Source organism: Salmo salar, chromosome ssa01, assembly GCF_905237065.1.
Source record: "Salmo salar chromosome ssa01, Ssal_v3.1, whole genome shotgun sequence".
NCBI lineage: Eukaryota > Metazoa > Chordata > Actinopteri > Salmoniformes > Salmonidae > Salmo > Salmo salar.
The window spans coordinates 41386435-41458523 of record NC_059442.1 but is presented as its reverse complement, the minus strand read 5'-3'; the positions used below and the strand labels follow the sequence as shown (position 1 = coordinate 41458523).

Sequence of the window (72089 nt, the reverse complement as noted above, 5' to 3'; positions counted from 1 at the left end):
TTCCACGCTTCAAGATTTCTTCGATCACGTGGACTGGGATATGTTCCGGATAGCCTCAGATAACAACATTGATGTATATGCTGATTCGGTGACCAAGTGTATCGGTGATGTTGTACCCACGGTGACTATTAAAACCTTCCCCAACCAGAAATCATGGATTGATGGCAGCATTCGCACAAAACTGAAAGCGCGAACCATTGCTTTTAATCATGGCAAGGCGACCGGAAACATGACCGAATACAAACAGTGTAGCTATTCCCTCCGCAAGGCAATCAAACAAGCTAAGCATCAGTATAGAGACAAAGTAGAGTCCCAATTCAACGGCTCAGACACAAGACGCATGTGGCAGGGTTTACAGTCAGTCACGGATTACAAAACCAGCCCCGTTGCGGATACTGACGTCTTGCTCCCAGACAAACTAAACAACTTCTTTGCTCGCTTTGAGGACAATACAGTGCCACTGACAGGGCCCGCTACCAAAATCTGCGGCCTCTCCTTCACCGCAGCCAATGTGAGTAAAACATTTAAACGTGTTAAACTTCGCAAGGCTGCATCCCTAGTCGCGTCCTCAGAGCATGTGCAGACCAGCTGGCTTGTGTGTTTACGGACATATTCAATCAATCCCGATCCCAGTCTGCTGTTACCACATGCTTCAAGAGGGCCACCATTGTTCCTGTTCCCAAGAAAGCTAAGGTAACTGAGCTAAATGACTATCACCCCGTAGCACTCACTTCCGTCATCATGAAGTGCTTTGAAAGACTAGTCAAGGATCATATCACCTCCCCCCTACCTGACACCCTAGACCCACTCCAATTTGCTTACCGCCCCAATAGGTCCACAGACGATGCAATCGCAATCACACTGCACACTGCCCTAACCCATCTGGACAAGAGGAATACCTATGTAAGAATGCTGTTCATCGATTACAGCTCAGCATTTAACACCATAGTACCGCCCTGTGCAACTGGGACCTGGACTTTCTGACGGGACGCCCCCAGGTGGTGAAGGTAGGAAACAACATCTCCACCCCGCTGATCCTCAACACTGCGGCCCCACAATGGTGCGTTCTCAGCCCTTTCCTGTACTCCCTGTTCACCCAAGACTGCGTGGCCATGCACGCCTCCAACTCAATCATCAAGTTTGCAGACGACACTACAGTGGTAGGCTTGATTACCAACAACGACGAGACAGCCTACAGGGAGGAGGTGAGGGCCAGGTGTGGTGTCAGGAAAATAACCTCACATTCAACATCAACAAAACAAAGGAGATGATCCTGGACTTCAGGAAACAGCAGAGGGAGCACCCCCCTATCCACATCGACGCGACGGGACAGTAGTGGAGAAGGTGGAAAGTTTTAAGTTCCTCGGCGTACACATCACGGACAAACTGAAAAGGTCCACCCACACAGACAGCGTGGAGAAGAAGGCACAACAGCGCCTCTTCAACCTCAGGAGGCTGAAGAAATTTGGCTTGACACCAAAAATACTCACAAACTTTTACAGATGCACAATCGAGAGCATCCTGTCGGGCTGTATCACCGCCTGGTACGGCAACTGCTCCTCCTACAACCGTAAGGTTCTCCAGAGGGTAGTGAGGTCTGCACAACACATCACCGGGGGCTAACTACCTGCCCTCCAGGACACCTACACCACCCGATGTCACAGGAAGGCCAAAAAGATCATCAAGGACAACAACCACCCGAGCCACTGCCTGTTCACCCTACTATCATCCAGAAGGTGAGGTCAGTACAGGTGCATCAAAGCTGGGACCGAGAGACTGAAAAACAGCTTCTATCTCAAGGCCATCAGACTGTTAAAAAGCCATCACTAACATTGAGTGGCTGCTGCCAACATACTGACTCAAATCTCTAGCCACTTGAATAATATAAAATTTGATGTAATAAATGTATCACTAGTCACTTTAAACAATGCCACTTTATATAATGTTTACATACCCTACATTACTAATCTCATATGTATATACTGTACTCTATACCATCTACTGCATCTTGCCCATGCCATTCGGCCATCGCTCATCCATATATTTATATGTACATATTCTTATTCATTCCTTTACACTTGTGTGTATAAGGTAGTTGTTGTGAAATTGTTAGATTACTTGTTAGATATTACTGCACGGTCGGAACTAGAAGCACAAGAATTTCGCTACACTCGCATTAACATCTGCTAACCATGTGTATGTGACCAATAAAATTTGATTTGATTTGAAGCTCTGTCAGGTTGGATGGGGAGCGTTGCTGCACAGCTATTTTCAGGTCTCTCCAGAGATGTTCGATCGGGTTCAAGCTGGGCCACTCAAGGACATTCAGTGACTTGTCCCGAAGCCACCCCTGCTAAGTCTTGGCTGTGTGCTTAGGGTCGTTGTCATGTTGGAAGGTGAACCTTCGCCCCAGTCTGAGGTCCTGAGCACTCTGAAGCAGGTTTTCATCATTGATCTCTCTGTAATTTGCTCCGTTCAGCTTTCCCTCGATTCTGACTAGTCTCCCAGTCCCTGCCACTGAAAAACATCCCCACAGCATGACGCTGCCACAACATGCTTCACCGTAGGGATGGTGCCAGGTTTCCTCCTGATGGTGCCAGGTTTCCTTCCTCCCGTATTCAGGCCAAAAAGTTTAATCTTGGTTTCATCAGACCAGAGAATCTTGTTTCTCATGGTTTGAGAGTCCTTTAGGTGCCTTTTGGCAATTTCCAAGCTGGCTGTGAATTGCCTTTTACTGAGGAGTGGCTTCTGCTTGACTACTCTACCATAAAGGCCTGATTGGTGGAGTGCTGCAGAGATGGTTGTCCTTCTGGACGGTTCTCCCATCTCCACAGAGGAACTTTGGAGCTCTTTCAGAGTGACCATTGGGTTCTTGGTCACCTCCCTGATTAAGGCGCTTCTCTCCAGATTGTTCAGTTTAGCCGGGCGGCCAGCTCTAGGAAGAGTCTTAGTGGTTCTAAACTTCTTCCATTTAAAAATGGTGGAGGCTACTGTGTTCTTGGGGACCGTCAATACTGCATAAATGTTTTGGTACCCTTTCCCAGATCTGTGCCTCGACACAATCCTGTCTCGGAGCTCTATGGACAATTTCTTCGACCTCATGGCTTGGTTTTTGCTCTGACATGCACTGTCAACTGTGGGACCTTATATAGACAGGTGTGTGCCTTTCCAAATCATGTCCAATCAATTTAATTTACCACAGGTGGACTTCAATCAAGTTGTACAAACATCTCTGACCAATGGAAGCAAGATGCACTGGAGCACAATTTCGAGTCTCATTGCAAAGGGTCTGAATACTTATGTAAATACGTTTTACTGTCTATAAAGCTGTTTTCGCTTTGTCATTATGGGGTATTGTGTGTAGATTGATGAGGAAAACAAATATTTAATCAATTTTAGAATAAGGCTGTAACGTAACAAAATGTGTAAAAAGTCAAAGAGTGAATACTTTCCGAATGCACTATATACAGTTGAAGTCTGAAGTTTACATACACTTAGGTTGGAGTCATTAAAACTTGTTTTTCAACCACTCCACAAATTTGAAGTTAACAAACTATAGTTTTGGCAAGTCGGTTAGGAAATCTACTTTGTGCATGACATACTTTTTCCAACGATAGTTTACAGATCATTTCAATTAAATTTCACTGTATCACAATTCCAGTGGGGCAGAAGTTTACATACACTAAGTTGACTGTGCCTTTAAACAGCTTGGAAGTCCAGAAAATGATGTCAGGGCTTTAGAAGCTTCTGATAGGCTAATTGACATAATTTGAGTCAATTGGAGGTGTAGCCGTGGATGTATTTCAAGGCCTACCTTCAAACTCAGTGCCTCTTTGCTTGACATCATGGGAAATTCAAAAGAAATCAGCCAAGACCTCAGAAAAAAGATTGTAGACCTCCACAAGTCTGGTTCATCCTTGCGAGCAATTTCCAAATGCCTGAAGGTACCACGTGCATCTGTACAAACAATAGTACACAAGTAAAAACACCATGGGACCACACAGCCGTCATACCGCTCAGGAAGGAGAAGCGTTCTGTCTCCTAGAGATGAACGTACTTTGGTGCGAAAAGTGCAAATCAATCCCAGAACAACAGCAAAGGACCTTGTGAAGATGCTGGAGGAAACCGGTACATAAGTTTCTACACTACACAAAAAAATAAAGGGAACACTTAAACAACACAATGTAACTCCAAGTCAATCACACTTCTGTGAAATCAAACTGTCCACTTAGGAAGCAACACTGATTGACAATAAATTTCACATGCTGTTGTGCAGATGGAATAGACAACAGGTGGAAATTATAGGCAATTAGCAAGACACCCCCAATAAAGGAGTGGTTCTGCAGGTGGTGACCACAGACCACTTCTCAGTTCCTATGCTTCCTGGCTGATGTTTTGGTCACTTTTGAATGCTGCCGGTGCTTTCACTCTAGTGGTAGCATGAGACGGAGTCTACAACCCACACAAGTGGCTCAGGTAGTGCAGCACATCCAGGATGGCACATCAATGCGAGCTGTGGCAAGAAGGTTTGCTGTGTCTGTCAGTGTAGTGTCCAGAGCATGGAGGCGCTACCAGGAGACAGGCCAGTACATCAGGAGACATGGAGGAGGCTATAGGAGGGCAACAACCCAGCAGCAGGACCGCTACCTCCGCCTTTGTGCAAGGAGGAGCAGGAGGAGCACTGCCAGAGCCCTGCAAAATGACCTCCAGCAGGCCACAAAGTGCATGTGTCTGCTCAAACGGTCAGAAACAGACTCCATGAGGGTGGTATGAGGGCCCGACGTCCACAGGTGGGGGTTGTGCTTACAGCCCAACACCATGCAGGACGTTTGGCATTTGCCAGACAACACCAAGATTGGCAAATTCGCCACTGGTGCCCTGTGCTCTTCACAGATGAAAGAAGGTTCACACTGAGCACGTGACAGACGTGACAGAGTCTGGAGACGCCGTGGAGAACGTTCTGTTGCCTGCAACATCCTCCAGCATGACCGGTTTGGCGGTGGGTCAGTCATGGTGTGGGGTGGCATTTCTTTGGGGGGCTGCACAGCCCTCCATGTGCTCACCAGAGGTAGCCTGAATGCCATTAGGTACCGAGATGAGATCCTCAGACCCCTTGTGAGACCATATGCTGGTGCGGTTGGCCCTGGGTTCCTCCTAATGCAAGACAATGCTTGACCTCATGTGGCTGGAGTGTGTCAGCAGTTCCTGCAAGAGGAAGGCATTGATGCTATGGACTGGCCCGCCCGTTCCCCAGACCTGAATCCAATTGAGCACATCTGGGACATCATGTCTCACTCTATCCACCAACGCCACGTTGCACCACAGACTGTCCAGGAGTTGGCGGATGCTTTAGTCCAAGTCTGGGAGGAGATCCCTCAGGAGACCATCCGCCACCTCATCAGGAGCATGCCCAGGCGTTGTAGGGAGGTCATACAGGCACGTGGAGGCCACACACACTACTGAGCCTCATTTTGACTTGTTTTAAGGACATTACATCAAAGTTGGATCAGCCTGTAGTGTGGTTTTCCACTTTAATTTTGAGTGTGACTCCAAATCCAGACTTCCATGGGTTGATAAATTGGATTTCCATTGATTATTTTTGTGTGATTTTGTTGTCAGCAGATTCAACTATGTAAAGAAAAAAGTATTTAATAAGATTATTTCATTCATTCATATCTATGATGTGTTATTTTAGTGTTCCCTTTATTTTTTTGAGCACTATATATCCACAGTAAAACGAGTCCTATATCGACATAACCTGAAAGGCCGCTCAGCAAGGAAGAAGCCACTGCTCCAAAACCGCCATAAAAAAAAGCCAGACTACGGTTTGCAACTGCACATGGGGACAAAGATCGTACTTTTTGGAGAAATGTCCTCTGGTCTGATTAAACAAAAATATAATTATTTGAACATAATGATCATCGTTATGTTTAGAGGAAAAAGGGGGAGGCTTGCAAGCCGAAGAACACCATCCCAACCGTGAAGCACGGGGTTGGCAGCATCATGTTGTTGGGGTGCTTTGCTGCAGGAGGGACTGGTGCACTTCACAAAAGAGATGGCATCATGAGGTAGGAAAATGATGTGGATATATTGAAGCAACATCTCAAGACTTCAGTCAGGAAGTTAAAGCTTGGTCGCAAATGGGTCTCTCAAATGGACAATGACCCCAAGCATACTTCCAAAGTTGTGGCAAATGGCTTAAGGACAACAAAGTCAAGGTATTGGAGTGGCCATCACAAAGCCCTGACCTCAATCCCATAGAAGATTTGTGGGCAGAACTGAAAATGTGTGTGCAAAAAAGGAGGCCTACAAACCTGACTCAGTTACCCCAGCTCTTTCAGGAGGAATGGGCCAAAATTCACCCAACTTATTGTGGGAAGCTTGTGGAAGGCTACCCGAAACGTTTGACCCAAGTTAAACAATTGAAAGGTAATGCTACCAAATACTAATTGAGTGTATGTAAACTTCTGACCCACTGGGAATGTGATGAAAGAAATAAAAGCTGAAATAAGTAATTCTCTCTAATATTATTCTGACATTTCACATTTTTTAAATAAAGTGGTGATCCTAACTGACCTAAAACAGGGAATTTTTACTAGGATTATGTCACGACTTCCACCGAAGTCGGGTCCTCTCCTTGTTCGGGCGGCGCTTGGCGGTCAGCGTCAACAGTCTTCTAGCCATCATCGATCCACTTTTCATTTTCCATTGGTTTTGTCTTGTTTTCCTCACACCTGGTTTCAATCCCCTCAATTACTTGTTGTATATTTAACCCTCTGTTCCCCCCATGTCTTTGTGTGGGATTGTTTATTTTATGTGCTTGTGCACGTGTTGACTGGTGCGCGAAGGGTTTTTGTACCCATGTCTTGTTATTTTTATGCCGTTGGTTTTGCGATTAAACTGCTCCGGCTATTACCAAGTTCTGCTCTCCTGCGTCTGACTTCCCTGCCACCGGTTACGCACTCCTTACAGATTAAATGTCAGAAATTGTGAAAAACTGAGTTGAAATGTATTTGGTTAAGGTGTATGTAAACTTCCGACTTCAACTGTATAGGGACAGATCCAGAGACATTTCTCTCCCACACCTTGTCCTGCAGGTCTAGAGCGCAGCCTCCCTTGATGAGTCCGTCTATGATATCACTGTTCCCCACCATGGCTGCTCGGTGGAGTGCTGTCTGGTGGCCCTGTGATGACAGAAGGACATGGGCCTGGGTTGCCTCCCTGTCACTCATCACTGCTCACTACTGTCAACACAACACACAGAATACTAACGTTAAACACACACGTGTACGCATTTACGCACACACACATGCATATACACGCACACAAATGCATGCACGCACGAGCACACACATCACTACTGTGCAACCCAACACACAACATACATTACACACTGAGGTTCAAATTATGTAAACTCTATCTCAATCACAAAAAAAGTGCATCAACCTCCAACACAAAATCTAAGATAAAAAAGCCATTCATCTCTATGTACCAAATTAAGTCTGGTATGATCACGTAAAGATAGTGTAATGGGATGAAAAACTAATCTGGGTAACAAAAACATTATCTAATAGGGAATATTCTCTGATGTATCAGATCATCAAGAATGATTTCATTCTTAAAAAAAATAACATCAAGGACAATATCTAATGGTCGATATGATGGAAATATTTCAAATCTAATGCTCAATATTTTGATCTGATCTGAAAGCGTTGTCTTACCTCATCCAGGATGTCCGTGTTCCAGCAGGATGTATCCCAATCCCAGATTGCCCCTTTAAAAAGGTCAGGGTGCAGCGGTATGCCTGAGAAAAGTCAAACAACAAACCGATGATTGATGGGGTCAATCCAAATCCGTATTATTAAAAATATATAATATGCCCTCTCCTTACAAAAAGCATTACAGCATTGTAGTAGGCAAAATAAACATGGACTGAAATGAGCGCAGCTAGACTGTAAACTGCAAATAGTCACTCACTCCTCATACAACTATAATCTGCTGCTCTCGGACAGAGTGCCGCTGTGTGTGCATGCGTGTGCACATCCACGTGCATATGTACGTGGTCATGTGTGTATGCCAGCCAGTATGTGCATTGGTGAGTATGTATTTATGTGTTATGTGTGTGCGTGTGCATGTGTGTTGGCGAGTCTGTGGGTGTGTGTGTCTACATACGTATGTGTGTGCCAGCTGGCAGAATTAAAGGCAGTAAACAACCCCATGTATAATCCACAGGGGGGAAGTGGAGGGGATCCTGCTAGCTGGCTCTGCTATTTATCTGTTACAGATAAAGGCTGGGAGTGGAGCACAGAGCAGAGAGGGTTAAACCCTGCCCTGATACTACCACACAACTGCTCTGCCTCCAGACCACCCAGTCAGGAGAATAAGCTATAGGCACAGAAGTGAATTGTATGATCGCTATGGTTATAAACCTGTCGGGATTATAAAATGACAGGGTAAAATAGATTGCTATTATGCATAGTGTTTCCTCATCTACCATTTGACTCGCCCCTGTCACTCCAATGTGTCCCAAATGGCACCCTATTCCCTTTACAGTGCATGGGGCCCTGATAAAAAACGAGTGAACTATAAAGGGAATAGGCTGTAATTTGGGATGCAACGCAAGTTTCCCCCATTGGCTTAAACCCTAATTAAAATTATTCTCAATCTGCATCTGTCCTCCCTCCACCTTGGACTATCAGGAGACACCTCCTGGTTTCATTTTTCTCCTCTCACTCCCTCTATCCCCCTTCCCATATTGCCTCTCTATCCATCACCCAGTCAGTCAGAGCGGTGTGATCAATGTGTGCATCAGATCAGTACACAAGTGAGATATACACCACAGAGACAGCTATGGCAGCAACACAGTGACACATCCATCTATTAAACATAGGCTTGATGCTAAAGTCTTCCAGTACAGATAGACAGCTAGTTAGAGCACAGCACAGTCAGAGAGGCAGGCAGAGGAGAGGAAAAGCAGTGACCCTGCTATGGGGCTTTAGCTGCCCTGTTCCAGATGTTGACTTCCTACCACTGCAGCTGTACACCGGAATGGACAGATGGAGGAAGGTTGAACTGGATTCTGCTTCCTTTGCTGAATGCCTGGAGCTACAGTATGTTGTTCTAGTTATTTCATACAACAAACTGAGTGAAAAGTCTGCTCAGCTGATGTGAGAAGTGTATTGCATAATGTTTTTTGTATATCCACAGTCATATTGTCTTTTGCCTTAACATTAGTAGCGGATTTGGTTTTGGGTGCCGAGATACGGTATGAAAGGGATGCGTCGTTTTCCATGAAATAGTCTTGTAGTTTTTTGACTTTTGTAGGTTTTTTAAATGGTCTTCAATGAGCAAAAATGACATAAAAGGCATCTGGCACAAATGTGATGATATAATCGTCAAGCCATTCAAAAGATGAGGGGACAGGACCCGGAAGTGTGACGTAGGACAAAGTCACTTGCACACATCGTATTACATTTTTATGTAAAAACCTAAGAATTTGTCACAGGAAATGCAACCTTGGTGATGGCTACTTTGTCCCCCTGGGTGGTGATGTGTTGAGCCACATGGTGGACCTGTTTGCCTTTCTAGGAGGCTACGAGGAGCAGTTCAGACACTGTCAGGGCGGCAACATACTGATGGCTCATCAAAGACCAACCCTCTGAGCCGAGTTCCTCTCTAGGCTTCTTCGTCTAGGGAGTTTTCCCTGGCCACTGTGGTTTCGCTTATGCTTTACTTGCTCTTTGGGGTCTGGGCCAGGTTACTGTAACGCACTTTGTGACTGCTAATGTAAAAATGGCTTGACCATCAGAGGTAAAGAAAACTCTAAGGAAAGGTTACAACTATTGTAAGTAGGCTACCTTCTGGTTGACACAGCTAAAGCGTTTTCATTGGACAGAAGAAACGTGTTCAGCATTTTCATTGGACAGAAGCAAGGAGTTCAGCATTTTCATGGGATAGAAGGAAGGTGGGCGGAGTGACGACATTGCCACAGTTTTTTCTGGGAGTCCTGGAAGAAGTGCACTGAACCACTCTAGGACCTGGCTCCTCTCTCTCTTCTGTACATGACCTCAATAAGACTCCTCTTTAATGCATTCTGATCTCTTTATGTACATGGCCTGACTCCAACCATAAAGGCTTCCGGCTGGCCAGGGGATATAATGACCATACAATATAATCCCATCACAGTCAGTGTCACACCCTGATCTGTTTCACCTGTCTTGTGATTGTCTCCAACCCACACCAGGTGTCTCCCATTACCTCATGTGTATTTATACCTGCGGTTTCTGTTTTTCTGTTGCCAGTTCGTCTTGTTTCCTGTGCTCTAGTTTTTGCTTTTCCTAGTCCTCCCAGTTCTGACCTTTCTGCCTGTCCTGACCCTGATCCTGCCTGCCGTCCTGTACCTGCCTGACTCTGATTTGGATTACGACTCTTTGCCTGCCTTCACCTACCGATTGCCTGCCCCTTGTACTGTAATAAACTCTGAGACTCGTACTATCCGCCTCCTGTGTCTGCATCTGGGTCTTAGCCTGAGCCGTGATAGTACGAACTGGCCATGACTGACTCAGCAGACTCGGACCAGCTCCGCAACGCTGTCACTTTCCATTGAAAGACACTCAGAGTTACTGCAAAGCCTTATGGAGGGACTCCATACCCTGGCAGAACGCCATGACCATGCATCAATACATTGCTGGAGGAATTCCGCGGATTCCCTACTAGGCAGCAAGTAACAACAATAATCCCCCAGACTCTTAGCAACCCCACCATCAGCTGCGATTGCTCCCAGCCTACACTGGTGTCCCGAGAACCTCGCTTACCTCCTGGAGATTTTGGAACCTGCCGGGCGTTTCCCTCCCAGTGCTCCCTCATCTTTGAGCTGCAGCCTTCTTCGTTCCCCTCAGACCGCTCAAAGATAGCGTACTTGATAGCGCTGATGTCTGGGAGAGCACTCGCCTGGGCTACAGCAATGTGGGAGCAAGAGTCCACCGTTTGCCTCAGTCTGGAGGAGTTTGTGGCGGGGTACGTAAAGTGTTAGATTCTCCATTGTCCGGGAGAGAGGCTGCTTGTAAGCTGCTCCAACTACGTCAAGACTCCCGTAGTGTGGCAGACTACGCAGTGGATTTTCACACGTTGGCGGCTGAGAGCGCCTGGAACCCGGAAGCCCTGTTCGACACGTTCCTTCATGGATTATCGGAGGTGAATAAAGACGAGCTCACAACCCGGGAGCTGCCCATGGATCTCGACTCCCTCATAGCCTTGACAATCCGGATCAATGGGCGGTTATGGGAATGTAGGAGGGAGAGGGGGTCTGTTCCTTTTTTGCCATCTCTCGTCCACGAATTCCACCTCGCCTCTGATGAACCCCGGGAATCCCCTAAGTCTACTTTTCCAAGAGAATCTGGTGTCACCCGAGTTTATGGACACTGCCCTGGTGTTGGAGCTGGGTATCTCCACTCAACCCCTTTCCATCCCGATCGATGTCAGAGTGATGGATGGGCGCTCTATTGGCAGAGTCACCCACAATTCGGTACCTATCAACCTGTGAGTGTCAGGCAACCACAGTGAGTCTATGCAGTTTCTGCTCCTGGAGTCTCCTCATGTACCCATGGTTTTGGGGTTTTCATGGCTACCAAGGCACAACCCCCTAACTGACTGGACTACGGGTTCCATCATGTTTGGAGTCTGTTTTGCCATGCACATTGACTGAAGTCATTACAGCCTGCCACGGGACATCTCCCTGCTGGATACAGCCTCGGATTTCTCCGCCGTTCCCGCAGAGTACCAGGATTTACGGGAGGTTTTCAACTCTGCCTGCGCCACATCTCTTCCTCCGCATCGGCCCTACGACTGTGCTATCGACCTTCTCCTGGGCACTGCAACGCCTCGGGAGTGACTTTATTCCCTGTCGGGTCCGGAGACCAAAGTGAAGGAAGGTTATATTGAGGACTTTCTCGCTACAGGGATTATGCATCTATCTGCCTCCCCCGCTGGTGCAGGGTTCTTCTTTGTGGAGAAGAAGGACAAGACCCTGCGTCCGTGTATCGACTACTGGGGTCTTAATGGCATTACGGTTATAAACCGTTACCCGCTACCACTTATCTCCTCGGCTTTTGAGCATTTCCAGGGGACGGGCATCTTCTCCAAGTTGGACCTTTGGAACGCCTACCATCTGGTTCGGATACCGGAAGGAGACGAGTGGAAGACAGCCTTCAACACGGCTAGCGGGCACTATGAGTACCTGGTGATGCCGTTCGGACTGACAAACGCTCCCGCAGTGTTCCAGGCCCTGGTCAATGATGTGCTCCGTTACATGTTGAACCGACTTGTTTGTCTACCTCGACAACATCCTCATTTATTCCCGGTAAGCTCAAGAGCACGTCCTCCATGTCCGACAGGTCCTCCGGCGTCTCCTGGAGAACCAGCTTTTCATGAAGGCGGAGAAATGTGAGTTTCATTGCTCCACCATCTCCTTCCTAGGGTATGTCAACGCTGCAGGGAGTATTCAGATGGACCCTGAGAAGGTGAGAGCAGTGGGGGATTGGCCTCAACCCACATCCAGAATGTATTGCAACGTTTCCTGGGGTTTGCTAATTTCTACCATTGTTTCATCTGGGGTTACAGCACCCTTGCATCCCCCCCTCTCTGCACTCACCTCTCCCAAGATTTTGTTCATATGGTCTCCAGCAGCTGACCGGGCGTTCTCAGACTTCAAGCAGTGATTCACTACAGCTCCCATCTTAATACATCTGGACCCGTCTCGTCAGCTCGTGGTGGAGGTAGACACCTCGGACGTCAGAGTGGGGGCTGTCATGTCCCAGCGTTCTGCCCAGGACCAGAAGCTGAATCCCTGCGATTTCCTTTCCCATCATCTTAACCCTGCTGAGAGGAACTATGACATGGGAAATCGTGAATTACTCGCAGTTAAGATGGTGTTGTAGGAGTGAATGGCACTGGTTAGAAGGGGAGGAACACCCTTTCTTGGTGTGGATGGACCATAAGAACCTGAAATATCGCCGCACCGCCAAGCACCTCAAATCCAGGCAGGGCCCTGTTATTCACTCGTTTCACTACCTCCTACCATCCGGGGTCCAAAGGGGGGGCCCGCCCAACCGGATGTTTGTCCCGGACTCTGCCCATGTTCCAGTCCTGGAATGGGCACATTCCTTGAGACTCACGTGTCATCTTGGCTCCCGTCGGACCTTGGCTTTTGTCCGACAATGTTTTTGGTGGCCCAGATAGGTTCCTGACATCTCCGCTTTCATTGCCGCCTGCACTGTGTGTGCGCAGAACAAGACTCCGACGCAAGCTCCTGCTGGCCTCCTTCAACTACTCCCTGTTCTTCACCACGCCTGGTCCTATATATCCTTGGACTTCGTCACGGGTCTCCCTCCGTCACATGGCAACTTCATCATCATTATGGTGGTGGATAGGTTTCCCATTTTATCCCCCTTCCTAAGTTGCCCTCAGCTAAGGAGACGGCCCAGCTCATGGTGCAGCACGTCTTCCGGATCCATGGACTTCCGGTCGACATGGTCTCCAATCTCGGTCCTCAGTTCTCATCCCGTTTCTGGAAGGCATTCTACACCCTCATTGGGTCGTCGGCCAGCCTGTCCTCTGGTTTTCATGTCCAGTCTAACGGCCAGTGGGAGCGAGCCAATCAGGACCTGGAGACGACACTTTGTTGCCTTGTCTCCACCAATACCACCACATGGAGCCAGCAACTACTGTGGGTTTATATGCCTGCAACACCCTTCCCTGTTCTATTACTGGTCTCTCACCTTTTTAGTGTTCCCTGGGATATCAGCCCCCGCTCTTTCCGGAGCAAGAGGAAGAGGTCAGCATACCTTCTGCCCAGATGTTCGTCCATTGCTGTCATCATACCTGGAAGAGAGCCTGGGCTGCTCTTCTCAAGACCACCTCCAGGTATCGACGACAGTCGGACCGCCATCATTTTGGGCAGAGGGTATGGCTTTCCACTCTGGATCTGCCTATCGGGGGGAAAGTCCCGCAGACTTTCCCCCCGTTTTATCGGCTTTTTCCCCGTCTCTAAGGTCCTTAGCACCTCTGCTGTTCGCCTTCTATTGCCATCCGGTGTACATGGTGAGGCGCCTACTGAGTGTTCGACCTCGAGGCAGGGCATTCCAGTACCTGGTTGACTGGGAGGGTTATGACTTGGAGTAGAGGTGTTGGGTCCCCGCCAGGAATATCCTGGACCCAGTCCTTATTGCAGACTTCTGCCGTCAACACCCCGGTCAACAAGGTGTGTCCCAGGGTAGGACACCAGGTGGCACCCCTGGGGGGGGGTCCAGGATGTGTATTTATACCTGTGGTTTCTGTTTGTCTGTTGCCAGTTCGTCTTGTCCCGTCAAGTCCTACCAGCGTGTTCCCGTGTACTATCTGCCTCCTGTGTCTACATCTGGGTCTTAGCCTGAGCCGTGATAGTCAGTCAGATTAAAGATGGTTGCCAGGGAGCATCTGTAATCTGTGGTTCCTTTGATACTCAGAAAGCCTATATGGTCTTAATCAGGGGGTTGTGTTGTGTTGTGTGTACGTACAACAAAGCACCCATCAGCTCAGCTTATCCTTGTTCCTCCTTCAGTAGGGTTTCTTAGAACAACCACATCAGAGATAGTCTAAAATTCTGATCTCACATATCCTATTAGATTACCTGAATTTCTGGAACACCTGGGAATGTTTGTTAAGGTACCAGAATTTTGCAACCCTAGATGATCTGAGTGATAAGGAGAGGGTTTTACATTCATCAAACCCCCAAACGATCTCCGTCTCTGGTACCCAGTGTTCATAGTGGTGGTGCTAATGTTTCTCATCCCAGTCTCTGGGACCACCAGTTGTTTCACACATTTAATCTATTCGAACACTAGGATCAAGGGTTGTGGTAGAAGACTGAGTTGATAATATAAACATGAATGAGTCTTTCCTTCTAGAGAAATTAACAGTGTACATTCTACTGTGCGACTGTAACAATGCTTGAAATGTCCACTCCCAAGCCAAAGAATTGCTAGCTTTTAGATGGTGCAGCTGGCTAAGTCATTATCAAGAGGGTGGTCGCGGGTTTGTGAGACAGAGGATCTGATAGCAAGTACCGGTAAGGACGCTATAGAGTTAAGCAAGTAGCTATACAGTTAAGCCTGTTACAAGAGTGCAAGTATTCTCTGTCTAGCTCTCTAGGGTTAGCTGTACATATACAATCATTTGGGGGTGCTTATATTTGTCCTGTTACACACAAGTGTGTAATAGAAATATATTTCTTGCATATCCATACTCCCCCTGAGACACGGGCAGGCAGTGCAGTCATCATTGTACAGCGTGGCTGGAGCAATTAGGGTTAAACGCCTTGCTCCAGGGCACAGCAACAGAGTTTTGTACATTTTCTGCTCTGGTATTCGAACCAGCAATCTTTTGGTAACTGGCCCAGCGCTCTAACCTCAAGGATACCTTTCGCCCCTAATATACAGTATAAAGCTTCCTATCACAATGTAACCACTATCAACTCAGGAGTGATTGGTTATGACGGCAGATGAAATTAAATAGGTTTAAAGCAAAAGACTGGGAGAAAAGCTGCTTTCATTGAATGCATGCACAGCTATTAGCCTGGGTAAGCATTTGCTATCACTGTCTCCACTAAGCAATTGAGAAGAGTCTTTCATAAAAGATTAGTGAAGACTTCACTGAGCTTTTGAAAATATGTTAATGCAGCATTAAGATCATATAGGGAGAGATGACACAACAACCCCCCTGTCCACTTCTCATCCAGCAACTTCTCATCCAGCTCCACAAGTAAATATGTAACTTGAAAACACTCCTAAATGAGACAACCTCTATAAATAAAGGATAAATAAATACAAAGAATGAACAAACATATACAACATGATTTGTGAGAAGAAAAGCAGTTTACTCACTGTGTCCCTGGACCTCTCGGCGTCAGTGTGTTCTAGAGTTTAACCCAGCTGCTCTGGAGTAGAGCATCAGCTGCATGCTTCCTGAGAGAAAGAGAGCGAAAGAGAGAGAGAAGAGCGAGAGAATGGGAGAGAGAGAGTGGGCTGTCACACTGTCAAGCCAGTATAGTTCTCACCCTCTCAGCTGTAGCTCTACTATACCCCTTCCAACCCCACCACTTATTACACCCCAACCGATGCCATATCACAATGGATTTAGTTTAATCATTTAATGTATATGTGGAGTGCCATGACAGGTTAACACAGACCGGGTGGTACACTCGCCTGTCATCATTATTGTCTGAGACATCACATTCTCTTCAGCTATCTAGGCAGAGAGTGATGTATCATCGCTGTCAGGGGCAGACTGGGACAAAAATTCAGCCCTGTCATTTTAAGCACACCAGCCACATCACCGCGCGTGATCTCCTCTGTTGTCACTGTCTGTCTGTCACTCCTAAGTGTTATTTGCTATTACATATAGAGCCAACATATTAAGGAACTGGCAGTACATTTGTGTCTCTCTGTTTTCTTCCTACCTCCACTGCACTCACCTGTGAGCTGTCTCTGCTAAGCCTAGCATCCTTTCCCACAGCACTGTTACCAGAAGACCAGCGGACCACACTGCCTGAATGAATAAACACATTTATAAGATCAAGAGCAAAATTACTGAATAAATGCCTAATAGATGACCACTGGCTCACTATACCTTATAAAAGTGCCTGACTTTCATACATGTGCCCCCCATCCTAAGGGTTAATTACTATTACATACATAAGATAGAGCTAAAATATTAATACCAAACTGGTAGTACATATGTGTCAGTGTGTGTCTCTCTCTCTCTCTCTCTGTCTCTTTCCTACCTGCACTGCACTTGACTGCTGCAGCAGCAGCTGAGCTGTCTGTGCTGCTAAGCCTAGCATCACTGTAACAAGAAGACCAGGGGACCAGTGGCGGTTGTAGACCATTTCAGCTGGGGGGGCCAAGCTGGGGCCAGTTGTACTGTTAGAGGGGCCAGTTACATTAGACGTTATTGTTGTCATATCGTTTTGCATGTGGAGCGATACTGTTGTGTTCCGCCTAAAGCCGTCCCTCTAGAAAATGTGTGGATTAAATTAGTGTTCCGCGTTGCCACTGTCTAATAACGGATGTAAAAAAAAGAATGATAGCTAAAATTAGTTTATGTAAAAATTATTTCATACTCAACATTTAGGGGGGCCACAAGGGGGTCCAAAATTGTTGTCACAGGGGCACTGGGCCCCCCCCCCCCCCCCCAGAACCGCTAGTGCAGCGGAACACACTGACAGTACTGAGCCCAAAACCATAATAAACCATTTTCCATAACAAACCATTTATAACACATTTAAAAACCGTTTGTTCACCATTTATTAATCATTACTCCCACATTTGTAAATGTTAGTAAGCTAGTTATTCACACAGGTATTTACAGTGCCCTCTGTAATTATTGGGACAGTGACACTGTTGTTGTTTTGGCTCTGTACACCAGCACTTTGCATTTGAAATTATACATTGACTATGAGGTTAAAGTGCTTAAGCCAGCACATAAGGTTTCTTATTACATTCATGATCCTTCGATTCTCTACAACCATAACCCTACCCCAATTTTTCATACTAGTTTATGTACATTTGTACAAAAAGTGCTGTAATTTGTAAAAGATTCACATGATATGGATGAGAATACTCTCAAATTAAAGCTGAGTCTGCATTAAGGCTGGTAGCAACCATTATTTTTCATGGTCCTTTCGAGCCGGATCCAGATAACTGCTAAAGCCCAAGAATGCCAGTTAACAGAGAAGATTCTCCACAAGATGTGGTCCGTCCGCGCCCACCAGCTCACCTGCCACAATACCTCTAAAATTACGACGACGGATACAAGTCAAGGCACAGACTACCACACACATCCACATACCACTCCTACGAGGGAGAGCAGCTAGAGGATTTTCTTGAGCAGTCAAAGCAGTCATTAATGCCAGATGTCGAAAGATTATAAATATTTTTTAAATTGAACATTTATTTAACTAGGCAAATCAGTTAAGAACAAATTCTTATTTGCAATGATGTCCTACCCCAGCCAAACCCGGACAACTCTGGGCCAATTGTGCACCGCCCACGGCCGGATGTGATGCAGCCTGGATTCAAACCAGGGACTGCAGTGACGCCTCTTGCACTGCCTTAGACCGCTGCGCCACTCGGGAGCCCTAAATGCTCGAGACACAGCGCCATTCCGCATCAGCTTCAACATTAGCCCCAGTCTTGGATCCGACCCCTGCTGTGGAGTCCCTCACAGTGGTGCTACAGCTTTCTCCAGGGCCAGAGGAGCTACTAGAGTTCACCATGGTGGAGCACCCTACCAATGTGCTCCAGCCGACCCCAGCAATGCAGATCCAGCCTGTTCCAACAATGGAGCTCAAGTTAGTAGTGGGGCCTACTACACCGGTTCCTGCCATGGAGCTTCAGCTTGCCACTCCCACAACTGTACTTCAACCAGCTCCTGTCGCAGAGTCTCAACTGGTTCCCACAGTTGTGCCATCTCCAGTGACAGAGGTTATGCCGACGCCTATTCTGGACCCAAGATGTATCCTTACCTCCCTGCCTATTCGCGAGCAGGAAGATCTACAGCCTTCTTCAGGGACGGAGGAGATACCAGAGTTCATCCTGAGGGAGAACCCTACACCTACTCCAGCTGACACCTCTGGATGTCAGTTGGTCCATAATGCGGGAGCCCTGTCTGTAGTTGCTGAAGGTGCCATGACCAGCCCTGCCACTCAGACCTCTGTGGTGGGATGTGCCTACTCCTACCTTCGACGTACAGCTTACTTGCTCTCCAAAGACGTCTTCCTGCTCCTCCCTGGGAGCTCCCTCCAGTCTCTGCTGCAGTGGCTCGGTCAGTATCTGCTGTCCAGGCCCTGTCAGTCCCTGCCTGGTGGAACCTGCCGGTCTCAGCCCTGGGGTTCTTGCTAGCCCCTCCACACTGTTTCCTGCTAGTTTCAGCCTTGGGAGACCCTCCTGACGTCCCTGTGGGGAACCCTCCTGACGTCCTCGTGGGGGACCCTCCTGACCGAGGTGTTCAGTGTCCTTTCGTAGGAGACACTTCACCTTTTGCCCTACTAGGTCCTCAGTCTATAGCTCCAGGAGGTTCAGATTATTTTAGCCCTGAGTTCCCTGATTCCCTAGTGGCTTCACAGTTTCCTGCTAAGCAGGGTCCCCCGTCCCCTGGTGTCCTCAGCTGACACCTTGCCAGAGGTCAATAGGACTCCTGCTCCTCCCCTGGGACATCTTACAACCCTCACCATTGACGTACTCCTGTTGCCTGTTCCTGGGCAGAGGGCCCATTCCAGAACTGCTTCACAGCCTGCACTGGCCGTCACAGTTTCAGTTGCCCTGGTCTGTTGACCGCAAGAACCTTTGTGATGGGGCGGCCAAGTTCACCAAAAGACAGGCCTTCTTTTGGACCAGTCACCCGTCTGGTCTACATTTCTGCCTCTCTGGATGACCACAAGTATTCACGTCATTCCTCTCAGTGACTGTCTGCCCTTGCGGCCCTTTGTTGTTGATTTCAAATCTGTACAACAAATTTGAGGGCGGTTATTAAAATGGCCAGCTTCAGTTAGCTGGTTCTAGCCATCCTTTATGGTTAGTTCTGGTCGGGCAGCTTAGTCTCCTATTCAGAGGACCCCCACTTTTGTTAGTGTCTTCTTGGTCAAGGTGACGCCAAATACTTATCACCACATCTCGTTCAGCCTATCAGCAGCCTTGATTCCTGCAACTTCAGTTTCAGTTGGTCTATGTCCCAGCACGCTGGGTGTTCAGAAACGTGCTTTCCATATCCTGATGAGCACTTCCACAGTTTTCCCTTCTGCTGAACTTATCCTCCCGTGGACTGAATCCCTGTATGTCTGATGTTTAATTGTGCGTGCATCTAAACGACCACATAGTTAATGTCAGTTCTCACTGGACATGATTCTCAGTTATCTGAACCATGAGTGGTCAGATGTGTGTGTGATGTGTGTGTAAATGTGGACATCTTCTTCCATTAAACTCTCATTAACCTGGACATCCGCCTCGTCCTTGTTCTGACCGGACATTCTCAAGTGGTTGCTACCGGCCTTAAACCAGCACCTAAGATTTCTTATTACATTCATGGTCCTTCGATTTTCTACAACCCTAACCCTACCCATATTTTTCATGTGGTCCGCTGTATATGTATTAAAGTAGTAAAATGTTTAGAATTTGGTCCCATATTCCTAGCATGCAATAATTACATCAAGCTTGTGACTCTACAAACTTGTTGGATGCATTTGCTGTTTGCTTTGGTTGTGTTTCAGATTATTTTGTGCCCAATAGAAATTAATGGTAAATAATGTATTGTGTCATTTTGGAGTCACTTTTATTGTATATATGAATAGAATATGTCTCTAAACACTTCTACATTAATGTGGATGCTGCCATGATTCCTGATAGTCCTGAATGAATACTGAATATTGATGAGTGAGAAAGTTACAGACACACAAATACCAATGGTCATCTATAAGGCATTTATTCACAGATTTTCTTCTTTGTCTAATATATGTGTTTATTCATTCACTAATGGATGGGTTACAGAAAACATAAAAAGAAAAGGAGAGAGAGACTGCAGTTCCTTAATGTTTTGGGAGTATAAGTATCTCTCTCTCCCGCTCCCTCTGTTTTCTTCTATTGAATTCAATATAAAACCTTCAGTGTTTCTCATAGAACGATGCCGGGAGTACTTTATGTGGATGCTGATACATTTCCAGCGTCTGCTTCATTTGACAGTGCAGCTTATGCGTATCTTTCTGCCAAGAAGTGACAGGCCTTAGGCAGGAAATAGGTGGGACTTTCCAGCCTCCAGAGGCTGTGGCTATGTAATGTAATTCGACACCAGAGTCACTCGTTACTACAGCTCATAAACTAAGACCCACTTGCTGGCTGAAGACTCAGATTCAGGAGAGAATAAACATTGATAAAACAATTTAAATACACAGAGAGTCCTTGAATTGACCTTTCACAGAGGATTATTTAGCTATTATGGATTAATCCAGTGTTTCGTTGCAATACATGATGACTTGTATTTAGTAAAAAGCAGCACTGTATTTAATGTCTTAAATGGCTATTTACAAGCATTTTGCTACACCTGCTATAACATCTGCTAAACATGTCTATGTGACCAATAAAAGTTGATTTGATTAGCTTGATGGCTATTAGCTTATGTGTTATAAAAGCCATTTTAACAACTTTTAAGGCTATTGCAAGTTGGTACCTGTCATATCTGGTCCTCCGACTCCCCCTTCCATAATTAGGCCTAAGTGATAATTAAACTACTATTTAATATGATATACAGACAAAATAGTAATTGGCAGCAGTAGGCTAAATCTGTGTCAGTGTGTGTCTTTGTTTTCTCCCTACCTCGACTGCACTGTCTTCTGCAGCATCATCTGATCTGTCAATGCACCTACATAATTTCTCAGACCAGAACTTTCACAAAATAAGTTGGTTAATTTCACACATTTAGCAGCGTCGGTCTCAAGAACCTTTTTTGTCTCTTTTTAGCACCACTTTTTTTTTTATGATCCATGTTCTGGGCTGACTGATGAGAGTCTCAGCAGGTCTCTTTGCTGATGTGTGTTTGACTTTGAATGTGAATTTTTGCCTGACAGCTCAATCAGAAAACCGGGCTGGCCCATTTTGATAGGAGGGGGTCGTCTGCTGCCCACTGATCAGGCAAATGCTTACATAAATTATTAAGACAAAAGAGAATAATTAAAAACATCTTAACAGGCCAGTGGGCAACTGGCCATGTCCCTTTATTTTGTGATTTCAAGAATATATATTTTTTGTCAGTTTTGAACAGTCCACCCAACAAAAATATGTTCCATCTGGCGTTTGCCAGAACTCCCAGATGGCCAATTCACCCATGATCGCTTTGCGTGTCTTTAGAGATTATTTTTTGAATGTATTATTTGAGGATTAGAGAGGAAAGCCTCCTCTCTCAAGACACCCTACTGTGGACTCAGTCAAATCAGAGATTTGCTGCATGCTATACAGTGGGTTTTAAACATTTTGTTGCATTACAAATTTCGATTTAAATAGATACATTTTTGTCAATTATCGACATAAAATACTTAATTATGTCAAAGTGAAAAGAAAATTCTTCAAATGTTTACAAATTAATACAAATGTAAAAGCTAAAATATTTTGAATATTTTTTTACTTTCACAATCACTATGTCAAGGAAATGTAGTATTCCTTCTAACAAAAGGTATCTACAGTTGAAGTCAGAAGTTTACATACACTTAGGTTGAAGTCATTAAAACTAGTTTTTCAACTACTCCACAAATTTCTTGTTAACAAACTATAGTTTTGGCAAGTCGATTAGGACATCTACTTTGTGCATTACACAAGTAATTTTTCCAACAATTGTTTACAAACAGATGATTTCACTTATAACTCACTGTATCACAATTCCAGTGGGTAAGAAGTTTACATACACCAAGTTGACTGTGCCTTTAAACAGCTTGGAAAATTCCAGAAGATTATGTCATGGCTTTAGAAGCTTCTGATAGGATAGACATCATTTGAGTCAATTGGAGATGTACATGTGGATGTATTTCAAGGTCTACCTTCAAACTCAGTGCCTCTTTGCTTGACATCATGGGAAAATCAAAAAGAAATCAGCCAAGACCTCAGAAAAAAAATTGTAGACCTCCACAAGTTTGGTTCATCCTTGGGAGCAATTTCCAAACGCCTGAAGGTAACACGTTCATCTGTACAAACAATAGTACGCAAGTATAAACACCATGGGACCACGCGGCAGTCATACCGCTCAGGAAAAAGACGCTTTCTGTCTCCTAGAGATGAACATACTTTGGTGCGAGTAGTGCAAATCAATCCCAGAACAACAGCAAAGGACCTTGTGAAGATACTGGAGGAAACAGGTACAAAAGTATCTGTATCCACAGTAAAACGAGTCCTATATCAACATAACCTGAAAGGTCGCTCAGCAAGGAAGAAGCCACTGCTCCAAAACCGCCATAAAAAAAGCCAGAATATGGTTTGCAACTGCACATGGGGACAAAAGATTGTACTTTTTGGAGAAATGTCCTCTGGTCTGATGAAACAAAAATAGAACTGTTTGGCCATAATGACCATCGTTATGTTTGGAGGAAAAACGGGGAGACTTACAAGCCGAAGAACACCATCCCGACCGTGAAGCACGGGGGTGGCAGCATCATGTTGTGGGTGTGCTTTGCTGCAGGAGGGAATGGTACATTTCACAAAATAGATGGCATCATGAGGTAGGGAAATTATGTGGATATATTGAAGCAACATCTCAAGACATCAGTCAGGAAGTACATATATTTCAGGATGTTGTGTATCCCTGGAAAAAAAATCTGAATTCATGTAAACATAACAGTTTTGAAACATAGCTTGTCCCTGAAAAAAGTGCTGTCTTAGCACAACTTAACCCAGGTATGGGGTAAATTGAGCATAGGGACAGGGTAAGTTGATCCGCCTTGGGGTAAGTGGGTGATGGTGTCCTATGACAGTGGGTGATGGTGCTGGTAGGTCAAAGTTTAATTTATAGAATGGGGGTGTGGTACATTGTGTGTCTTAAATGTATGCCTACTTTCAGTTATAGATCTCTCTGTTCAATATCACTTACCTACCATTTCTTGACCAGTTGTCCGGGACAGGGACGTTGTTTCAATGTACCAATTCATAGTCAAGTTCTCTGCATTTGAGGCAATTAAGTCCATGAAACTGGTCCGCAAGATTCTTTCTATTTTTAGCCAGCTCAGACTCCATGTCATCAGATAAGACCTTGTGTTCCTCTGCTACTCTGTCATAGCTTCTCTTTCGCACACCTACATATTTGTTTTCTTTTTTGTCAATGTACCTCTTCAGTGTCATTCAGTCAATTTATTTTTATCGCTTGCTGCTCAAATTGACTTCTTCCCTTCTCTCACTTCATTGGCTGCTTTCAATAATCTCAAGGGGGGCTAGACCCCTGCTTGTTTTATGTACGTCTACACAGTGTTTGATGATGTCTGCTTGGTAACAATTCAAATCTTGAGTTCATATGCATGACACATTGCAAAAATACGCATATTATACATAAAGCTTTTGTATGGGGTATGAGAGCCATTATCTTAACTTACCCAATGGCCATTGGCTCAACTTACCCAAAGGCAAAGACTTGATATATTAGCCCACACAGCTACAAGGATGCACTTACATGCTAGGTTTAAGACCTCATATTGTAGCTTATAGAGACCCCAACTGATGTATAAAACAATGTTAAAACGATCTACTTTGGTTTAGATACAAGCATCATGAAACCTATAACACAATACATTAATTTGACTTTGTTAAAACCCCACATGATTCATTGTGTGTATGGTTTCCCAAAAACAAGTGGCGGGTGGCTTAACTAACCCCCCTCAACTTACCCCACTCTCCCCTAAGTATTTACCCCCCTTTGGTATGGCAAGCCTAAATTAGTTCAGGAGTAAAATCTGGCTTAACAAATCACGTAATAAGTTACATGGACTCACTCTGTATGAAATAATAAGGGTTGACAGGATTTTTGAATGACTACCCCTTCCTCTGTCCTCCATACATCCAACATCTGTAAGATCCCTCAGTCAAGTATTGCATTTCAAGCACAGATTCAACTACTGTCACGTCCTGGCCAGTATAAAGGTTAATTAGTATTGTAGTTTGGTCAGGACGTGGCAGAGGGTATTCGTTTTATGTGGTTCGGGGTGGTGTGTTTGTTGAAGGGGCATTTGATTTAGTATTCCGGGGTTTTTGGGCACTGTTTGGTTTCCATGTATTCTATGTTCAGTCTAGTATGTCTGGTTCTATGTTGGGTTAATTGGGGTTGGGGCTCTCAGTTGAAGGCAGGTGTTGTCTATCTGCCTTTGATTGAGAGTCCCATATATTAGGGTGTGTTTGTTAGGTGTGGGTGATTGTTCCGTGTTCCGTGTATAGTGTAAGTATGCCTAACAGGACTGTCAGGTTATCGTGAGTTTTGTTTTGTTATCTTGTATACCCATTTTGAGTTTATTAAATGTTCAAAATGAACTACATCAACTCTGCTGCGTATTGGTTATCTTTTTCCGACGATGATTTCGCATTATCGTCAGAAGACGAAGATACTTGTGACAGAATCAACCACCAAACCAAGACCAAGCAGCGGAGAAAGGAGCAGCACGCTCAGGATACGGACTATGTGGAGAGATGGACATGGGAGCAGGTTATGGCCGGAGAAGGCCCATGGAGTATGGCTGGTAAGGACCGGCAACGTTTCCGAGGATCAAGACTGGCGTTGAAGCACGAGAGGCACCCCCAAGATTTTTTTTTTGGGGGGCACACGGGTAGTTTGGCTAGGCATAAGAAGAGCCGGAAGCCAGCTACCCGTGGTTATATGGAGGAGCGTATGGGGTGGAGAGCACCATGTTTCGCTGAGGAGCGCACTATCTCACCCATACGCACGCACAGTCCGGTGCGCGTTGTTCCAGCCCCTCGCAGGTGCCGTGCTAGAGCGGGCATCCAGCCTGGTAGGAGGATGCCTGCGCAGCGCATCTGGTCGCCGGTACGCCTCCGAGGACCAGGCTACCCAACTCCCGCTCTACGCACGGCTACCATCAGGCCCCTGCACAGCCCAGTCTGCCCTGTACCAGCACCCCGCTCGTACAGGGCTACTAGTTCCATCCAGCCAAGACGGGTTGTGCAGGAGGTAAGATCTAGACCGACTGTGCGCCTCCATAGCCCTGGGTTTCCAGCTCCTGTCTCTCGTGCGGACCCGGAAGTGCGTCAACCCAGTCCGACTCGTCCTGTTCCTGCTCCCCGCACTAGCCTTCAAGTGCGTCAACCCAGCCACGCCAGTCAACAGTCACCAGAGCTGCCCGCCAGTCAACAGTCGTCACCAGAGCTGCCCGCCAGTCAACAGTCGTCACCAGAGCTGCCCGCCAGTCAACAGTCGTCACCAGAGCTGCCCGCCAGTCAACAGTCGTCACCAGAGCTGCCCGCCAGTCAACAGTCGTCATCAGAGCTGCCCGCCAGTCAACAGTCGTCATCAGAGCTGCCCGCCAGTCAACAGTCGTCATCAGAGCTGCCCGCCAGTCAACAGTCGTCATCAGAGCTGCCCGCCAGTCAACAGTCGTCATCAGAGCTGCCCGCCAGTCAACAGTCGTCATCAGAGCTGCCCGCCAGTCAACAGTCGTCATCAGAGCTGCCCGCCAGTCAACAGTCGTATCAGAGCTGCCCGCCAGTCAACAGTCGTCAGAGCTGCCCGCCAGTCAACAGTCGTCAGAGCTGCCCGCCAGTCAACAGTCGTCAGAGCTGCCCGCCAGTCAACAGTCGCCAGAGAGGTCAGACTGCGCTGAACTGCCGGAGTGGCCAGACTGCCCTGAACTGCCGGAGTGGCCAGACTGCGCTGAACTGCCGGAGTGGCCAGACTGCGCTGAACTGCCGGAGTGGCCAGACTGCGCTGAACTGCCGGAGTGGCCAGACTGCGCTGAACTGCCGGAGTGGCCAGACTGCGCTGAACTGCCGGAGTGGCCAGACTGCCCTGAACTGCCGGAGTGGCCAGACTGCCCTGAACTGCCGGAGTGGCCAGACTGCCCTGAACTGCCGGAGTGGCCAGACTGCCCTGAACTGCCGGAGTGGCCAGACTGCCCTGAACTGCCGGAGTGGCCAGACTGCCCTGAACTGCCAGACTGCCCAGACTGTCCCGAGTTGCCAGACTGCCCAGACTGTCCCGAGTTGCCAGACTGCCCAGACTGTCCCGAGTTGCCAGACTGCCCAGACTGCCCCGACTGTCCTGAACTGCCAGACTGCCCCGACTGCCCCCCGGCGATGCCAGAGTGGCCCGACAGCCTGGAACGGCCGGAACCAGAGCCACCTCCAGATATAGGTGGGTTGGGGAGGGGGGGTGTAGCACAGTGCCGTCGTTGACGGCAGCCACCCTCCCTTCCCTCCCTTTAGTAGAGGGGAATTTTGGTTTTGTTGTTTGGGGTTGTTTTTGTTTTTTTTTCGTTTTAAGGTGCTTCCGGGGTTAGCACCTTTAAGGGGGGGTACTGTCACGTCCTGGCCAGTATAAAGGTTAATTAGTATTGTAGTTTGGTCAGGACGTGGCAGAGGGTATTCGTTTTATGTGGTTCGGGGTGGTGTGTTTGTTGAAGGGGCATTTGATTTAGTATTCCGGGGTTTTTGGGCACTGTTTGGTTTCCATGTATTCTATGTTCAGTCTAGTATGTCTGGTTCTATGTTGGGTTAATTGGGGTTGGGGCTCTCAGTTGAAGGCAGGTGTTGTCTATCTGCCTTTGATTGAGAGTCCCATATATTAGGGTGTGTTTGTGTTTGTTAGGTGTGGGTGATTGTTCCGTGTTCCGTGTATAGTGTAAGTATGCCTAACAGGACTGTCAGGTTATCGTGAGTTTTGTTTTGTTATCTTGTATACCCATTTTGAGTTTATTAAATGTTCAAAATGAACTACATCAACTCTGCTGCGTATTGGTCATCTTTTTCCGACGATGATTTCGCATTATCGTCAGAAGACGAAGATACTTGTGACAACTACAAATACCACAGAGCTTTTCAAAAGCCTCATAAAAAGGGCACGGATTGGTAGATGGGTAACAATAACAAATAAGACATTGAATATCTCTTTAAGCATGGTCAAGATAGTAATTATGTTGTGGATGATGTATTAAACCACCCAGACACATCAAAGATACAGTTGTCCTTCTGAACAGAGCTGCAGGACAGGAAGGAAACTGCTTAGGGATGTCACCATGAGGCCAATGGTGATTTTAAAACATCTACTGAGTTCAATGGCTATGATGGGAGAAAACTGAGAATGGATGAACAACATTGTAGTGACTCCACAATAATTACCTAAATGACAGAGTGAAAAGAAGAATGCCAATATATAGAATGAAAAATATTCCAAAACATGCAACAAATGCACTAAAGTAATACTGCAAAATTACAAGGCAAAATAATACACTTTTTGGCCTAAATGTTTGGGCAAATCCAACACAACACATCACTGGGTAACTGCCTCCTTTTTTCAAGCATGGTGATGACTGCATCATGGTATGGGTATGCTTGACATGGGATAAGACTGTTCAGTTTTTCAGTGTAAAAATAAATGGGATGGAGCTAACTAAGCACAGACAAAATCCTAGATGAAAACCTGCTTCATTCTGTTTCATACCAGACACCGGGAGAGGAATTTACCTTTCAGCAGTGGTGGAAAAAGTACCCAATTGTCATACTTGAGTAAAAGTAAAGATACCTTAATAGAAAATGACTCAAGTAAAAGTGAAAGTCACACAGTAAATTCTACCTAAAACTGAAAGTCTAAAAGTGTTTGGTTTTAAATATACTTGAGTATCAAAAGTAAATGTAATTTCTAGAATATACTTAAGTATCAAAAGTAAAAGTATAAATCATTTCAAATTCCTTATATTACGCAAACCAGATTGCACACATATATTTTTTTAGTGTACGGATAGCCAGGGGCACACTCCAACACTAAGATATCATTTACAAAGAAGTATGTGTTGTGTGAGTCTGCCAGATCAGAGGCAGTAAAGATCTAGTTGTTTTAAATTCAAGTTTTTACAATCTGTACCTACAGCGCTATCATGTGGTCAATATGTGACAGTGCCATATCAAAAGCTTATCTGTAAGCTTTGGAATCAGCGCTGAAGCGCAGGTGAAAGGCGTGCCCTGAACTGTCCATGGTGCTGAACTGTCCATGGTCCTGAAATCGTATGATCTCCAAATACCCCTCCCCCACAGGCTTGCCTGTTTTGCATGTTATTTTGGCATTAATACGTATCACATATCAGTTTGCAAACAATGTAAAAAAATTAAATATATCATTGAGTTAATAAAGCTGCATAAAGACATGGCCTCTTTTTTGTTTTCTTGAGTAAGGCAGCTCCAAAATGCAGGCGTTTCAGCCTAGCTGAGCGTTGCGCCGTGATTGGCTCAGTGTTTTGTCACTCATGGGGACGCTATGTCACCGCCAAGTCTAAAGGTAGTGCTAGAAAATTCTGAATTCTGTCTCTGTACTATTCAAAAGTGCTAAACAAATAGTTATATTGACTACGTCCGTCCTAGCTCACTCATTAATGTCTTAATCGAAATTACAGATTGCCTGTTATCCGCTTGTCGTCCCCTTATTCCATAGTTTGCACATCTCAATTGTCAGCCGAAACCACATTTGTTTGAGCAAGTCAGCCATATCAGATGTGTTTTTTAAAAGGCAGTAAATGAGGCTGAATGAACAGTTTCGCAGCCAGACAAAGCTCCGCTGATAGCCAGGTGTAGCAGTGGCGAGATGTTGGGACTGCTGTTGGGACAGCTTTATGTAGGCTCTAACAGTTTGTGGGCACTGCTTGTCACCGTTATAGTGCAATTCATGTATTGTTTAGTGTTGTGTTGTGTAATGGCTTTGCTGGCATGCATCCCACTTTGATTTTTTTTTTTGCCCCACCAAGATTTACATGCTAAAATCTCCACTGGTTCAGTATATATTATAGAGATCAGTCCATTCGAGAGCCCAGATAATTTATTTATCAACCCAATCATTTGATGGTTCGGTAGTTGGGTTTCCCATTGGACTCCATAGGCCAGCATACAGTAGCCTACCTTCAGAAAGTATTGACAACCCTTGATTTTCCCCCACATTTTGTTGTGTCACAGCCTGAATTTTAAATTGATTAAATTTAGATTTTTTTGTCACTGGCCTACACACAAAACCCCGTAATGTCAAAGTGTAATTATGCTTTTCGAAATATTTACAAACTAAAATGAAAAGCTGAAATGTCTCGAGTCAATAATTATTCAAACCCTTTGTCTTGGCTAGCCTAAATAAGTTCAGGAGTACAAATGTGCTTAACAAGTCACACAGTAAGTTGCATGGACGCACTCTGTGTGGTATAATAATGTTGAACATGATTTTTGAATGACTACCTCATCGCTGTACCCCGCACATACAATTATCTGTAAGGTCCCTCAGTCAAGCAGTGCATTTCTAATAGACTCAACCACAAAGACCAGGGAGGTTTTCCAATGCCTCGCATTGTCGGGCACCTATTGGTAGGTAAAAATAAAGAAAATCAGACCTTGAATATCCTTTTGAGCATGGTGAAGTTATTAATTACACTTGGTGGATGGTGTATCAATACACCCAGTCACTACAAAGACACAGGAGTCCTTCCTAACTCAGTTGCTTATAGAGGAAGGAAACCAGTCAGGGATTTTACCACGAGGCCAATGGTGACTTTAAAAAAGTTACAGAGTTGAATGACTGTGATAGGAGAACACTGAGGATGGATTAACATTGCTGTTACTTCACAATACTAAACTAATTGACAGAGTGTAAAGAAGGAAGCCTGTACATAATAGAAAATATTCCAAAATATGCATCCTGTTTGCAACTAGGCACTGAAGTAATACTGCAACAAATGTGGCAAAGCAGTTAACTTTTTGTCCTGAATACATAGTGTTATGTTTGGGGGAAATCCAATACAACACATTACTGAGTACCACTCTCCATATTTTCAAGCATAGTGGTGGCTGCATCATGTTATGGGTATGCTTGTAATCGTTAAGGACTGGGGAGTCTTTCAGGATAGAAAATAAAACAGAATGGAGCTAAGCACAGGCAAAATCCTAGAGGAAAACCTGGTTCAGTCTGCTTTCTACCACACGCTGGGAGATGAATTCACCTTTCAGCAGGACAATAAACTAAAATACAAGGCCAACTCTACACTGGAGTTGCTTACCAAGATGACAATGAATGTTCCTGACAGGCCTAGTTACAGTTTTGACATAAACATACTTGAACAACTATGGCAAGACCTGAAAATGCTTGTCTAGCAATGATCAACAACCAAATTCACAGAACTGAAAGAATTTTGAAAATTATAATGGGCATTGTGTGGAGATGGTTGAGAAAAAAAACATATTTAATACATTTTGAGTTTAGTCTGTAACACAATGTGGAATAAGTCAAGGGGTATGAATACTTTTTGAAGGCACTGTATGAGCTCATTCTACGAAAAATATAGTGTACACATCCCAAGATCCGCACGAGAGAAAAGCAACCAAGTCCAGGTAGCCGATTTTGTTGGCCTACGCTAATTGATAGGACGAGGTGCATGCTATAATTTTGTGTTTGCAAGTTTTGCCCCTGTTCTGACTCGGCGCTGGCATCTTTCCAACATGTCTGAATGCGGTGAATTGTTGCAGTGTTCTGCAATTTCTCTCGCAGGCGGACTGGTATGCAGGCCAGCGAGCATGCTTCATTCACACGGAGGAAGGGGGGGGGGGGTGAAAGTTCATAATGGTTTGCACATATCAGGTGACAATGCTGTGGAAAAGTTGGTCAACGTCTGTGGCTTAGCCTAACCAACAGAAACATTTAAGAAAATGACCAGCAGCAGCGAGGGGGTTTCGAAGTACATCGAGGTCGAAGACGATGAAACATTGGCGATTGGTTATTACGACGACGACGATGACTTTGATACATTCACAGACGGGAATCTGGACTGTAGCTGCGAAGACGGAGGTAGTGGCAAAACTTTTCTCCCTCCGCGTCAGGAAGGTCATGAATATATTGACACAATGTTTCATCTTACTGTGTCCCCAGCTATGTAGGCTACGAGGTGAATTGTGTCTAAACCCTTTGAAGTTCACTATTTGTGTGAAATGTTTATACATAGCGCAGCGTAAAATAACCTCCAAGCGCTTTCATACCGAACGCGTGGTCGTTCGGCAGCTACATACTGTAATCTACTGTGTCAACGAGGCTAGCTAGGCGAGAGCTGTGTTCATATTGAGCGTTGGCCTATGAGAAACGTGTTTGTTTGCATGCGTCATGTTACCTAAAAAGGAATCATTGGCCAGTTTTGACTAGAGAAATTGAAGCCTGTCCTGTTGCGCCCTCTGCATATTCACGGATATACTGCCTGACATATTCAGTGCATCTGGCTCTGATTGACATAGTCTTATTACATTTTGTTGGCATTATGCATAGTTTTTTTGTTTAAACTATTTGATAATACCTTTATTAACGTTTAATAAGCGATTACAATCTATTACCATTAAAGATCTGCCAAAATATGTGCACGTATTCCAATAGGTAGCTCAAACATTCTCACAAATCTACAGTTTGTTCTTTTAAGATTTATTCCCGGATTCTTCTCCAATCTTTCATTTGATGCAGGCAGATTATGACTATCCCTGTCAGAGGGATAGGACTGTGTGACCTGCAGATAGTGAAATGATGCATTGAAGAGTCAATCCAAATGATACTATTGGATCAAATAAACTACATGAGGTGTGGAATGTTTGCATCCCAAATAGCACCCTATTCCCTATAAAACACACTACTTAGGGCCCCTGGTCAAAAGTAGTGCACTAAATAGAGCATAGGGTGCCATTTGGGATGTTGGTTATGTCTGTATAATTACTCAACTGTCACATGATAGACAGCGCCTCTCTAGCCTCTCTTTCTCTAGTCTCAGAGATAGTGTTGAGAAATTCAACGGGGGGATTTCATCATTCTCCCAGACAGTGTGTGTTCTGTTAAATGACCAGTCACCACTGTCTCTTACATTACAATGATCTTCCAATAATTCTGCATTAGCACACTTTCATATGCTCAGAGGTCCTTCTTATTTTTTCTAAAATACTTTATCCAATAGATTGTTGGGTAACAGTGATCTCAATGCATACGCCTAACTGGGCCTTCACTTCATACCCGCCAGCCATTTGTCATGAATCATTCCAGTCAGTGAAAGAATAACTGATAGAACAGTTCCTTTTCCCGAAGCTATAAACTCCCGAATGCTCTTCAGAATCCATAATATATTACCACTGTGGTGCCTCATCTCAACCACATTACATGAGTGCCAAGTCTGTCTCGGTTTACATCCCAAATGGCACCATATTGTTTTTTACCAGGGCCCATAGGGAATAGGGTGGCATTTGGCCGCAGCCTTATAATGTTACAGCATTAGGAAGGCCAGCCCGGCGATGACATAGAATGCAGACCACATTCTTCCCTCAGTAGAGAGTTATCAAAGTCAGAGGAAGCATTTGATTGAGCCAGCTCAGTGCCAGGGCCACTGTCCGCATTACAAATGGCACCTTTTTCCCAATGTAGAGCACTACTTTTGACCAGGGGCCGCCCATAGTGCTTTGGTCAAAATAAGTGCACTAGAAAGAGAATAGTGTGCCATTTGGGTCAGATAAACTGTGGCTTTATGGGGTTGAGGAGATTCTATGCCATATGATACACATCATACCAACTGTGCTGTCGGAGTGTGAGCCACACTCATGTGGTGTTGGTTGGTCGGTGTATGTGGAGCACATGTTCCCTGAGTATGAGTTGCTCTTATGTATTTAATTGGCTTGCATCTACACAAAATACTGGTATGTGAGTAACTAGGAAGTCACCATTGAGGTTACAATGCCTCTTTCACAAGAGTCCTGGCCACGAAGGGCAGCTCAATTAAAAACAAAACAAATACACAAATCATTCATCAGTACAGTGCATACACAGCAAAAACATAAATATCAATATTAATAAATACACACCATTGTCATAAAAAACATCTCTCCCTCCCTCCCCCAGGTGGTTTCAGTGACCCCCTCAGTGGGGAGGTGAAGCCCAGGATCCTCCTCATGGGTCTAAGACGTAGCGGCAAGTCTTCCATCCAAAAAGTGGTGTTCCACAAGATGTCCCCCAACGAGACCCTGTTTCTGGAGAGCACCAATAAGGTAAGATGTAACAGAGTTAGATCACCACCGTAACCTCACTCCCCAGGTAGAAATGTCTCCACTCGTGCTATCGAATTGACCCAACTAGCTGAGATGTTGTCAAGGTGCGGTCACGAGACAGAGGATCCCTGGCCTGGTAAAGGACAGTGTTCCGTCCCAGATAGGCTATGGAAGCCATTCTGTTAAGCATGCACAGTGACCTTTGTCACACAGGCACTGTTGAAGCTTTTAAATCACGTTTGAAAACCTACCTTTTTAGCCTGGTGATGATTTGACAGTTTTTTTATGACGGCATTTTTTATGTTACTTTATACATCTCTTTTTATTGCCTTCTGTTTGTTTTTCATCTCCATCATTGTATTGTTTTACTGAAAAAAGTGTGTTGTGATTTTAAATCCACTTTAACCAAAGTTGAATTTGATTTGAATAAGATCTGCAGAGAGGACGTGTCCAACAGTTCCTTCGTCAGCTTCCAGATTTGGGACTTCCCTGGACAGATCGACTTCTTCGACCCCACCTTTGACTACGAGATGATCTTCAGAGGAACAGGGGCCCTCATCTTCGTCATCGACTCACAGGTGACTACATGGAAACGGTGGTGTCCATGTTAGGGTTTCAAAGTTCCCAAAACTTCCAGAAAATTCTCTGGTTTTCCATAAATCCTTGTTGAAGAATGCCAGGTTGGAGGATTCCCTCTGGGATCAATAAAGTTCAGTTCGGTTCAGTTCAGTTAAATTAAAAAAAGTTCTCAGAACTTTTGAGTGTACAGTGAAAGTAGAAAAGCAACGTCTCCTGGGTCTCTAATAGAAACTAGGTTGTTAGATGTGTTCCACACCTCTTTGATTAGGAGTCTTGCTGTGAGAGCTTCAATCAGCAATCGGGAATCCTTTTGGTGACTTGGCTGTCTTTGAACCATCTATGTGTTATTGAAAAGCTAGGGCCAGATCTCGTCTAAGTCCTTGGTGTTATGTATTGTGAATGCATCAAAAGGCATTTATGCATTTGTAGACAACAATTGTATTAATGTTTAAAGCATGTCTAGGGTGTAGCCTTGGATGCCCAGACATCGCTCACGTTGTCAACGAGACGAGATTTGAAAGGATGGACTCAAGTGACTACTATGAGTGTAATACTAACCATATAAGGCGCTATAAATGCATTAATTACACACAGACTGTTCATAGAAAGCGTTACCTTCCCTCTGTTATAACAGTAACTGTCCATCCTGTCCCCATGTCTGTCTCTAGGATGACTATGTGGAGGCGCTGAGTCGGCTCCACCTCACAGTAACCAGGGCCTACAAGGTCAACCCAGAAATCAACTTTGAGGTGTTTATCCACAAGGTGGATGGGCTGTCGGACGACGCTAAGATCGAGAAGCAGAGGGACATACACAAACGGGCCAATGACGACTTGGCTGACGCTGGCTTGGAGAAGATACATCTAAGGTAATACCACAGATAGAACAATGAGCCAGACATTTCACCAGATGTATAAATGTGAAGCATCCGGTTGGTATTTCCACTAACTACCAAATATAAGAAGCCCAGTGGCCGGCAGTGGGAGAAGATGGAGCAAGATGGATTTTGTCCTACATTCTTTACATTTTCTCATCGATTAAACATTTGATCTCCATACAGTTTTCTGTTTCCAAAACTAAAATCTGTAACATAGTGAACTGCATTTTTTAGACTTTACCCTTTTCCAAAGTTTTAAAATTGTGTTGTTTAGAATGAGTACAAGGGCGGATTGAGTGATTGGACACGTGAGTAGGCGTTCCCTAATGGAAATATGCAAATAAATGCTAGAACACACCAATTGGATTTTACTAGCTCGTACTTGGCTCTGCCCACCTCCTTGCTTGTTCTGCCCACTATGATTTGCTCCCAGTGGAAACGATTTGCTCCCAGTGGAAATAGTCTATCTTGGGTTAGTTATAAAAATCTTTGGTAATACCGTCAGCGGCCATTTTGTAAGATGGCTGCCACGTCCCCCAGTGGCTAAATCTCAGGGTAAATAAATCTACCTCTGTAAAAAATGTGGCGCTTTTATCACAAAATGTACAACTGATTTGCTTATCCGCCCGACTATAAAGAGGTGTTTTCAAATGAAGCTACCATAATGTGGATTACTAGTGTGTGGCCAGAGTGTTCTCTCCAACCTACATTACCTACATTTTGTTCAAATTCATTTTTGCTATGCACTTGTGAGTAGATTGTCTAACTGCTGCTGTAGGTGGTTATAGTTATACCCAATTGAAAGTAACTGACTGTTTTCCCCTTTGACCCTTCAGTCTTTACCTGACCAGCATCTATGACCACTCCATATTTGAGGCCTTCAGCAAAGTGGTGCAGAAACTCATCCCTCAGCTGCCCACTCTAGAGAACTTGCTCAATATCTTCATATCTGTGAGTACACTCAACTGTCCTCAGTTAGCTTGATATGTGTGAGTATGTTACACGACTCGGACTGAGACTGGTCAGCAGATAATAAACCTGAATTAACAGGATAGAATGATGAGACGGAGAAACGTTAGTGGTGTTCAGTAGTAGGCATTCTACAATATTTCTAAAAATATTGTTCTCTTTTGTTAATCTTTTTGTTGTCAAAATCAATTACACACTACAATTGCATTGTAGTATTACGTCGTTACATTGCAGTATTTCAGTATCAAGAATAATGGTCACAAGTAAAAAAAACTCTCGCCATACATCTACACATTCAAACACATTCACATATTACCTTTCACCAATGGCCAAACCAATAGTGCATATAATCTAAGGCTATTCAATCAGTAGTATTTAGCATCTAGCAACAACATCAATTTGGCATGTAAAACCATCAAATTATAGCATAAGAGGCTACATTACATTATATAACTTACAGTACTAGCATTGTCAATTTTCAAAAGATACACATGACTGGAGGCCTGTGCTAAACAATGCTACAACCATGACCTTTTAAACCATTAACACGTAAACTAACAATAGCTGAAACCCACTAGCCTAAAGCTAGCTAGCGCTTAGCAAAGCTACATTTGGTTAGCATAAAGCTAACGAACTGTTAAAACTTTTTTTTTTTTTTTTACAAATATCAACACATTGTATCATCACATTGCATATTTACATATACAGTTGAAGTTGGAAGTTTACATACACTTAGGTTGGAGTCATTAAAACTCGTTTTTCAACCGTTCCACTAATTTCTTGCTAACAAACTATAGTTTTGGCAAGTCAGTTAGGACATCTACTTTGTGCATGACACAAGTAATTGTTCCAACAATTGCTTACAGACAGATTATTTCACTGTATCACAATAACAGTGAGTCAGAAGTTTACATACACTAAGTTGACTGTGCCTTTAAACAGCTTGGAAAATTCCTGAAAATTATGTCATGGCTTTAGAAGCTTCTGATAGGATAATTGACATAATTTGAGTCAATTGGAGGTGTATCTGTGGATGTATTTCAAGGGCTACCTTCAAACTCAGTGCCTCTTTGCTTGACATCATGGGAAAATCAAAAGAAATCAGCCAAGACCTCAGAAAAAAATTGTAGGCCTCCACACGTCTGGTTCATCCTTGGGAGCAATTTCCAAACGCCTGAAGGTACCACGTTCATCTGTACAAACAATAGTACGCAAGTATAAACACCATTGGACCACGCAGCCGTCATACCGCTCAGGAAGGAGATGCGTTCTGTCTCCTAGAGATGAACATGTTTTGGTGCAAAAAGTGCAAATCAATCCCAGAACAACAGCAAAGGACCTTGTGATACTGGAGGAAACAGGTACAAAAGTATCTATATCCACAGTAAAACAAGTCCTATTTCGATGTAACCTGAAAGGCCTCTCAGCAAGGAAGAAGCCACTGCTCCAAAACCGCCATAAAAAAGCCAGACTACGGTTTGCAACTGCACATGGGGACAAAGATCGTACTTTTTTGAGAAATGTCCTCTGGTCTGATGAAACAAAGATAGAACTGTTTGGCCATAATGACCGTCGTTATGTTTGGAGGAAAAAGGGGAAGGCTTTCAAGCCGAAGAACACCATCCCAAACGTGAAGCACGGGGGTGGCAGCATCATGTTGTGGGGGTGCTTTGCTGCAGGAGGGACTGGTGCACTTCACAAAATAGATGGCATCATGAGGTAGGAAAATGATGTGGATATATTGAAGCAACATCTCAAGACATCAGTCAGGAAGTTGAAGCTTGGTCGCAAATGGGTCTTCCAAATGGACAATGACCCCAAGCATACTTCCAAAGTTGTGGCAAAATGGCTTAAGAACGACAAAGTCAAGGTATTGGAGTGGCCATCACAAAGCCCTGACCTCAATCCTATAGAACATTTGTGGGCAGAACTGAAAAGGCGTGTGTAAGCAAGGAGGCCTACAAACCTGACTCAGTTACACCAGCTCTGTCAGGAGGAATGGGCCAAAATTCACCCAACTTATTGTGGGAAGCTTGTGGAAGGCTACCTGAAACATTTGACCCAAGTTAAACAATTGAAAGGCAATGCTACCAAATACTAATTGAGTGCATGTAAAGTTCTGACCCACTGGGAATGTGATGAAAGAAATAAAAGCTGAAATAAATCATTCTCTCTACTATTATTTCACATTCTTAAAATAAAGTAGTGATCCTAACTGACCCAAAATATGGAATTTTTACTATGATTAAATGTCAGGAATTTAAATGTTTAAATGTATTTGGCTTGGGTGTATGTTAACTTCCGACTTCAACTGTATTTCCTGAACTAAACTGAGCCTTCGTTCATAGAAAATAAAACAAATAGGAGCTAAAAGTACAAAAGGTTTGTGCACCATCTTAATCCCTACACATAAACCATTAGCAACCTAGCCAACCTACTTACAATGTGGAACATATCAACAAGTTTTTCGCTCGATTAAAACTCCCTCCAATTGCCTTAGAAGGTCACCAAACTCACAGACTATGTAAGTAACCATGTTACCTCAATATTTTGAGAGTCATCTTGCACTTTTGCACATTACATACCATACAGGATAGAATAATGAGATGGAGAAACGTTAGTGGTGTTCAGTCGTAGGCATTCTACAAGATTGAAGGAGAAACCTCAAAGATCTCACTAATGCTCCCATTTGACGTCACAGCTCCCCGTAGTGGCAGTACTCATACACATTCATTTAAATGCAAATACCTAGGAGGCCTAAAAAATTATGCAAGGGACGGCTCAATAAAATAACAAATGAAAATAAAACATCAAAAATATGACCAGACATATTTGTTTGTCACAAGTACACTACTGTGTGCTGTTTAAAGTCACAGTTTAAAGAAAACCGAACCATGGATCAAAGTTTCTCCTGGCCGATAGACTACTTTCAGGGTGAGAACCATCCAACAGTAAGTTGTCAATATACTGAACCTACCCTTTAATATTTTTCTATGTGTGAATGCACAGAACTGTCCTCATGACACCTCTAGAGTTATTGAGTGAGTGAGTAATAGGGTATATTTCAGACAAATGGCACCCTATTCATAGTGCACTTCGAACATGGCCGAGAGAGACCAAAAAGGCTGGTTGTTTGGGCAGAAGTGCTTTGACAAGGCCTGAGCAAATAAAGCAGAGGCCCATCTCTATTGTAATTTGGTCAATTTTGTGCTCAGCTGAATGTGAGTGACAGCACGGCACTTACAAAGCCAAGGGTCGTGTGTTCGATTCCTGCTGGGGCCACCAATACAAAAAATGTATGTCGCTGTGGATAAAAGCGTCTGCAAAATGGCATTTATTATTGTTATTATTATATTATTATTATTGCTGAATCAAATCGTTTATTATGAACACTTTGAATTTCATCCAGAAGGTGGCAGTAATATGTAAGAATGGCAGGGGTTTGTAGAAAGAGGCATTATGCCATTATACTGTGTAGAGAGAAGATTGAAAACAGAATACATCATTCAATTCATTTATTGTGTACACATAAATTAATTTACTGATTTTGTTTTCATTGATGTTCATTTGTAAACAAGCTGCACAGAAAATTAACAACATGAGAGATATTGGTAACTGACATCTGACATCTTACAGTAGGTGAAGCCAAAGTCATAACCTCACCTTCAGTTTATAACTACAGACATATGAGAAAACATATTTCTATGAATTAAATCATTATTCATATCACGGTTACAACGTTTCTTAGAAAAATAGATTTCAAATTGTTTTTATGCTTATATTCATGGGCATAGTGTGGAATATTGAGGCAGCAAACGCCCCTCTCTGCTTTTGTGCCTTCTTCAGTATAATCAGCAAAGCATTTGTAGTATCTTGTTAGTCTGTGTATGTTAATAAATAAGTACAGTACATGAGAAACCATTCATCTCTTAATGGACATTACATTAGCAACGTGCATGCCCCGCCCACCTGAGGATCTGTCTTTTTCAGCCATCCATTTCCTGTGTTGAGGGGTTCAAATGCACTTTCCACTTAAATCTCGCTGGACTGATTGCTTTCATTTTAATCCTGTGACTCTTTCATACTCTTGCTTGTGCCTGTCGTTTTTCCCCGTTAACGTTACACTGTTTGTGATGACCTGTCAAACACACCCTGGTAATGGCTGAAATGGGCTCAATACATTGTCTTGAATACATTGTCTTACCGTTGAATCTATAACAACGCTAAAGTTTCTTTGGGGATATAACTCACCATCTCGACACTTACATCACAAGAAAGAGAAGAAAGATACATTTATTTTGATGGGTGTTCATTTTTTGTGGAATTGAAAAAGTAATAATTTAATACAGTTGAAATGTTTACAAATTAGATGCGCTAAAATGAAAGCAACTTCCAAAAATGAGCTTATAGAAATCAGATTATAGTGATATTATCCCTGATCTTGCAAACAATGTAAAGCAGGGGTTCGCCAACTTTTTTGGCCCGCGACCCCATTTTGGTATCACATTTCTTTCTCAACCCCCACCATGTAAAAAAAATGTTGTAATCAACGGCCAATGTTGACTTTTTTTTTATTTGGGCTATGACAGTGTATTACAAATCAGTCAGACAGTATTTTTGACAGTATTTCAATCTGAAGACTATGGTTTTAAGTGACTGAAATGCATCAGAAAGGTATTCAGAAGAGCATCAGGCAGTAAGTTCAGAAGAGCATCAGGCAAGTATGATCTTCTGTCCCCCAGTCTGATTTAGTGCCTGGTCTTGTCCATTCGGTTCTAACGGCTTGTGGGCATAGTAGAGGGAAACAGTACGTACATACATACATGTTCTTATCTTTCAGTGATGGAGTCATAATAGTTTGTAGCTTAAACCATTCAAAAGATAGAGCCACATTCGTAGGAATAAAACAGAAACCACTCTATTTATTACAACCGCGTCTAGCGGCTACTGGAGGTTACTGACGTAACCCCGGTTCTAATAACCAAATGTAAATTTTTTTGGGCCGCGACCCCAAGTTTGGGAAACCATGATGTAAAGTATGTTTAGATAGGCGTAATCTACAGCCAAGCATGTTGATTTTTAATCTGAGGGTATCCTGCTATTGACACACTTGTTGAACGTGACAACAGCATTCATTAATTAGGCAGTCTAGACAGTGCAGGTGAGTGCAGGAAGGGTAGACAGAGCAAGTGTTTGGTGGCTGCAGCCCTCTTCCACCCCTTTATGTTAATGTGTTCATATATGCAAATAGAGCCGGTGTATTTATGCAATTTAGGTACATATATTTTTTTTATTTTAACTCAAAATATATTTTTTAAATACCTGATACAATAAGAAAATGTATATGTGCCTCCAGAAAGTATTCACACCCCTTGACTTTTTCCACATTTTGTTGTGTTACAATGGATTTAATTGTAATTTTTGGTCAACAATCTACACAAAATACTCTGTCAAAGTGGGAGAAAAATTCTAACATTTATGAAAAATGTATGAAAAATAAAACACTAATATATCTTGAATAGAAAAAAATCTTGGTTGACCAAGAGTCATCCTGTTCTTTTGACCAATCAATTGGTATAAACTTATTTTTCCATATATAGACAGTCTCACACAATGTGTTTGAATGAAATCAACTATGTATGCACTGAGCTTGTCTGATGCTTTAAGCAATGTTTTTGATGAAATAATTAAGACACACAAATGACTCAAGAAGCACCACAGCACAGTAAGTGTTTATTGTGCTGTCTGTGCTGAAGCTGCAGCGTCATTTCAGCCATTTAGTTTCTTACTTGTTTCTGACTGAAAAGTTCTGTTACTGAAATCCCTCATTTGTTTAGGAAAAACATTCCCTATTCTTTCAACCCTTTCTCTCTTTACGTGAAACATGTAAGCATCGCATGCATGTGACCAATAGGGCCTGACCTATAGCCTATAATTATCACAACAATAAATGGGTTATGACAAACTCCGAACATAGTACACATGACAGCAAAATGGATGTGGAGGACGTGAAAAACTTGAAATGGGCGAATGTTTACTGGTTGCTCAGGAGGGAAAGGGGAAGTCAGATCTGTGGAAGATAAAGAAAAAGGAGGGTATAGGAGCAAGTGTTGCATGAGTATTATGTGTGCCAAACAGTTGCTGTTAGATTACAATATAATATTTTTTTGTGACCATTTGGAACAGTGTAAACAACAGTAAATAAATGAGGGTAACAGAGAGTCTGTAATAATGGAAAAAATCATATATAAAGCCTTTATTAAAGCAGACTAAAAACAGTTGCATGCATTCGTGATTTGCGGTTTATTTATTGTTTAGGCTAATTGTTCATGCTCCTTTCCCTTCATGCTCCCTCCCTTTCTTTCATTTAAAAAATAAAATGCTTGATTGCATTTCAAGCATGAATGTCTCGTGTGATGGCTTGAATGAATAAATGATTGATTGATACTGTAGCCAATATATTGAAATATAGGCCTAAATAAGTTACCGTATTAAGACTAAACAGGACGTGCTCTTAGTCCTACAGCTCGATGGTGGTTATACAAGGATACTATACTAAGCCTACTAAAGATAACGACATTACTTATTATTATAATGATGATCATAATAATATTTGTAATAATAACAATAAGGAGATCAAGAAAAAGTAGTGTATAGAAACAAGAGCTTGGTGCATATTATATGTGACAAACAGGTGCTGTTACATTACAATATTATTTTTCTGCCTGTTTGGAACAGTGTAAACAACACTATATGAATTCTAAGTAATACCTTTCTGTTCTAACCCAACAGAAATTGTAACGTCTTTATTACAGCATAGAAAAGATTAAAAAGCTGAATCCGTGAAATTGCTTTATCCGATATTTTGCCGTTGCATGATACTTAGTGCTCACGGAATCAGTAGGCTATTAATAAAAAACTCAAACAGAAAACAGAAGCAAGATCTGTCTTATTTCTGTAGATATACAGTATATGGATGATTTATAAAGCCAGGCACATTTAACAGTTACCCTTTGTGTACACTAGCATACAGTTCCCTGCGGTAAAACGCTGCTTCCCATTCATTTTCAATGGAAGGAAAGCGGTGAGAAGCGAAGTTGGCGGGGGGCCGTTGGGTAGCGCGAACGTGGTGTGGGAGGCAGTGAAAAAGTTCAACATTTCCCAACTTTATGCAAATCAACAGCGGCGACCAGTAGGCGATGATCAATCATATCGAGCTTTGCGACCCAACGCTGGTGACTTTCTTCAGCAAAGATGGCTGACAAAAATACTAGGATGGAAGAAAATGTAAGTAATTATAACGTCATAACGAATCATGCAAAACATGTACAGTTGAGAGGAATATGTTAGTTAATGTAGAGACAAACGATTATAAAGTTTAGCAAGCTAGCTGACTAGCTAACATTAGCCAGCTAGCTAACTTTATGGGAGTTGTGACATGAGTGTGAAATTGTAATTCTTGTTGTTTAATGTTTTAGGGACTCCTGAGAAAACCAGCAAACCAGGCTGTCGTCTTGTGAAATAGTGGATGTAAAAAATCTAGCTAGCTAAAGCATTTACTGCAAATTGAATGTTACATTTTGTAAGCTTGCATTGCTGATATTTGCCATGCAATGCAGCTGAAGTAACATAGCTAGCTAACTATTTTCTTGCTTATTGTGTAGTGGAGGATAAAAATACCTGTATGCCTTTGGATGTGTAGCTAGATATGTAGCCAATCTGTGGATGAACTCTAGAACGTTTGGTATAAATATTAGTTCAGAACGTAGCTATGAACCTCAGCTATCATAGTTGGTTGTATCGACTTCAAAACAGTCTGAATGACATTAATGAAGGCTATGGATTGAGTATAATATAACTTTATTCTGCCAAGGATGGAAGTTGTATATAGATGTAGTTATTACCAATCATTGTAGCCTGTACATTGAATATATTCACTGATCATGTACTCTACCTTGGCAAATAAAGGTGCCTCCATCATTCTTAAATGGAAGAAGTTTAGAACCACCAAGACTCTTCCTAGAGCTGGCCACCTGGCCAAACTGAGCAATTGGGGGAGAAGGACCTTGGTCAGGGAGGTGACCAATAACCCGATGGCCACACTGACAGAGCTCCATAGTTCCTCTTTGGAGATGGGAAAACATTACAGAAGGACAATCATCTCTGCTGCACTCCACCAATCAAAGCTTTATGGTAAAGTGCAAGATTCTCTGGTCTGATGAAACCAAGATTGAACTCTTTGGCCTGCGTGCTAAGCGTCACGTCTGGAGGAAACCTGGCACCATCCCTACAGTGAATCATGGTAGTGGCAACATCATGCTGTGGGGATGTGTTTCTGCGGCAGGGACTAGGGGACTAGTCAGGATCGAGGGAAAGATGAACAGAGCAAAGTACAGAGAGATCCTTGATGAAAACCTGCTCCAGAGCGCTCAGGACCTCAGACTGGTGCAAAGGTTCACCTTCCAACTGGTCAACAACCCTAAGCACACAGCCAAGACAACGCACAAATACAAGTTCAATCTGTACTTCAATGCACATCTGGTGTGCATTATAAAAACAGAGGAAGAAAGAGGAGGTGGCGAGAGAGGTGTGAGAGAGTGTAAGAGACAGAACGGGAAAGTGGTAAGAACAGAGGAGCATGGAAGACAGCACATGATTAATGAATTACAGTGCTACTAAACTTAATATTCTCTCAGTTCATCACAATTACATAATAGTGTCTCTAGCGGTGTCTCCTAACCAGCTGTTACGCTCGTCGTAAAGATTGGACCAAGGTGCAGCGTGGTAGGCGAACATTTTACTTTTATATTAAATGAACACCGACAAAACAACAAAATACAAAAACGAATGTAAAGTTCTGCAGGCAACACAGCAACTATACAAAAACAAGATCCCACAAACTAAGGTGGGAAAAAGGCTGCCTAAGTTTTGATCCCCAATCAGAGACAACGATAGACAGCTGCCTCTGATTGGGAACCATACCCGGCAAACAAAGAAATAGAAAAACTAGAATTCCCACCCAAATCACACCCTGACCTAACCAAGTAGAGAAATAAAAAGGCTCTCTAAGGTCAGGGCGTGACACCAGCCTGGGGCCCCAGTTGGCCGGAAGGTTATCTGAAGAGTTGGTGAGATGGCAATGACGGGACTGGGGGTTGGGATCCTCTCTCACATCAAAACATATCTGCAGACAAGAGACAGATGGAGAAAGAAATGGCATGATTAAGCCTTGTGTTTCTTTTTATTCTAACACTGTCAATCATCATAATCATCAGGAGGTGAAAAGCAAAACTGACCTTGGATCATTAACTCTGACACTACTACATCTCTATCTGTATTTCAATGTAAAACACAGTACTGAATGGGAGAGACATATCACCTGATACCACAGTACTGTATGGAGAGACATATCACCTGATACCACAGTACTGTATGGAGAGACATATCACCTGATACCACAGTACTGTATGGAGACATATCACCTGATACCACAGTACTGAATGGAGAGACATATCACCTGATACCACAGTACTGTATGGAGAGACATATCACCTGATACCACAGTACTGTATGGAGAGACATATCACCTGATACCACAGTACTGCATGGAGAGACATATCACCTGATACCACAGTACTGTATGGAGAGACATATCACCTGATACCACAGTACTGTACGGAGAGACATATCACCTGATACCACAGTACTGTATGGAGAGACATATCACCTGATACCACAGTACTGTATGGAGAGACATATCACCTGATACCAGAGTACTGTATGGCGAGACATATCACCTGACACCACAGTACTGTATGGAGAGACATATCACCTGATACCACAGTACTGTATGGATAGACATATCACCTGATACCACAGTACTGTATGGAGAGATATCACCTGATACCATTACCTGACATATCAGGTGATATGTCTCTCCATACAGTACTGTGGTATCAGGTGATATGTCTCTCCATACAGTACTGTGGTATCAGGTGATATGTCTCCATACAGTCTCTTTAATAATACTTCCTGTTGACCTGACCAAGTGACCTCTCACCGCTGATCATGCTGTGCCCGCTATGTAGCCAGTTCAGATGCGGGAGGGGTTTACCAACACAGCTGATATAACCTAGAGCAGGTGTGCCCAACCTTTGACATGAGATTTACTTTTTCATTTGCCAGCCTGATGAGATCTACCAGTCTCTAAATCTAAACCAACCAACAAAATGTATGAAACGCAACACACCACTGAGTATGGACCTGCCTCTGTGATACTTATTTGATACCCAAATGTAATGTGGACTAATAATATTTAATGTAATAATGTTTTCCACAAATAAGTGCAACTAGTTTCATTTCCTACCTTAGTGTGACTTTTGGCAATGGGTGGAGGTAAGTCGTTTTTCATAGTCAGGGCTGTAGCAGCTTGTTGCAAGTCTCATGCCGGCCACAAGGTGGTCATCAGTCATAGTAAATCTGTACTTGGACTTTATTATCTTCATTAGAGAAAATGCAGACTCACAGACGGAGGTTGATCTAAAAAGGGCTGATAAGTTAAGAACACATCTTATGTTAGGATACTTCTCTTCTAGCAGTAGCTCCCAGATCTCTTCCTTAATTTCAGTGGTTGCCCTGGATTTCAGCTGAATGTCATTTTGAAGGGTGAGAATTTCAGTTTCTGCTATAGTGGTGTCCAACTGAAAAAGTTATCCCATTTTGGAGGCAATGACTTCCACATTTATGTCTGTGCCAAACGGAAAGCACATATAAGTGGCAATAGGCTCAAGTGATGCAAAGTCAGTGAAACGACTGTCAAACTCAGATAAGATTCTCTGGACTTGCTCCATGTAACGTGCACTGTCAAACTGTGCTGTATATGAATGCATGTGTTGAAAGAAGTGCAGGTCCTAACGTTGCAGCTTTCTTGTGAGCAGTTGTAGTTTGTATTTGTGTTCACAGAGCTGATCATGTCGATTACATGTTTGCCTTTTCCTTGCAGTTCTACATTCAATTCATTTAGCATGTAATTTAGGTCAGTGAGAAAAGCTAAATGTGTGTCCTCTAGCTGTGCATATTCTGCATGTTTGACCTTGAGAAACCCCTTGATTTCAGGCAACAACTCACTGAATCTCCCTAAAAATATACCTCGGTTCAGCCACCGCACATCCGTGTGCAGCAGCAGGTCTGTGTGTTCCTCTTCAGTCTCTTCTAAGTGAGCTCGAAATAGCCTCCGCTGTAGGCTTCTTTCTCGAATAGAACACATAATCTTCATCACAACATCCATCACCTCTTTCATGTTTAACATCTTCCAACACATAGCTTGCTGATGAATTACGCAGTGATAACTAAGAAATTCCGGGAAAGAATAATCTTGTTTGCACAATGCAACGAACCCACTAATGCGGCCTACCATAGTGGGTGCCCCGTCTGTAGTAATGGAGACAAGCTTACAAAAGGGCAGTTGGAATTTGTTAGCAAAAAGCTTGAAAAATATCTTCACCCCTTGTTTTAATAGTTTTATTTAACTAGGCAAGTCAGTTAAGAACGAATTCTTATTTACAATGATGGCTTACCGGGGAACAGTGGGTTAACTGCCTTGTTCAGGGGCAGAATGGCAGATTTTTACCTTGTCAGCTCAGGGATGTGGTTTTAAAATGTCGTTCTATGTTACCTTTCTTTGGATAGCGATGCTATTATGGCAGATGAGGCACACACATTTTGAGTTTGACTTGACAAAAAAATTATCCTCCTCCCATTCCTTGTGGAAATGATACATTTTCTGTTTTTTTGTATCCTTCCCTTCACTCATTATTGCTGCTGTTGACCACACAATTTAAGAACAACTTAAGAATGAATCTGGCTACAAAGTTAGCTAGCTAGCTACCTGCCTGGCATCACCATTACATGACTTGGAGTTGGCAGGCGGCATCTGACCGTGCCAACTAGGCAAACGTCAATAAGTGGGCATGGACTGGTCATATTTTATGTAAATCACGTGACTTTTCAGACATTGCTGTGAATGGAGGAGTGTCGAACGTTAAAACAGAAAGAGATTATAGGCATTGATTTGTGTGGGTGATTTTTAGTAGATGTATAATCATCTCACAATCAACTGGCAAGCACTCCGCAATCGACTGGTTGGGCAACCCTGATCTAGAGGATTTATGGAGAAGGTGGGAGAGGGATGAAGTGAAGGAGAGAGACTGCTATTGAGAAAATAAGTTAGTTGAAGAGACAGTGTTAAACAGGAATCTGTGTGTGGCCTCACCTGGTGTCCACACTAAGTGGCTGCAGAGTACTTTATACTGAAAAACATGCACAGACACACAAGGACAAACAATATAGCGTGGTTATATAAATAATGAAGTGTCTTACTATTCTCTATGGTTGGCCCTCTTGCTTATTCTTTGAAGGTGGAAGGAGCTGCAGTTATACACCTGAGCCTGCTTACTGCAGAACACAATCCATCAATCAGATTGATACACAAGTGTGTACAGTAGGTGTGGGTTATAGTGTGTCTAATTGTTTCAATATAGGTGACTCTTAAAATTGCTTGTTTTTGTACAGACATCACCCTTACCTAAACAGCACCCTCACCTGAAAAGTAGAAATCACAGGGAGAGAAATGTGATTTTAATAACTGCAGTTGACACAGTACCAGTCAAAAGTTTGGACACACCTACTCATTCAAGGGTTTTTCTTTATTTTAACTATTTTCTACATTGTAGAATAATAGTGAAGACATTAAGCTATGAAATTAAAATATATTTTATATTTGAGATTCTTCTAAGTAGCCACCCTTTCCCTTGATGACAGCTTTGCACACTCTTGGCATTCTCTCAACCAGGTTCATGAGGAATGCTTTCCCTACATATGCTGAGCACTTGTTGGCTGCTTTTCCGTCACTCTGCGGTCCAACTCATCCCAAACCACCTCAATTGGGTTGAGGTCGGTGTGGAGGCCAGGTCATCTGATACAGCACTCCGTCACTCTCCTTCTTTGTCAAATAGCCATTACACAGCATGGAGGTGTGTTTGGTCATTGTCTTGTTGAAAAACAAATGATAGTCCCACAAATCGCAAACAAGATGGGATGGCGTATTGCTGCAGAATGTTGTGGTAGCCATGCTGGTTAATTGTGCCTTGAATTCTAAATAAATCACCAACAGTGTCACCAGCAAAGCACCCCCACACCATCACACCACCTCCTCCATGCTTCACGAGATCATCCGTTCACCTACTCTTTCTCACAAAGACATACCGGGTTGGAACCAAAAATCTCAAATTTGGACTCATCAGACCAAACGGCAGATTTCTACCGGTCTGATGTCCATTGCTTATGTTTTTTGGCGCTTCTTCTTATTGGTGTCCTTTTAGTAAGGTTTCTTTGCAGCAATTCGACCAAGAAGACCTGATTCACGCATTCTCCTCTGAACAGTTTATGTTGAGATGTGTCTGTTACTTGAACTCTGTAAAGCATTTATTTGGGCTGCAATGTGAGGTGCAGTTAACTCTAAAATGCTGACCACACCTCTTGTGTGTGAGCGTTGCAACTTAAATGTAAATATACATGTTATTCAATTATTGCACCCACGCTGCTCGCGTGCGCCAACGAGCGTCTGCGTTGCCAAGGGCTAAAATAGAAGTCAGTTCTATTTGTAACGCTGATCATGGTGCAAGTCCTGCCTCTCCCATCCCCTCATTAGTTTATAGAAGCAGATACCTACGTGCCATCTCCTCATTGGTTATACCCACGTGGGTGATTGAAAGATGAACTGAGTTTGGTCGGTCGTCGTGGTAGCTATGAGATGCCAATCGCCATATAAAGTCCAAAGAAGAAAAAGCCTGGAAGGAGGAGAGATGACTAGAAACGATGTGGTTGACCGTTTTATGTGTGGATTAATTGTCGGAGTAGAGGACCTTGTGCATTTCAGGTAAAATAACAACTCAACGTTTATATTCCAGGACAAATTAGCTAGCAACAGCAAGCTAGCTAAATAGGACAAATTAGCTAGCAACTGCAAGCTAGCTAGCTAAATTGGCATAAATGTTTAATGCTTTTCGACCTGTCCCCAAATTAATATAATTGGTTCAGAGTTTGTTTTGACATTTTAACATGCTTTTCGGGATAACGTGTGGTGTGGGTGGACAAAATCAATTTGCACAAGATAGGCTAGGGTACGGTGTGATGAACTTATCCTCTGCAGCAGAGGTAAATCTGGGTCTTCCTTTCCTGTGGCGGTCCTCATGAGAGCCAGTTTCATCATAGCGCTTGATGGTTTTTGCGATTGCAATTGAAGAAACTTTCAAAGTTCTTGACATTTTCCGGATTGACTGACCTTCATTTCTTAACGTAATGATGGACTGTCATTTCTCTTTTCTTATTTCAGCTGTTCTTACCATAATATGGACTAGGTCTTTTACGAAATAGGGCTATTTTCTGTATACCACCCCAAACTTGTCACATCACAACTGATTGCCTCAAATGTGTTAAAAAGGAAAGAAATTCCCCAAATTAACTTTTAACAAGGCACACCTGTTAATTGAAATTCATTCCAGGTGACTACCTCATGAAGCTGGTTGAGAGAATGCCAAGAGTGTGCAAAGCTGTCATCAAGGCAAAGGGTGGATACTTTGAAGAAACTCAAATATAAAATGATTCCATGTGTTATTTTATAGTTTTGATGTTTCACTATTATTCTACAATGTAGAAAATAGTAAAAAAAATAAAGAAAAACCCTTGAATGAGTAGTTGTGACCAGACTTTTGACAGGTACTGTAGCTAAGTAAATGGAAGAATACTCTTACTCTTAAAAAGCCTTTGGTTGTGCATAGTGTAGTCGTTTGTGTTGCCAGGGAACAGCATCCTCTTTGAAGAAGTAGGAGGTGAAGGTCTCCAGCACATGGATTGGGAGGCCCATGCTGCGTTGTTGACCACCCTCCTTGAAACATCCTGCAGAGCAGCAGACCTCTCCTCTGGCACACAGCGGTGAGCTGCAGATCCCCTCCTGGTCCTCGTGTCCATCCTCATGAAGTTATGCAGAACACAGGTAGCCTTCACACGCCTGAATTCCCCAGAGGGAGTCCCAGATGGCCCTGGTCGGCCCTGGTCACCCCAACCTTGCAGTGCCCTACACGGTAACGGAAGGCAATCGTTTTGAAGGAATCTCCAGTTGCAAGGAAGACAATGTAATTATTCGACTTTTACATCACCAGGTCATTGTGGATTACTAAAGTATAATATATCTCATAACAAATGATGATAACATTGGATAGATAGATGCATGTGCACAGACATGTGCATGTGTAACATGTGACAACGGCAGGATCATGTCAAGGATAGCATCACAAATGAATACATAAATAACACTTGAAGCTTGATGATGAGTTGATAATTTGAATCAGCTGTGCAGTGCTAAGGCACCTCTGAGTCCCCAGGACCAGGACTGAGAACCACTGCTCTTCATTGGGACCTCTTCATCTGCAGACACAGCTCTCTGTGTCTGAGGACAGAAAACATCACAGGAAACAGACTTCATTATACTTAAATAATACAGCACTGAATATTATGTTATTATTGTCTCCATCCTCATTTCTAGGTACTGGAACTACACAAGTACCTGCCCTATCCAGAATAGCCTCTCTCTCTCTTTGACAGTTGGGGCTGCTATCCTTTCACCCTCCTCCATGGCTGTTAGCTAGCTACCTACAAATGCATTTAGAGTTTGTTTTTTACAATGATAAATACTTAAATAATACAGCACTGAATAATAGCTAGCTAATATGAACTTAGGTAGATAGTGATATTTAATTCACTTACTGTAGCTAGCTATACGTTATGTAAAGTTGGCTAGTTAGCTACGTTAGCAGCTCATTTGAGTTAGCCTGCACTGTAGCACTGTAATAAATGCATGAAATGGAGAATGGATTAAACTGTTCACCCATTTAATAACCAGAACTTCATACAAACTTGCTATGTTGAATTCTTGACGCACAATCTAACGTGCTGCTATATGCTGCCAGCACACCCACAAGCGAGCCACTCTGGGCAGCCGGAGCAGCAAGCTGCAATTTATCACGTACTAATGTACATGTACAGTTAGGCTATTGATTATAGGACTAATTAAGTTGGGGTGTCCTCTGTCCTCAGTTTTCTTAGACAATTAGGTTAAGGCAAGGGCTGTTTCCTCGTCTCTGCTGCTGCCTCCGCCGCATTGTTCTCAATCCCAATATGCTGGTTAATTTTGCTATTATACACATAGCAACATAGGGAAAGGCGGCAATTTTAGGTCACAGTGAAGATTATGTTTCAGAACCGCGGACAGGGACCGTATCCAACGCGGGAGAAAGCATATTTGTTATAAAATAATATTAGATTTATTAGTGTACCACCATTATTTTTACATAATATAACCATATATCATTTCAGTATCACATTTCTTAGTGATGGACTGTGCCATCCCCGTGGCCTCCGCAATGGATTAGTCCACTGAGACAGGCGCGAATCAGACAGGTGTCTTGTGCACCATGAAAAAATGAATTGCGACTGCTCGACTAAAGAAATTTCGGTCGACCAACAGCTTGTCGACCAAACAGTCGACTAAATGGGGTCAGCCCTAATAAGTATTCACACCCCTGAGTCACTACTGTGTAGAAGCACCTTTCGCAGCGATTACAGCTGTGAGTCTTTCTGGGTAAGTCTCTAAGAGCTTTCCACGCCTGGATTGTGCAACATTTTCCCATTATTCTTTTCAAAATTCTTCAAGCTCTGTCAAATTGGTTGGTGATCATTGTTAGACAACCATTTTCAGGTCTTGATTTTCAAGTAGATTTAAGTTAAGACTGTAACTCGACCACTCAGGAACGTTCACTGTCTTCTTGGTATGCATCTCCAGTGTAGATTTGGTCTTGTGTTTTAAATGATTGTCCTGATGAAATATTAACTAATCTCCCAGTGTGTGGTGGAAAGCAGACTGAACCAGGTTTTCCTCTAGGATTTTGCCTGCGCTTAGCTCCATTCAGTTTATTTTTTAGCCTGAAAAACTCACCCATTCTTAACTATTACAAACAAACATATAAAATGATGCAGCCACCACTATGCTTGAAAATATGGAGAGTGGTACTCAGTAATGTGTTGTATTGGATTTGCCCCAAACATAAAACTTTGTGTTCAGGACATAAAGTTAATTACTTTGCCACATTTTTTGCAGTATTATTTTACTGCCTTGTTGCAAGCAGGATGCATGTTTTGGAATATTGGTATTCTGTACAGGCTTCCTTCTTTTCACTGTGTCTGTAACGGTTGTCGTCTGGAATGGAGGACCAAAACGCAGCAGGAATGTGGATGCTCATCTTGTATTTTATTTTAACCAAGAAAACACCAAAATAACAAAAGAAGAACGAACGATCAACAAAACAGTCTTGTCATGCTCACACACGCAAAACAAGAAACAATCTCCCACAAACACTAAACCAAACACATACCCATATATAGGACTCCCAATTAGAGGCAACGAGAAAACACCTGCCTCCAATTGAGAGTCCAACCCCAATAACCCAGACATAGAAATACAAAAGACCAGAGACCACATAGAAATACAAACATAGAACATTACCCAAAAACCCGGAAATAATAAATCAAACGCCCTACTAAATAAACCACCACCCCGAACCACATAAAACAAATACCCTCTGCCACGTCCTGACCAAACTACAATAACAAATAACCCTTATACTGGTCAGGACGTAACAGTGTCAATTAGGTTAGTAATGTGAAGTAACGAAGCTAACATATGGAATTGTTTTAAGATGGTCATACCATGGTCATACCATTAATTTTAAGACCCCTTTAGGTATATACAGTTGAAGTCGGAAATTTACATACACTTAGTTTGGAGTCATTAAAACTTGTTTTTCAACCACTCCACAAATTTCTTGTTAACAAACTATAGTTTTGGCAAGTTGGTTAGGATATCTACTTTGTGCATGACACAAGTAATTTTTCCAACAATTGTTTACAGACAGATTATTTCACTTATAATTCGCTGTATCACAATTCCAGTGGGTCAGAAGTTTACATACACTAAGTTGACTGTGCCTTTAAACAGCTTTGAAAATTCCAGAAAATGATGTCATGGCTTTAGAAGCTTCTGATAGGCTAATTGACATCATTTGAGTCAATTGGAGGTGTACCTGTGGATGCATTTCAAGGCCTACCTTCAGTGCCTCTTCGCTTGACATCATGGGAAAATCAAAAACAATCAGCCAAGTCCTCAGAAAAGAATTGTAGACCTCCACAAGTCTGGTTCATCCTTGGGAGCAATTTCCAAAGGCCTGAAGGTACCACTTTCATCTGTACAAACAATAGTACGCAAGTATAAACACCATGGGACCACGCAGCCATCATATCGCACAGGAAGGAGACGCATTCTGTCTCCTAGAGATGAACGTACTTTGGTGCGAAAAGTGCAAATCAATCCCAGAACAACTGCAAAGGACCTTGTGAAGATGCTGGAGGAAACCGGTATGAAAGTATCTATATCCACAGTAAAATAATTCCTATATCAACATAACCTGAAAGGCCACTCAGCAAGGAAGAAGCCACTGCTCCAAAACCGCCATAAAAAAAGCCAGACTACGGTTTGCAACTGCACATGGGGACAAAGATCGTACTTTTTGGAGTAATGTCTAAACATTCTATCAACTATTACCTTGAGTACAGCCTGAAGATTGTTCTAGAAAAATTGCAACATTGTATAACATTTTCTGGGCTCTCAGAGTTTCCTGCTCCAGTGAGCTCCAGACAGACATAGCTGTAGGCTATTTGCGCAAGGGATAAGAAGTAATCAGGTAGGCTTATTTTATGACGTTTCCACCGGATCAGAGCATGACATTTTTTTCACGCTGAGCTGTTATCGAAAGAGAGATGGAAAGATTTTTCAAATAGGCAACGTTGAGGAACTATTGTCATTCTCAATGGATGCTAAAACAGACTTTTTTAACTTTCTGTTTGAGGTGAAGAAAAAATCACTTTGGGAATTTCCACAGTGGTGGTGAGTTAAGGCGATCAGAAATACTATCAAATCCCCAAATGTGCACATTTCTTTTTTGGGGGGGTGGGGTCATTACTACTATAGCCCATAGAAATGCATTGAATAACACATTCATAAATTGCTAAATAAAGACAGTATTTTTTTTGTAAGGAATAAGGTTTTGAAGTGTTTGTTCTATGTCTAGGAGATATAAGAAAGATCAGGAAATATTTTTGTTATTTTGGACACATTTAACCCCTTAATTTGTTGCCAAAAAACTACCTCCATACTTCCATGAATTTGTATGGGTTACCTTCAGACGAGTCCCGTGACACTTGTGGGTCGTCTTTTCATCTTTCCATAGAGTGGTCATATACATTTTGTAGGCCAAACCGTTCAGACGCGACAGATGTTTTCGTGAGTAGACCAAATTCTGGGCTGCTTCATAGTCTGACAACACCACTGTGGCTCAGCCACCTTCCACCGTAGATGCTGAAGGCCGACATAGGCGGATGCGGCGGATTGAGAAGGATATCTCTAGCTTAAACTGACAGATTTTGATGGGGATTTTTTTTATGTTACTTCGAATTGATGCACTGGTGCGTCAATAAAGTCTTTAGGATTAAACTCTGTAACTGTTTTACATTCGCCGTTGTCCTCATGGTGAAGTCCCTGATCCCTATCTTTGCAGTAAATGGGTGTATTTATTCACCATCCAAAGTGTAATTTATAACTTCACCATGCTCAAAGAGATATTTACTGTGTGCTTTTTTTATTTTTACCTATCTACATATAAGTGCCCATCTTTGCGAGGCATTGGAAAACCTACCTGTTCTTTGTGGTTGAATATGTGTCTGAAATTCACTGCTTGACTAAGGGCCCTTACATATACTTATATGTGTGGGGTACAGAGATCAGGTTGTCATTTAAAAATAATGCAACTTATTATGTGACTTGTTGAGCACATTTTTACTCCTGAACTTAGTTAGGCTTGCCATTAACAAGGGGGTTGAATACTTATTGACTCAAGACCATTTCAGCTGTTCATTTTTATTTAATTTGTAAAAATAAAAAAAATACATAATTCCACTTTGACATTATGGGGTATTGTGTATAGGCCAGTGACAAAAAAAAGCTCTAATTTAATACATTTTAAATTCAGGCTGGAACACAGCAAAATGTGGAAAAAGTCAAGGGGTGTGTATACTGTACTCTCTGAAGGCACTGTATATGGAATCTCCCTATTCTTATTGTGACACTTCGAGGATACATTTGGGTTTACTTGTAGTATGGAGTTATGGGTAAAGATGGCGCTCTAGTTAATTGGACCTGGTGATACTGTAGGAGCCTGTATGTAAGATGCCTTTAGACCAACCATTTTCTGATTTTATATTTGTTCTATAATATAAAATGGCAAGGCCAAAAACAAAGCAATGCATGTAAAATAACTAAACAGGTACCAATTAACTAAGAATAAAATATTTAATTTATAATAATAATTAGCAAAAATGGTTTCACTCTTGATTCTGAGGATGTGCTTTGATTTTTTTTTTGGCGCCATGTGCTTTTTTTTGTGACATTATATTTTGAATATTCACAAATACAATGTACGGTAAACTATTGTATTCAGTTTATACAGCATGTTACTGTACAGTAATTTACTGTGACAAGTACATTATATTTTTTACAGTAGCTGGCTATTAATACATCATTTCTTAACATTTGAAAAATGTATTTACTTACTTGAATAGGTTTTCCCACTGTATTTACTTACTTGAATAGGTTCTCCCAATAATGGGCAATCTTCAAGATATTTTCAGTGGTAGCTGAGCACAGCCATGTGGACAGGATGAATAGAGACAGAAGGACAGTGGACAGAAGGAAAAAAGTGTTTGTCACCAGAGAGGTTTAGAACATGTTGTGCTGTTTGACTTCATCAGTGTAATCCACTTTCAGTTTGAATAAATATACATCGCAGTCTGTCGGCCACACTTGATAACTTAAAAACTAGCACTTGAAACTAGCATAGGTAACAGTTACCCAGTAATGCACATAACATACAGCTCTCCTTCTACGGCATGTGGGGGGAGAGTTCTTGAAATGTAACATCCAATCATAATCTTGCCAGAGGACTATTCAAACCGTTTTTGCAATACAATATTCTCCATACCTCCAAGGGAGGCGTGACAACAATGTGATTTTGGAGGTATGGCAACGCGAGACTAGGGTATGCCTGACATCAGCAAAGACTGGGGTGTTTTTCAGGATAAAAAGAAGCAGGATGGAGCTAAGCACAGTCAAAATCCTAGAGGAAAACCTTCAGTCTGTTTTACCTCAGACACTGGGAGTGGAATTCATCTTTCAGCAGGACAATAACCTACAACACAAGGCCAAATCTACACTGGAGTTGCTTGCCAAGAAGACTGTGAATGTTCCTGAGTGACCAAATTACAGTTTTGACTTACAGTACATCTGCTTGAAAATCTATGGCAAGACTTGAACATTTAACATCTAGCCATGATACCCACACTTTGACAGAGCTTGAAGAATTTTGAAAATAATAATCTGCAAATATTGCACAATCCAGGTGTGCAAAGCTCTTAGACTTACCCAAGAAGACTCACAGCTGTAATCACTGCCAAAGGTGATTCTAACATGTATTGACTCAGGGGTGAATACTTATCTAATCAAGGTATATTCGTGTTTTATTTTTCATACATTTTAGAATTTGTGTAGATTGTCATTTTTTGTCAACAATCTTCTACATTTTAAACCCACTTTGTAAGACAATAAAAAGTGAATCAATCCAAGGGGGGTGAATACTTATGATAGGCGCTGTACAGTATGCCTGAAGATTGAAGTTACTCTATGTGTGCAAATCTACCTTTACAATGACAATTTAATTCATTCAGCAGACACTATTATCCAGAGAGACATACAGTCAGTGCATTCAACTAAGTTAGTAAAAAATAACCACATATCAGCGTCAGTCCAAGTAGACTTCTTCAAAATAGCGGAATCAGTGCCAGGAAGAAAAACAAGTGAGTGCAAGAAAGACAAGTATGTTAGGATTCGTCCCAGAGTGATGTAGACTTGTAAAACCAGATGAGTAGACTAGCCAATCAATTGCATCAACTGGTCATCAAAGTAGGAGTGAGAAGAGCGAATACCTGTCATTCAGTGTCAACACAGATCATACAGAAGACACTTTACCTCATCAAACATCAGTAATCTCTTGCTGACCATATATTAGTACTGTATCTAAGATGCATTATCGGCATATGGAAAGAAGGTTCAAAAGCCATATGGGACATATATATTTTTGGGAGATTTTAGTTAATGGGAAGAATGTATGAAAACCTTGGCTTTGAAGCATTATTTCCAAGCTTTCAAGTAAGTGCTCTTTCATTCTCTCGCTCTCCCAATTCAATTCAAAAGGCTTTATTGGCATGGGAAACATGTTTACATTGCCAAAGCACGTGAAATAGATAATAAACAAAAGTGAAATAAACAAGCCTCTCTATCTCTCTCTTTCTCTCTGCCTCACTCCCTCTGCTTATGTAAATTGTTTCCAGTGATCTAATATTCACAGAGGAGAGGGAGACCCAGATGACTGTGTTAGTGCTATATCTTCAAAGTGTAGACTCTGTTGGAGTCCTTTTCCCACCACCGACCCCTAGTGCTCTGGAGTTCTTGGTTCCGTCCCAAATGGCACCCTATTCTTTATATACGGCACTACTTTTGAATGGGCCCTAGTCAAAAGTAGTGCACTATATAGGTCATAGGGGGCTATTTAGGACGCAATCCTTTTCATATCCCTGGTTGGTGCTCGGTGCTCTCTACTTTCTCTTCTTTGATTTACTTAACTTTGGTCCTCCCTGCCCCCCTTGGCCCCCCTGGCGAGCATACACCATGGCTCTCAACCTCACTCGTTAGTTCCTCTACAGGGCTTTTTGGTCTTGCCAAAATATATCCCTCCCTGCTGTTTTGAGTTCTTAGAAAGTAGAGCATCTCCAGTTTAGTTTTTGCCCCATCCTTGCTTTCTTTTTCCCCTGTGTGAGGTAGTCAAGTGTCGAATGTCGGAGAGAAAACACAGCAGAATGATGAACTGTTAAAAAGCAGCGGGTGGCTTCAGTGTTTTAGGGATCACCTGCTGGGTGGCGGCGAACTGTGGCAGTTCAACATGTAGAATCGTCAGGAAATTGATGGATGATATTCTAGTCGGAGACGATAGCGTGCCCACCTGCTGCTTCTAATCGCTCTGGTGTGTTTGCTCTATTATGCGTTTTCTAAGTGTAGTGTGTCATCTCTCTCCGTGTACTTTCAGAACTCGGGCATAGAGAAGGCCTTTCTGTTTGACGTGGTCAGTAAGATCTACATCGCTACAGACAGCAGTCCTGTGGACATGCAGACCTACGAGCTGTGCTGCGACATGATCGATGTGGTCATAGACATCTCCTGCATCTACGGGTGAGTTGAAAGTTGCGTGGAGGTACTGTGCCGGAAAAAAACCAACACATTTCTGTTGTATCCTGAGTATAATGGACCAACAAAGATGTTATTGTCTTGAGTCTCACCGTCTCAATCAGACCTTCTCACCAGGCAGGGCCCTTCAGTTCTGGTCCTGGGGACCCACAGGCTGTGCAGGGTTTTGTTCCAGCCCAGTTCTGGTAATAAAATTGTAATTTAGCAAACACTTTGCTCTCAGAACAGAGTCTGTGTGAATCCTGTTCTTCATACCCACTGTGTCTCTGTTCAATTTCACTCCAGCTGAGACACTAATTAGATCCTAATCTGAGTTCCCAGTCTGTTTTAGTAGATAGTTATTCTCTTTCACACACAAGCACACACACACACACACACACACAAATTAAGAAATCATGAGGACAAGCACACCTTCATCGACGTTATTCCTCTCACGAATAGCTGCATTCGCAGTTGAAATTTATATTCTCGAAATCTAGCCTTTATTGATATTGGGGGAAATAAAAAAACATTTACTTTCACTTCAAAGTTGTTTAGCAGACGTTCTTATCCAGAGTGACTTAAGGTTAGTCGATTAAATGAAGGCAGTTAAGACCACCACATCACAGTCATTGCAAGTAAAAAAACAAACACGTATTTGCACTCTGAGTTTATTTACATAGAGAGTTCATATGGTAATGTAGGTGGTGCTCAACACGGAAGGCACACAAGTGTATCCTTTTAAGTTGAGCCTTTTAAGCACGGTGTGGTGCACTCAAGAGTTCTGCTTTGCTTTGCAAACACCTCTCTTCTCCTTCCACCTGGCTGCCTGTCAGGGAGCTCTATTGCATCAAAACCTGACAAACACAGCAGGTGATCATCCGTTTTATGTCTCCTCAGTGTTCACCCTAGCCCTGAACACACCCACACGCGCACACACACACACCTCCTGTCCTGCCATGTCCTGTCCTCCTGTTCTGGCCATCAGGCTGACTGTCGTAGAACCTTCCTCATAGCCATGAGAGGACGGTAGTTAACAAGCCAGCCGAGGTAAGCCATGTGGTAACGTGAGCTCCCTCTGGGTCTGTTGACCCAATATGAACCAGGTCTGATGTGCCTTCGTTGGGCTGCTGTGCCCTGGCAGGGAGGCTGCTGCTGGGGCTGGGGATATAGGCCGAGGCCTTACCCTGGGCACTGCAGCTGTGGGTTGGGATGGGATGGAGATATGCCACGCTGGGGTTTAGGAGGGCTGAGCTGGGGAAGGCTGTTGACTGTGTTTACGCCTCAGGGTACAACACTCTAGATGAGATGAGCTCTCACCGTATATAAGTCTGGAAGACTGCACAGACTCTGAGATCTTTTCCAAGGGGGGACGTGTGTGTACAGTGACTTCAGAAAGTATTCACACCCAATGACTTTTTCCACATTTTGTTGTGTTACAACCTCAGTTATAAATTGTGTCACTGGTTTACACACAATACCCCATAATGTCAAAGTGGATTTTTAATTTTTTTTAAATTACGAATTCATTACAAATTTAAAGCTGAAATGTTTTGAGTCAATAAGTATTCAACCCCTTTGTTATGGCAAGCCTAAATAAGTTCAGGAGTAAACATTTGCTTATTAACAAGTCACATAATAAGTTACATGGACTCTGTGTGCAATAATAGTGTTTAACATGACTACCTCATATCTGTACTCCATACATCCAATTGTCTGTAAGGTCCCTTAGTCGAGCAGTGAATTTCAAACACTGATTCAACCACAAAGACCAGGGAGGTTTTCCAATGCCTGGTCTTTGGGTACCTATTGGTAGATGGGTAAAAATAAAAAAAGCAAACATTGAATATCATTTTGAGCATGGTGAAGTAATTATTACACTTTGGATGGTGTATCAATGCATCCAATCATTACAAAGATACATGCGTCCTTCCTAACTCACTTGCCGGAGAGGAAGGAAACCACTCAGGGATTTCACAATGAGGCCAATGGTGACTTTAAAACAGCTACAGAGATGAATGGCTGTGATAGGAGACTGAGGATGGATCAACATTGTATACTGAACAAAAATATAAATTCAAAATGCAACAATTTAATTGATTTTACTGAGTTACAGTTCATATGAGGAAATCAGTCAATTGAAATACATTCATTAGGCCCTAATCTATGGATTTCACATAGAATACAGATATGCATCTGTTGGTCATAGATACCTTAAAAAAAAATAGGCCTCACAATGGGCCTCAGGATCTCATCGCCGTATTTTTCTGCATTCAAATTGCCATCGATAAAATGCTCACTAACAGAGATGTAAACAAATGTTTGCACAAAAAATGAGAGAAATAAGCTGTTTGTGCGTGTGGAACATTTCAGGGATCTTTTATTTCAGCTCATGAAACATGGGGCCAACGTTGCGTTTATATTTTTGTTCAGTGTTGTTACTCCACAATACTAACCTAAATGAGTGAAAACAAGGAAGCCTGTACAGAATAAAAAATATTCCAAAACATGCATCCTGTTTGCAATAAGGCACAAAAGTATAACTGCAAAAAATGTAAAACTGCTAAAAACTTTATGTCCTGAATACAAAGCATTATGTTTGGGGCAAATCTAACACAACACATCACTGACTACCACTCTTCATATTTTCAAGCATTGTAGTGGCTGCATCATGTTATGGGTATGCTTGTCATCAACAAGGACTAGGGAGTTTTTGGGGATAAAAATAAATGGAATAGAGCTAAGCACAGGCAAAATCCGAGACGATTTGGTTCAGTCTGCTTTCCAACAGACACTGGGAGACAAATTCAGCAGGACAATAACCTAAAACACAAGGCCAAATAAACACTACAGTTACTTGGGCTCCTGAGTGGCGCAGCGGTCTAAGGCACTGCATCTCAGTGCAAGAGGGGTCACTACAGTTCCTGGTTCAAATCCAGGCTGTATCACATCCGGCCGTGATTGGGAGTCCCATAGGGTGGCGGTTTGGCTGGGGTAGGCTGTCATTGTAAATGTACATTTGTTGTTAACTTACTTGCCTAGTTAAATGTAATTTTAAAAAAGTGGCCTAGTTAGAGTTTTGACTTAAAGTTTTGACTTAAATCAGCTTGAAAATCTATGGCAAGACTTGAAAATGGCTGTCTAGCAATGATCAACAACCAACTTGACGGAACTTGAAGAGTTTAAAAAACAATAATGTACAAATATTGTAAAATCCAGGTGTGAAAAGCTCTTAGAGACTTACCCAGAAAGACTCACAGCTGTACATGTATTGACTCAAGGGTGTGAATACTTATGTAAATGAGATATTTCTGTATTTCATTTTCAATACATTTGGAAACATTTCTAAAAACAGTTTGTCCTTATGAACATGTAACGCAACAAAATGTCAAGGGGTATGAATGTTCTTGTAGGTGGGTAATTGTGTGTGAGTGATCAAGGCATGCAAATTGTGCTCCAATCATGGCTCTTGAGGTTTCACTGGACCGGTTGATTTAACTCTCCTCCAAATACTGGGATTACTCACATGAAGTTTGAACATCATTATCATGGGTTGCTTCCCAAATGGCACCCTATTCCCTATATAGTGTATATACTATGTAGGGAAAAGGGTGTTATTTGGGATGCAGACCCATGACAAAACGGCTGGGCTATTAACATTATTTAGAGGTTTAAGCAAGGATTTTTTCACCACATTCAGTTAATGACGCACTCCCCTGACCAACAGATTGAATGTCTGCTTCTTTTCCTAGTAATTACATTTGACATTTTAGTCATTTATCAGATGCTCTTATCCAGAGAGACTTACAGTCAGTGCATTCAACTAGTAAGGGAAAACAACCACACATCACAGTTATTGCAAGTAGGTCCTTCTTTGAAAGGGTCTTTCTTGGTTGGGGTTATCCTTTTTTTCTTTTCACAAATTATGACTCCATGTGAAACTGTACATGTTTTTTGCGTTGTTTTCCTCCCCAGTGACATGCAGTGAGAAACTATTCTTGGTTTGCAGACCTTATGTCAATGCACTCCCCTCCCCAAAGCTCCTGAAAGCATGGGATTAGGTTTCAGATTTTATTCATTTTGATAATTACCATTTGATCCGGCATCTGTTACATAGCACAGCTTTTTATCTTACGTACTAGATGGTGTTGGCAGAGGGGACACAGGTACACATGTACTTTGTAATTTTAATGCATGTAGGAATATACAGTAGATTATTTGTGTCTCTATATCATCTCAGGGAAAGCCAGTGTGAGGGTTTGTGCTCAGTTTAATATGGATGTTTGCCGGTGTGTGGGAGAACACATATCTGTAGAGTTATGTAAGTACTCGCACTCAAACCATAAAAAAGGAAAAACCAAGGAGGCAAGATGCAAAAATATACTTAATTTAATGTATGCTCGAAATGATAACAAAAGGTGCAAAAGTGATTTTTTTTGTTTAGCACTTTGCTCTAGCAACTTACATTTTTTTGACCATGGATTAAATTCTGTATATTTTTGTTTCTTGGCCTCCTTGGTTTTTCCTTTTCTTTGTCCTACGTTATTCAACCTATAGGCTATCAACTCTGACTTATAACTGCTGCTGCTACAGTATGCCATTGACTTTCTCAGTGAATAAATCAAGATGGATGCCTTAACTCTTCTACTTGTTTTTAATTGACTGTTATCACTGATTATGCAGATGGTGGCTATTGTGAAGGTTTTACTTGCAAAGATTTTGCTATGTGGTTGCACTTATTGTTAGTTGCTCTGGATAATATCTGTTAAATGAGCTAAATGAGTTTAGCCATACATGTGTTGCCTTCATTCCTAGAAATATTTATTTAAAAACAGTGTGGGGGGCTACAGTACATGACCTTATTACTTGTTCTTTGGTTAACAAAGAGAGAGATTATATGCCCTCACTCTAAGTCATCATCATCTCTCCAAACTAACAAGAATAACCCAGTTTCAGAAGTTAGAACAATTTTAAAGAGTAGTTCTTATTGTATGATTTTACACGATACTACAGTGAGTCCATGAGAATGAACAGTCCCTAAAGAGAACAGAGAAGAGAACTTGGGGAAAGGAACGGGAAATAGGCTTTATTTCGAACAGAATAAAAAATAATTTAAAAGGTAAAAAAAAAGGTTTAAAAAAACTCTTACCCTACGAGGTCCGGAGCCTGCTGGTTTTCTGTTCTACCTGTTAATTAATTGCATCCACCTGGTGTTCCAGGTCTAAGTTGGTCTCTGATTTAGAGGGAAAGAATGAAAAAAAATGCAGTGGAACTGGCTTCGAGTTCCAGAGTTGAAGATGAGGGGTCTATTGAATATTCATTGACTTGAACTGCTCCTTCAGTTCATTGGCCGACAATGTAAAAGCACAAACAAAATACATTATTAAACCAACAACAGCAGTGTTTCCTTTATCTCTGTATTCATTTTAATCCCAGTACTGGTATTCCTAAGTTTAGGATGTGCATACCACCCTCCTTTTCTACTTTGAATGAATTCTAGCCTAAATCTCACTATCTCAACCTTTATCTTCTCGCTCTCATCCCCTCGTTCTCATCCCTCTCTCCCAGGCTAATGTGGGACGAAGCAGGTACACCCTATATCACTCACTCTTCCCTGGTTCTCGTCCCTCTCTCATCCCTGGTTCTCTTCCCTCTCTCATCCCTCGCTCTCTTCCCTCTCTCATCCCCTTGTTCTTATCCCTCTCTCCCAGGCTGACGGAGGAAAAGGCAGGTCAGCCCTATGATAAAGAGTCCATGGCCATCATCCACCTGAACAACACCACCGTCATGTACCTGAAGGAGGTCACCAAGTTCCTGGCTCTGGTCTGCTTCCTCCGAGAGGAGAGCTTTGAGAGGAAAGGTAAGAGAGTTAGGGAGGAGAGCTTCAAGAGGAAAGGTGAGAGAGTTAGGGAGGATAACTTTGAGAAGAAAGGTAACAGAGAGTTAGGGAGGAGAGCTTCAAGAGGAAAGGTGAGAGAGTTAGGGAGGAGAACTTTGAGAAGAAAGGTAACAGAGTTAGGGAGGAGAGCTTCGAGAGAAAAGGTGAGAGAGAGTTAGGGAGGAGAGCTAGGTGAGAAAGTGTTAGGGAGGAGAGCTTTGAGAGGAAAGGGGAGAGAGTTAAGGAGGAAAGGTAAGTGAGAGTTAGGGAGGAGAGCTTCGAGAAGAAAGGTGAGAGAGTTAAGGATGAGAGCTTCGAGAGGAAAGGTGAGCGAGAGTCAGTCTTTATCCCAAATGGAACCCTATTCCCTTTAAAGTGCACTGCTTTTGACCAGGACCCAACCTGGTCCAAGAAGAACCCCTAGCCTTATAGGAGAATGTGCTGTGACTTTATAGGGATGAATTCTAACTTTGGGTGTTATGTGCTTGTACTAACACAAAGTTTTATGTTACATATCTAGTTTTTGGATGTGTCGTTGTCACTACAAAAGATTTTCCATGAAATGTCACGCATATCTCCTGTTAACACCAATGCATGATTTATTCAAAAATCTGAGTTAAATCAATGCATGATTTATTCAAAAATCTGAGTTACATTAATGCATGATTTATGCCAAGGTCAGAGTTAGCAAAGCTACATGCGCATATTCAGATATCACGACGACCAGACATGACATGGATCCACAAGTGCTGTACTGAATACCTGCTGATACTAGACCACCTGCTACTCTAAATAGCATGCTTCCAAAGGCTAACGACTAACCAGGATTGAAATATTTATGCTCCAGCCGCTGCTAGCATGTTGTGTGATCTGTGATGAGCACAGTGATATGGATTAATTGACAGATGGCAGAACATAATTAATATGATGACAATGTAAAGCAAAAAGCTGTATTGTCCAGGGACTAAATACAGTATCCCTTCTTACGCTCAGTTAACAGATAAACACATAAGTAATTAATATAAATTGCAATGGAAAGCCTATTATTCCATAGCCACTTTGCTCTCGCTCTCTCTCGCGCTCTCTCTCTCTCTCTCCTATCTCTTAAAGAGAAGAGTGTGGTTACCTTGGCACCGATGATCAAAGGCTCTCATCTTCCTTTTAACTTGTGAACTTGTCAATTCCTCCCGGCTTGTTAGATTGAGCCTTGGCTGTCTGCGGCAGCTAAGAGATTGGACGACAGATGACACACCACTTGTGATAATAGGCATTCATAGTGTTCTCTTTGTACAGTACATGGGAAGGCATGGCACCCAAACTATGGGAACAGTCATTTTCAAGTTGTATTTATCAGACTCATATAGCAGTCTCGGAATTGAGAGTTTAGGAGGCTGACAGCGAAGTCAGTGCAGGGTTGTGTATTTCCTGTTTTTTATTGTGTGTATTTTTATTCAACAGTATGGTCTTCGACTTTTTTTATGTGTTACATTTTAACATTTCCATTGGCATTGATAAGTCTTTCCCCATATCATATTTGTCAGCAGAACAAAAGCATGGAAGCTTCTTACATCTGGTAAACTGTTTGTCAACGAGTCACAAAATATCCTCTTTTCGCCAAAATAACAATAGGCCAACAATGATGAAGGTTACATTAATTACCTTATTATTATGTAGAATGTATGCATTAACTTCAGTGGTTATTACAACAGGTCAAATCATACATGTGATATTATTCAAGGTCGCATCGTGCATTGTTTCACCTGCGGTTTCAAATACTTTTACAAACTCCAAAACTTTGGAAGAATGGGGGTAAAAGTTGTCTTCAAAGCATGTATGAGCCCATAGCATCTGCATACTATTCCCTTGAATTGTAAAATAATATTTCAGTCTTTATAAGCGTTTTGACACTTTCAACTCTTTAGACAATTACCACTCAACAATGTTATATTTAGCTTATCTTCAAATTCAGTGATATAAAATAAAAACCTCTCATGTAAATAGCATTGCTCCAAACTTGCATATTTGACTATCTAAATAATTAGAGATGGCTAGGCTTTGATAATTTTACAGATACATTAAACATGTATTTACCTAACTTTAAGCTAACAAGCTAATGAGACAGAGATTTAAGTACATCATTTTGTGTTTCTTGCAATTGCAAATATTATCTGATTCACAATGTAGGATATTTTCGCTCATAATTGATATTGTGAGAGCGAGATGAATTTGTAATTTTAACAATCTAATAGCTATGGTAACTCTGCTCGTCCTGTCTGAATACTGATCTCATCCTATCTTGTCTTTATCCCACAGGACTAATTGACTACAACTTTCACTGTTTTAAGAATGCTATTCAGGAGGTGTTTGATGTACGAGTGAAGGTGCAGAAAAACAGAAAGCTCCTCAGCCAGAGGAGGTGGAGCAAACAGGCCCCAATGGAGTCCTTAGCAGCCAGCACTGAACGCCGCCCCATTGGTGGCATCACATGTCAATCAACCATCTTTAAATCAACATAAAATAAAGAGGAGGTGATATGTGAAGGGCTGTGGGCTGTATGGCCCCAAACACACTCAGGTTGTACAACGGCTGTACAACACATTTGGCACAAAGTTTGTGATACAACAGAGAGTAAAAAAAACACAAGATGTGGAGACACCAATCTTTAATAGTAAAAATTTTTGTGAAAGTGCAGGTCTTCACGACTGTTCAACAATCACTAATGGTTGCATTTCAACCATACAAACCAGCAGATATAGGATCTTAATTTGATCACTCTTGTTGCTGAGAACATGATAATTCACATTTCCTGTTACAGAAAGATTATTTTCCTGCTGTAGCAAACGGGCTCAAATTAAGATCCTACATCTGTATAACTTGGGCCAGAAGTTTTTGTCTAATCATACAAGACCTGACCCGGAAATATAAATATAAATAAATATATATATATATTTTATATTTATATATTTACCACATTTGTTACAGTTGACCTGTATGTTGAGTATCAGCCCATAGTAGGGCAAGATGAAGTTGTATCATTTTTTACAAGTAAGGGCCTGTAATGTCATTTAATATTGTCACTAATAATAGTACATGGTTATAGTCAAAGTAATATGGATGGGCCTTTTGAATACTGTAGAAGTAGGATGGACACTGAAATCACACTGGCTTCATCCCAAATGGCACCCTATTGCTTTTATAGTGTGTAAGCCCCATAGATCTCTGGTCAAATGTAGTTGACTATATCGGGACTTGGATGTCATTTGAGATTCAGCCATGATCTTTATGGAAGCAGCCCACCAAAGGAACAGATTGTAAGAACAGATGTTCATAAAGCTACCAGACCAGGTTCAAATACTATTTGAAATAATTTCAATCATTTCTGTGCTTGACTTACACTATATATGCAAAAGTATCTGGAAACCCCTTCAAATTAGTGGATTCAGCTATTTCAGCCACACCCATTGCTGACAGGTGTATAAAATCAAGCGCACTGCCATGTAATCTCTATAGACAAACATTGGCAGTAGATTGCCTTACTGAAGTGCACATAGACTTTCAACGTGGCACCGTCATAGGATGCCACCGTTCCAACAAGTCAGTTCATCAAATTTCTGCCCAACTAGAGTCTACCCCGGTTAACTGTAAGTGCTGTTATTGTGAAGTGGAAATGTCTAGGAGCAACAATGGCTCAGCGAAGTGGTAGGCCACACAAGTTCACAGAACAGGACCGCCGAGAGCTGTAGTGCGTAAAAGTAATCTGTTCTCGGTTGCAACACTCACTACCGAGTTCCAAACTTCCTCTGGAAGCAACATCAGCACAAAAACTGTTTGTCCGGAGCTTCATGAAATGGGTTTCCATGGCCGAGCAGCCACACACAAGCCTAAGATCACCATGCGCAATGCCAACTGTCGGTTGGAGTGGTGTAAAGCTTGCCGCCATTGGAGCAGTGAAAACGCGTTCTCTGGAGTGATGAATCATGCTTCTCCATCTGGCAGTCCGACAGACTAATCTGGGTTTGGGGATGCCAGGCGAACGCTACCTGCCCAAATGCGTAGTGCCAACTGTAAAGTTTGGTGGAGGAGGAATAATGGGCTGGGGCTGTTTTTTATGGTTCAGGCTAGGCCCCTTAGTTACAGTGAAGGGAAATCTTACCGCTACAGCATACAATGACATTCTAGACGATTCTGTGCTTACAACTTGATGGCAACAGTTTGGGGAAGGCCCTTTCCTGTTTCAGTATGGCAATGCCCCCATTCACAAAGCGAGTTCCATACAGAAATGGTTTGACAAGATCAGTGTGGAAGAAATTGACTGGCCTCCACAGAGCCCCAACCTCAACCCTGTTGAACACCTTTGGGATGAATTAGAACACTGACTGCGAGCCAGGCATAATCACCCAACTAATGCTCTTGTGGCTGAATGGAAGCAAGTCACCGCAGCAATGTTCCAACATCTATTGGAAAGCCTTCCCAGAAGAGTGGAGACTGTTATAGCAGCAAAGGGGGGACTAACTCCATATTAATGCCCATGAGTTTGAAATGAGATGTTCGACGAGCAGATGTCCACATCCTTTTGGCCAAGTAGTGTAGCTTGCCTGTTGCATTGGAACCAATAGAAAAGTTCAGTTGTGCAAACCCCGTCCACCTGGCTCCATGCAGACTAAAGCAAACTCTCAGTATTTGAATGATGTCAAATAGTATTTGAACTCAGGTCTGAAAGATAGAGAAGAGAAAGAAGAGTCTCAGAATGTCAGCTAACTGAATGTCAATAACTATGTTTTTAAAAGGTGCTTTATTACGTTTTTCAGGCACAATGCAAAGGCAAGATCAAAGATAGCAATAAGGGTTGTTCAATATAACTATGTACCCGTCCTTATAGCTATGTTTATCATCTGTAATGTTAACTGTACATCACATTTAACTGTAACACTCCCATTCAAATAGTATGATATGATAACTTTATTGTAAATTTATGTGGAAATACATTTTGTAAGGTCAGCATACAAAATACACAAATCAGTACTCTCTAAAACAGCAGAATGCAATACAAAAATGCTGTATTGCATTATGTATGTATTATTATAGTGTATTGATTTTGTGTAGCCAATGCAAACATCTCTTTCCATGCTTTATACAAGATAACATATGTCAATTATAGGAACACCAAATCTAAATGACTAGCAATTACAATCGACAGTTTAAATCACAATTGTGGTGTCTCAAAGTAGTTCAGTCACGGCATCAATACTACTATTTGAGCAATGCTAGAACGTTCTACCAACACCTTGTTGACTTTGACAAGCAATTTGCTCTTGAAGCCTGTCTGCTTTAAACCAATTATTTTTACCCATACTTTTATTACTTTACTAATTTACTGAACCATTTAATTTATTTTAAATTCTATTTATTTATTTTGTTCATCAATAAAATAAGATTTGTTTACGTTGCTGTATCTCATTGTCACCTTAATCACAACCCATTAGGAAAAAATGGATGCATTCACAACATATTTCCACATCATGAGTGTGTGAGAGTGTTTTCTTTGCCTGTTTTCATCTGTTAGAACAAGTATTCTGTCATCATTATGACTGCACCATTGGGTCACTAGGGAATTACGCAATTTCAAGGTTGCACAGATCACACACATTGTCTCACCACCCACTTGGAGCCCTATGGGAACACACACCACGCTAACCCCACAGGAGATACCTGTACATTGTGTGAGGAGGCTGTGTGCGTGTTTCTGTCTGTGTGTGTCGCGAGGTCAAACATGGATTGCGCAACAGCTGCTCTTTGCTGGACAGCCACAGTGTGTTATCGTCTGCACTACAATGTGTTATGTAAGGCAATTTGATGTTTCAAATGATAATCCCCCACACAGCACAGGGCCAAAATCCTCCATTCGGCTAGAGCACAACCCAGCTGTGACCTCCGGATTTTTCCTGTTACTTACTCACTTACGCGCCACTCATTGTTACAGCATAGGAGACGAGAGCCACACACAAACACAGCCATCTGATGGAGCCGAAATAAAATTTACAAAATGAACAAGCAAATGTTAAATATCTCGGGGGTTGCGTCCCAAATGGAACCCTATTCTCTAGGTCCTGGTCAAAAGTAGTGCACTATAAAGGGCCACATCACCTGTAAGGAGCCTCAGACGTGTTCGATGATGTGGGTGGGCTGGCCTCATGCCTGTCAGTCAGTAGAGGACTGTTTGAAGAGCGTCCCTGAAGTCCCTTACATAGTTGGAGAGAGATTGCCAGCGGTTCATAGAAAGGGGGATACCCAGACATTGCCTGACAAGCAGAGGCAGAAGGGTGGACTGTGTCTGCGTGTGTAGAGATGTTTGCTTTGTATCCTGCTGCTGGTTGGGAGGTGTGTGTTGTGTGTCAGAGACTGTCAGTGTAGATCAGGCTGTTTCTAAGGCCTAGCTAGCTGTCACACACACACACACCGTGGGGAGTTCTGCCAGGGTTCTAACTC

The 72089-nt window shown here is 42.6% G+C and overlaps 2 protein-coding genes across 5 annotated transcripts in view; one reads left to right on the top strand and one right to left on the bottom strand.

The window, feature by feature from the left end:
• The window catches only part of ankrd6a (ankyrin repeat domain 6a), a 24701-nt gene extending 8698 nt beyond the window's left edge, over nucleotides 1-16003 (bottom strand). For 3 of the 4 annotated variants that reach the window (XM_014195146.2, XM_014195156.2, XM_014195163.2), the window contains exons 1-3: nucleotides 15918-16003; nucleotides 7722-7804; nucleotides 7086-7244 (exon numbers count right to left, since the gene is read on the bottom strand). In XM_014195146.2, the coding sequence (XP_014050621.2) occupies nucleotides 7086-7232 (147 nt within the window). In that variant the 5' untranslated portion in view covers nucleotides 7233-7244; nucleotides 7722-7804; nucleotides 15918-16003. Of the gene's footprint in view, nucleotides 1-7085; nucleotides 7245-7721; nucleotides 7991-15917 lie in introns of those variants that run through there. The other variant, XM_014195155.2, reaches the window with a different exon arrangement.
• Nucleotides 16004-31348: 15345 nt separating this feature from the next.
• On the top strand, nucleotides 31349-69515 carry rragd (ras-related GTP binding D). Its single transcript, XM_014195134.2, has 8 exons — nucleotides 31349-31587; nucleotides 33658-33803; nucleotides 34235-34381; nucleotides 35051-35250; nucleotides 36096-36210; nucleotides 59589-59731; nucleotides 65437-65585; nucleotides 67917-69515. The coding sequence occupies exons 1-8, from the start codon at nucleotides 31449-31451 to the stop codon at nucleotides 68117-68119; spliced, it is 1242 nt and encodes a 413-aa protein (XP_014050609.1). The 5' UTR covers nucleotides 31349-31448; the 3' UTR covers nucleotides 68120-69515.
• The last annotated feature ends 2574 nt before the right edge of the window (nucleotides 69516-72089 follow it).

Coding starts and splice junctions, on each gene's coding strand:
- rragd (XM_014195134.2), top strand. CDS start 31,449: ATGACCAGCAGCAGCGAGGGGGTTTCGAAGTACATCGAGGTCGAAGAC. Junction 35,251..36,095: donor TTGGAGAAGATACATCTAAG/GTAATACCACAG, acceptor TTGACCCTTCAG/TCTTTACCTGACCAGCATCT. Junction 59,732..65,436: donor GACATCTCCTGCATCTACGG/GTGAGTTGAAAG, acceptor CCTCTCTCCCAG/GCTGACGGAGGAAAAGGCAG.